Here is a 72,089-nt window from a genome sequence, read left to right as displayed (position 1 = left end):
CTTAGGTGCTAGACATATTTCAGTAGCCTACCCTTGGGTGTTAGACATAAAGCGGTCATGGAGTGCTCGTAACTTTCTCTGACAGGACAGTCATGGTTAAGGAACAATACGTCAGCCATTATGCGTAGGCCTACTAGTCATGCTGAAGATTTACTCGCATTATTTGCTTGACGCACCGCATGATGAACCTGTGACCTGCATTACATCACTATGGAAATAAATCTCCCTTTTACTTGGTCTTTTATTGTTTCAAAATGTGTCAAGTTAATACATGTAGGGAAGCTGCTACAGTTCAACAAATGTGAAAGGACAGAGCTCATATGAGGACATTTTGGGTTTGATGTGTCTGTGACAGCAGCTATATGGATGTTTTCACATATAGTCCTTTTTAAAAGAACCAAACTCAGTCCACTAAAAGGGGACCAGAAGTGGACCAAAACAAAGGGGACTCAGATCTCTTTTTGGTGCACTTCAGCTCTGATGGGGTCTCAGTTTCCTTCCTGTTCCCACTATACCTTCTCTGGGGGTCTCAGACCTTACGGCTTTAGATTATGTGCTATAGTTGCTCTGGGTTAGTTATGTATTTTCATTATCATTCATTGACAGGTTCAAATCATTATCATAACCCATAATTGGTGTAGTGGTTTGTTTCATTTTTCCCCCAGTGTGGTTGGCCTGGTTACTGTTGCTTTGGCCAACCTTTAGCTCACGTTCAAAACAAGTGAACAGCCCACGCTGCGCCGTCTGCCATGCATGTTTAGATGCAGATCATGAAAATGGTGAGCAATGTAATCCAAAATTCTCTAATTTCTACATTGTCAGTGACCAATACTGCCCTACAAAGCCAAAGTGCAGTATCTACGAAAATTCCAAACTGAGAAAAACAGCATTGTTGTTTGTCTTTCACACTGTATTCTAGCAGATACTGTAAAATGAAAACCCTACATCTTCAGGAAATGTTTCAGTAGATTAATGAGATTTTGATAGATTGAACAGAGGATATGGCATTTTATATTGGTGTAAAAAAGTGCATTTTTGCAGTTACTGCACTTTGGCTTTGTAGGGCAGAATAGCTTGGATGAAAAGATATTCACTAGCCTGTTAGAACACTCTTGCTGCCAAATTATGTCTGTATCATGAGCCTATGATAAAAGTTTTTATAATAAACCACATGCCTTCTCTTTTGGCAATGGCAAGTCAAGGAGGACAAAATAGGCTAGCCTAGGCTATAGTGATGCACGGGTTGGGATTTTTTATGACCTGCACCAGGCCGACCCAGAGATCCAATCCGCCCTGCCCGACTCCATAATATATGTGTTTAACGACCCGCAATTTCCTAATTTTAACAATACGTGGTTGCATCAATATCAAGTTAACATGATAGCCTAATGTTAGTTAATTACAATGCATGAAAATGCACTGTTCTGTTATCCAAAGTCTTCTTCTTCTTCCACTTTTTCCAAAATTTCTGCATCTAATTCAGCTTCAACCAAACGTAGGTCTTGAAAAGGACACTTCAGCATTTTTGTAAACTTTATACTTTTTGAGATATTAACAAAAAACAAGCTTATTTTCCCATAGATGTTGCATTAGCATTATGACATCATAAAGGTCCAATTAAACTGATTTGCACCTGTATCAACTGCCAGCTGCTCAACTAGGCCCCCACAAAGAGCCAATTAAAATTATTTGCACATGTATCAACTGCCCTCTGCTCAACTAGGCCAACTCTCTCTGTGTCTCTCTCCATTCTACAAGGATATAAGGCACCTTCCATCCAACTTTCTATCCATCCATTTTCTTCAAACCATTCACCCATCCACCGATTAAACTATCTATCAACATTCATTAACCCTTAGAACTCCAGCCATTTTTTGCAGCTTTTTGAATTATTATGTCTTAATGACTTTATAGGGGTCTCAGGAAAGTGCAATACTGACTATCTTATATCCTTTTTTCATCATAACCTAAGCAATATGATTAAAGTATTGTCATTTCATTTTAACAAACTATATACACAAACATGAGCAAATGTGTATGCAATATGCAATATGTATCAGAAATAATTGGCAAAGAACACAAATATGTAGATTAAACTTTTTTTACTAATTAAAATCATACACACATATAAGCAATATTTTTGTGTCATGAAAACAGAAGTGCTGCTCTATAATCAACAACTGAAATTTCAATAATGTCTGGCATTACAATGCTTTCAAAGAGGAACATCCACACCTGCGAGTTATTTAAATTATTAAGATGCTAATGTCTCTTACATGATCTTTAAGCATGGAACTGAACCCAAATACTTTAGCATGGCCAATGGTTCACTCTAATGGTTGATGTACACGACCAGTGACGTCACTAAGAGGAGGACGGGGCAGGCAGAGTGACCTCTCTCAGGCGCCTAATGAGGTCAGAGTGCGTGGGGTGAAAGGTCAAGCCATCCACCTCCAGAGCCAGGTTCCCCGTCTTTCCACTGCGCACACCATACTTCACAAGGATGGACAGAAGCTCTTCCTCCTGCTCACACACGGACATAGACAGACACACACACAATTTGTTATGCCTTTTATAACTGGTGAGAAAACGGTTATCTGTACAGCATGCATTTGTGTATATTGTTTTAAGTTTGTGCTGGTTTTACTGTTGTTACACCAGGATCCCATATTAACCATAAACCAGCCCAGCTCCTGTGGCCAGGTTTAGGGGACTTCCTCTGTGAATCTCCAAACAGGGATCTTTTCTCACTACATCTCCTGTGTACCATAAATCTGTCTGTTAATAGACCATCTGTGATGTGTCAGTTTTCAGTTTTATTCTGAAATAGTACTGTATTCGTTGAGTAGCCTATATTTTACTATACTTGTAGTAAAATATAGTCGTGAGCAGTGTATTATTTGTAAAAGGATTTTTGGTTTGGCAACCGGGAGATAACTTGCAGTAGCAATTATCCTATACATCTAAGCCAGTGTTACTCATTGCGTGGCTCGTTAAGCTATATAATTGGTGGCTTGCATGGTAGCTTTGGCAAGATTTCGCCAAATTTGGTTTTACTCATTTTGAGTTGGCCAAAACTGTTCGCCAAAGGCCATCATCTCTAGCCCCAGGTTGATAAAAACAAAGGTAGGCTCTGATTTAGCCTAGTCTACTGTATGACTTCAACGAGGTGATCTTTAGTTTCGTTCTGCTTACAGTATCGCACTGCCACTTGCAACGCCTTTAAATGCAATCCGCCGCCCTGTTTACCGGCAATGCTACAGCGGACTTATACTGCCACCTCGTGGCGGTAAGTTGTAATACATTTCACGCAGCTGCTTGAATCACGGAAAGCGCGAAGGAAGTGGCCACTTCTAAATGGGACCCAATGTGGTAACACATTCATTTTTTTTCAAATGTGCTTCATAAACATACAATACTGCACTACAAAAACGCAAACAACTGAATTATACTTCTCCCTTCACCCAAATAATAAAGGTGAAAGGAAGTTATTATGCCTTAATGGTGCTTCCTATTGTCAAACCTGGCAACACAGCCCGCATGCCACGTGGCATTGTTTACAAAACTTAACCGCAGCACACGTTTGCAGGCAGGCGACGTTAGTTCCGCTAGCGTGAAACACAAAATGGACCGGTTTTTAATAATTCCCCACAAGGTAATATTTCTTTTTTTGTGGGATGTCCAATTTATATGTAGAAATGCACATTTGCAAAGGTGACTTAGTGGGTTGTCGTAAAAGTGGCTCTCCTTTTGATTTTGCACTGCCAATGTGGCTCTTGTGAAAAAAATAGTGAGGATCACTGATCTAAGCTATTTTCCCAGTTTCAATTCTACATGTTATCTACTGGGCTTCAGTAACCCTTGCTCTAGCTGCCTTCAGTGGCAGCACTGATGACATAGCTGGGCTTTAGGGGTCTGTGAAGTGGTTCTGGAGCTAACCGCTAACGCAAAAAAAGGGGGTGGATATTGTTGATGCTACGCTTCCACAGTTCCTGCTTACAGCTTAGGCCTTGGCCACGCTTGTCGTACTGGACCTCTGGGCTTGCTTCTGACCACTGAAGGCGGATTAAACGTCCCATTGGGGGATTCTTTTCAGCTGTGTATGTTTATGTTTGTATGTGCCCCCACTCCCCCCCCCCCCCCACACACAAGGTTTGTGGTATCTGCCAAGCTACGCCTGGCTATAGATGACAGCATTTCAGCACTAAATCTTACCACACTACATTCTAAAATACAAGTCCTCTAGTCTGATTTGTTTAATTGTGGGCCACACCGCATACTCAGCATTTATGCTCCGGAAGATCCATAATTTATATATATATATATATATATATATATATATATATATATATATATGTGTGATGTGTGTGTTTTTGGGTTGAAAACACGCTAACAAGGCGGGTTTCAAGCCTACAGCTGGTGAAACATCCGGCATTCCGAACACAGACTCATAATACAGACAGACAGACAGATGAGCTAATCACGTCTATCTACATGTCTTCATCTAAATAAAGTAAATGAGCACTGTCCTAATTTCTGGACAGATCATAACAAATCATTACAATGACAATTAATACAATAAATCACAATATGAACCCACTTTATGCTAAATGTTTGTAAGGTATACATCTGTAAGTAATAAATAGCATCATGCACTTTGATAGCTCTAACAAGGCTTACCACAGCTCACAGAATCACCTGATAGCTGTGTGAAGAGCTGCCATGTATGGTCAACTCACACAGATATACTGTCCAAATGCTGTCTGTCCATCACTCTCCCAGAGGCCCCTGAGACTGACTCACCTTCTCCACCGTGGGCAGGCTGTTGGCCCAGGCCTCCTGGTCTTGAGCTGTAGGGGGCTGGCCCAGACCACATTGCAGGTAGCGCAGGTGGATAGGACAGCAGTTCAGAAGGTACAGACCACAGGCAACTGCATAGCCTCCCCAGTTAGATACACCTGCCACAGCAAAGAGCGAGTGTTAACGGAAATACGCCAGAACTGCAACATGAAACCTGTTAACCAGAACGGATAGTTTCCTAGAATCTGAGGGTGCGCTCACACCGGCAGGCCTTGATGCACAGTGCTGATTTTCTGCCTATATCCGATTTTTTGGACTGCCTGTTTACATCTATTTTTGAGAAAGGCCCATATCAGAAAGGCCCAATATCTGTGTTTACATGGTTCACTAATTTTAAACACCTGAGACAATCCGCATGCACACCAGAGGAATTTTGGTCACCGAAATGAAATCAAACAAACAGAAGGCACTGCAGTTGCATGAAATAATCTTGCATTAGGGTAATTCAGTGCCTAGTTGTTTACTTTTGTTTCCAAAGTATCTTGAGAAGTCCGCAAAATAGGCTATTGGTTTTATTTTAAGGCAAAAAAAGCCTTTATTGCATATTTTCCATCTGTTTTTTTCTTTTTTATTGCACCATTCTGCCAGTCATGTGTTCACCTTAAACTGAAAGCTTCGTTGTTTGTAATGTAAATGCTAAAATGTAAAAGATTGTGGCCATTATCAATGACAAGCACGTTGAAAATGACAGGGAATATCCAATCTGCCTGTTTAGACTGCAGTCGCATTGGCACATATCCGATTCATGTCTGATTTATTTCCACATATGAATGAGACCTGAAACCGGTCTGGATATATGGGAATCCATGCTCTTTTTTCCTGGTTCCACGCTGCACATCAGAATTGTGCCACATGACAAAAAAAAAAAACGGAATTGGGTCACATCTGAATGGCAAAGAGCTCTCTACCAATATAATAGGTCAGATTATTGTGCTACACTACGTCAGATCTCCCAAGTCTGACTACTAAATCAGGAGATTTCTGCCGCTGGTATTATTTTGTCTGTCCTTACATACTTGACTACATACATGACCTACTGTGACTATAGTCATCATTTGAGAGAAAAATAAGACATTTCAAGTTTGAGCAGCACTATTAAAGTTTCTGGTGTGTTTTCATTCAGCTTTATATAGTGTGCTTTGTCTGTACGTTATAGTTCTGTCTGTGTCTGTCTGAATTTGTTAAATATAGCCTTTGCTGGAACCATTTGCAGTAGTATCTCTGGAGCACTGGACCAGCCATTTAAATCTAAAGTTGGGACAAGGGAAAGATTTCAGCGTCACCCTAAAATTCCCTGTACGTATATACTATCATAGGTCACTGACCCAGGAGTTAAATTTACACAGCTGAGAAATACGAAATTTTAAACAAACATAATTCAACAGTGTCAAGTACTGGGCTTATGGGAACCAGACTTGGGTTTAAATTAAACTGAGATATTACCAGCTAGGGAGTGAGAGAGAGAGAGAGATGGAGTGAAAGAGAGAAATGGAAAGTGCAGCCTTCTTCATCTGAATCTCATCTCCTGGTGTTTGTGTTTATTGGATTGAGAGGCAGGGTTCGGGGCAGGGGTGTCACCCGTATGTGGAGCTGAAGGTCAGGCGGGCCGCGGGACAGCGACTGAGAAAGGGACCCACGCGTCTCCAGAGAGGGTCAGAGCCGAGGTCTTTTCAATTTCACGACCATTGTTGACCCAACGCAGCAGCAGCAGCAGCAGCAGCAACGCGACTGAGCAATCAGTATGGCAGAGGCATTCTGGTGGTGAGCATGTGTGGGTGGACATGCATATGTGGGTGTGTGCGAACATATGTGCGTATATGTATGGGGATGTGTGTGTATTTGTGTGTGCGTATGTGTGTGGGCATGTGTATATGTGTATATGTGCAAGTGTGTGTGTGTGTGTGTGTGTGTGTGTGTGTGTGTGCATGTGTGCATATGTGCGTATGTGTGTGGGCATGTGTACGCATGCAAGTGTGTGTGTGTGTGTGTGTGTGTGTGTGTGTGTGTGTCAGAGAGAGTGAAAGGGTGTGTGACGGTCATACACTGAGTCACAGCCTCTCAGTGCCTAGGCGACAGCGTCCAAATGCCAGACTGGGTCCCAAGAGTGCTACTCATGTGCCGCTTCACATTTCCATCACACAGCCACCACGGCTGCGCTCCACCAAACACAGCTGGCCAAATCCAAACGCAAACCTGCTAATGTTACACTTGCCTGAAATAAGATCCCTCTGTTCTTGCCTTCCATTCTCATAGGCATAATATAAAAAGCCACTAGAGCCCTTAGAGATGAATGTCAATAGCATATCACATTGTAATGATATTTATTTGTATCTTGGACATAATATCCCTCAATAGCTTTAATGTCAGGCCATTTGTCAGTCGCTAAATGAAGTGTCAACTTTAAATGGAAAGGCAAATATCCATCTATGATAGATTAGATATATTAAACTTTCTTCAATACATGATACCCTATGGCATCTAGCATGACTAACCCCAAGAGAATGTTCAACCCCAGTAAAACATGTTCATATGCAAATCCAGGGTTTTATTATAAGTTCCCCTTCCCCCTGGTCCCTTTCACTGACAATGACCTAAGGCTTAAGACCCAAAACAGAATTCAATGTCACAAACTAACCAAATGTTAGTGCTAGTAAAAGTGGTTTAAAGGCTTTAAATTGGCTTTAAACGTAAAAGTCAAAAGAGAGTCAGTCTCACCTGTGGTTACAGCAAAGTCAGCAGGCACATCACAGGCAATGACACCCCCATTGGGCATGTGAGTTTTCACCAGATCCTTCACTTTGCCCATGCCCAACTCATTACCTCCATCGCCTATGCCTGTTTTACATAGGGACATGAATACACACACACACACACACACACACTTAAAGTAATCTAAATGTTGCATCATTACCCTACGAGAAGCAACTAATCAACCAGTGTTTAGAGGTGGACTTGAATTTCATTATGTGTGAGTGATGATTCAGGGGGAATTAAATGAGACGTTTATTGCTACTGGCTGTAAACAGAGAGGTGGACTCCTCAATCACACTCTGTTTTTCTCTCGCACACACAACATACTGTGTAGTGTACATCCATCACTGAAACTCACAGAATGAACTTTGAGTATGTGTGTCGACTGTCATCTGTCAAATAAACACTCATTAAAAAAAATACAATCTGTCTGTCTGCACATATTACAAAATAACAAACATGTATCAAAAGAACACAACATGTGCAACACTAAATGAGCCTTACCTGTGGTAGAAATACCAGGGATGGAGCTGGCAGCAGTGAAGAGGTCATCAATAGGATCCACCAGGTGCTTGATGTTCACCATCCTCATGTTGTAGTAGTTTCCGTCTGATGCCCTGCCACTGCGCTCTATTGCCACCAAGTGGTCATACCTAAGAAGTATAAACATATGTCACAAAATGTGGAAATCTGGCTGTCTTACCCATAGATATTAGAAAGCTAGATACCGCATTGGGCTCCAGTGACACCATCTTGGTGAGGGCAACAATCATGTGACTCTGGCTGGAAATCAGACAGGTCCCTCTGATTGCCGGCAAGTGTTGCCCGTAGACAGTAAAGGTGTTGCCTCCAGCAATATGGTGGCTGTGTCTACGATGCTAACCTTATAGACCTCGACGGACAATGCGGTATCTAGCTTTCTAATATCTATGGTCTTACCTATCCAGTTTCTCTGCAACTCTCTATTTGCTTGACTTAAGTGGTCACATTAAAGAGTATTTGGCATCTCTGGTATTGGGTCTACAATCTACGTCTACAATGGGCAGTTAATAGCTGTTATTCCACTGCTTGGTTGAATTTCCCATTGTCCTACGTAATTTAGAACGACCATTAACCGTATGTTATCTGCACACCTATGAAGTAGATCCATTTTTTTGGCCGTATCACACTTGTATATTAATTCGCTGAACTCGTTGTGAAGTTTAAATGAACCGTCACGTTGCATCCGAGCTGTAAAATGCAGACGTTCAGAACATTGCAACATTGTAGCATATGACGGAGGTGGCTTTTAGCTAGATGGATGACAGCAGGCTAAGTAAAAGCGATGTTTCAAAGCTAAAGTTCATCAGAATCTTGGGATACGCCCGCTTAACAACAGGAGAGATAGAACTAACGACTGGTCTTTGGCCGTAGCAACCATCCATTTAGAACTAGTAACAGCAGTTTGTCCTGGGAGTTGAGAAATTAGTTGATATGTGTCGGAAGAAATTAGTTCTACAAACAAGACAGTTTTAGCGATTAAAACGTTTAAATTGTAACAGGAAATGAACACAACGCAAGTGGCAACAGTGGAATAAGCGGGATAATGGACTCCACGGTGGTCTGTTCACAGAAGTTAATGCACTACGAGGTTTAAACGGCCCTCCGCTTCGCGTCGGGGCCCTTTTACAACCTCGACCGTGCATTAACTTCTGTGAACAGACCACCGTGTCGTCCATTATCCCTTACGTTTTGACGTTAAAGCAGGCTGTTGACTTCACCTGGGTTTATTAGGGTCTCCATCATGACACAGGAAGTGAATGGCCGCATCTGGCCCCGTGTTTTGGAAGCTGAGCAGGGGGACAGCGGTCTTTATCACACCTGGAGAGGATGGATGAAAGGTCACTTTAGACTGGCTGGTTTAGACTGAATTGGTTGCACAATAACTACAAAACAAATATTAACTGAAACTGGATAACAATATATATATATATTTTTTTTTATGCAAAACAAAAGTGCCACAATGCACACAAACAGTTCTAGTAAATTTGAATGGAAGATGCAAACTTTTTTTTTTTGCAAAAAGGAAGCACTGAATGGGAAATTTCAGTTACTTGTCTCTGCCATGAATAGATAACAGTATTAACAGTCAGACAGGATGTAGGTACATGCTATTATCATGTTGTGCAATGAACAGACCGACCACAATGAACAGACATCGAGAAACGCATGAACCTCCTTCAAGACTACCCTAGTTGTACTTCACAGAACTACTGTATAATCATGAACAGTGGAACAGTGCTGAACTGCTATAAAACACAAAGCCGTGTGAATCATTGTTCAAGTCAGCTTCAGTATTGATTACACAATGCTCAGGCTTGGTGAAGAATTGTGAAACGCATGAACCTCCTTCAAGACTACCCTAGTTGTACTTCACAGAACTACTGTATAATCATGAACAGTGGAACAGTGCTGAACTGCTATAAAACACAAAGCCGTGTGAATCATTGTTCAAGTCAGCTTCAGTATTGATTACACAATGCTCAGGCTTGGTGAAGAATTGTGAACATTATGTGTAGTCTGTATTGGTGTACAATGCAATGTGCAGTGTTTTCTCTACATTGATTTTGCCATAGCGGGCCGGGCCCCCACAGTAAAATTATTGCCCCCACTCTATCAGAATGAGGGCAGAGGCCCAATGTAGTCACAGTTGCCTTTTAAATGAACCTGCCAACGTGTCCTCCCCCATAGCTGGCGTTCACATTGCAATTTAATAATAAGTAGAACTAGTCAGAGGTTATTAGGGCCCGTCCAGGTTCACTTTTGTTGTGTGTATTGTTGTGCTGATTTGGTAGGGCGGACCTGGGAGTTTGTGGACTGGCCTGCCCCCACTGCTAACAACAAACCCCCAGAGGAAACACTGATTGTGCCACCTCACTATACACTTTCATTATGCACTGTCTATGCTCTAATCAAACAAAGAATATGTAGCGTTGGAAATAGTTTAATGCAGTGTTTCGAGACAAGTAACCATTCCATTCCATTTCCATTCAGTGCTTCCTTTTTGCAAAAAAAAAAAAAAGTTTGTGCATCTGCCATTCAGAAAATGTATTCAGAAAATGGTGGGTCGTGGAACCGCTGTAGGTGGGTCGTGGGGCTTTGGGATAAAAAAGAAAAAAAGAAAAGAATCGGCCATTTAAAATGCTACCCTATTAGATCTAATGCCAGACCTTTACTTTGATAGACTTTATTCGTATGCCAGTCGTTGCCATGGACATAGACAATGTTTATGTGACCGGTCATGTTAGACATAATTTTTATGGCAAAATGACAATGAATACCTGAAGAATGCTTTCACTATTGTTGAGGACAAAAAGGAACAGAAACCACAGTGTGTGGTGTGCAGTGAAATACTGGCACATGAGAGCATGAAACCATCAAAACTAAAACAGCACATGGAAACAAAGCGCCCTACTATCAAAGACAAACCTGTTGAGTACTTTGAAAGGAGACACAGGAGTTGAGGACTTTGGAAATTAGCCTTACATCAGCATGTTCCAAACAAGTAGGCTACAGGCACTTAACGTGTCTTACCACACAGGTTACCTCACTATCAGTTGGCTTGAACGCTAAAAAGTATGGGTTACAACTTATTGACCATGGGAAATTGAGGGTCCCAAGGACAGACCAGTTAAGAAACACTGGGTTAATGGGCACAAAGTCTTCTTCTTTGTCGAGGGAAATGTAGTTATTGTGCTGCTTGTTTTGTGTTGTTACCTCTCTCCACGGCGTCCTGAACGATCCTTCGGTTCATGTCCAGGGCGCGCTGGTCCGTCACCACAGCCACCTGCTTGCCCAGGGACTGGAGCGTGGCGGCCATGGCGATGGCGCCCGGCGGGCCGTCTGTCTCCTCAGGCGGGTCGTGCATGTAGTGGGTGGGGAAGCCGGTGGTGATGAGCACGGACGAGGCGTGGGAGAGGGAAAGGCATGACCTGACCAGCTCGTCCTGGACAAACAGCACCCTTATACCCCGCTGGCCTGCAAAAACAGAATTCATTCAGGACAAGGGGGTTCAAGTAGCCCCAAAGGGTTATGATGATGATGGGGCATGTCCTGGTGTTTGAACATACAGTGTGATGAGAAGGAGATTCGTTATAAGACAATCTATTACCGGTATCTAAAATCTATTATTTGTCCAAAAAAGACTAGGATTGAGCAAACAGCTCCTGAAAAAGAGTATAGGTTGTGCTGTGCCTTGGGTGACCGCTGGCACTGATTATACAAGGGACTAGCAATGGCTTGATTTGGTGCGACAGAGAAGACATGCAATTAGGTCTATTTTTAAATGTACATACATATCAACTGTCCTAACAGTACTTTTAAAACCCAGAATGCAATACTTTGTTTGACAATGTTTGTTTCAAATCCTGTGAGAGATCTAACCTTAGCCCTAGTTCTAAACACTTAGAACACAGAGTGCAGGCATGGCATTTGCAGCAGAGCTTTGGCAGAGAGGCAAATGCCATGCTATGGCAGAGAAGCCAAAAGATGAGAAGCAGCATGTATCAAGCAGAAACAAAGTAGACACTGTCCAGTTCCCATTACCTCCTGAAAGACTGAGTTCTACTGTTTCCAGGGACAACATCAATCCCAAATCAATTCCATCATTTCCAGACAAACGGCATGCATACCAGGATCTTCCACAGCAATCTCCTCCAGCTGTCGAATTTTCTCCACAGTGGCCTTGGAGGCGATGCTGTAGTGCAAGGGATTCTGGGAAATGCAGAAGGTCTCCGGGCATTCAGATGGTTTGACTGTGAGCGGGGACGTGGCCATGTCCTCTTTATCGGTCACAAACATGCAGCCTGGGGAGTGGGTGAAGGCCAGGGAAGCCTCTGAGAGACACACACAGAACCAGACAATAGGATAGACTCCATTACACTGTGTTGACCGCTACATACATTTCAGCTTGTGCACTATTAACCAGTCACATCAACTACAAAGACTGTTTCAAATTGTTTAAGATATGTAACAAGCATGTCATGAATAGATATGTTGTTTTTCTTGAATTGTTTCAAACACCCCCGCTCCAATGTCTTCAGTCACGTCAATCAGGTCTTTGAGGCATCAGCCAGTTTGCATGCTGTTACAGTACATACAGTGGGCAACAACAATGCCATATAGTATAAAAGTTGCTGACCATCTCACTTTATGTCATCATTACAATTATATTATCCTATTACAATGAATCATTCGGTAGCAGAAGCAGTGATAAATAATGATAAAAAGAAAACATAAATTAAATTCTACTGACACTGAGAAATTGCCCTGAATGCCAGATGGCCAGTCTGCTTGCAATCCACTGACCTGGACCAAGAAGAAATGGATTCCTGCAGCACTTTACATGTTTGGTCACAGCAAGATACCCTAAATTAAAGTGCACTCACTGCTGCTCTGAACTGCCTCGACGCCAGTCACGCCACAGGCCCAGAAAACTGGCACATCTCCTGAGCGGGACTCCACTGGGTCTCCGTACTCTGGTTGGGTCAAATCCTGGATACCCAGCATCGCTGTGGGGTAGGGTGGTAGGGTGGAGTAAGAGACTGGCAAATACAGGGACAGCCAGCACATCATATTCAACACTAAATTATTAATAATTAGACGCGGCTTCGACATACAGGTCATTCCGTGTCAAACTAGACAGAATCTCAGATTTTGTTCAAAGTTTGTCTACATAATGTTTAGGTTCCAAAACTAAGACCTGTAAAATAGTTTTGTTATAGTCCAATGTTCTCATACATCGGAGTTGGTGCTACAACAACCTTATCTAATTTGACACGCAATGACCCATACACAATTGTATTGGACAAGGTAAGAATTTCATGCTCAAAAGCATGCTCGACACTCTATTAATGTATAGTTTCACACTTCGAAGCCTGACAATGGATTTGTGGGATACCTGGATCTCCAATGTGGACCGGGCCTCCATGGGCCTGTGGGATCAGGTGGGTACACTGGGCCACAATGTCCAGCTTGTCCTGAGGCACAGGTCTCATTGTGACCACAAGAGGGCACTCAAAGCCACCAACTCTCTGACAGGGCCGCGCAGTCTGTGGAATATCAAGACCAGCACCTTCGGTAAACTCATTATCTCATGGAGAGGTGACTATTTAGTTTATTGATCTATTGCTTGATTGTTTGACTGGCTAACTGATTGATTGAACAGATAGCTCTAACTTTACCAAAAGATTGAAATCCACATCATGAACTGCATTGGTCTTGTTCTCGATGCTCAGGTTATACAGACATTTTTTATTACTTTAGCAGGTCAAAGAGGGCAGCATCTTTATTGCTGTATTTACATAACATGTTGCACAAAAACATTCACTCAAAATAGACTACTACATGGTAGACTAAATATTGACTGTGTGAATGACTTTGCTTTTATTCATTTGAATGTTTTTGCAGACACGCTTTGTCTTAGCATGCCCACCTGCTGCTGTACATAAACTAAATCTGCCTGTGAAATAGCAAATTTTTTATTTTAGGTGTGAATTTGCAAACCCATTGCTACCATTTCTAGATACAAACAAATATGCAATATGCACTTTTTTCAGTTCTCACTGTGTCCTTGCTGATAGCTGTGATCTATACATGCAACACCTCCCACTGAACTATGTTCTATCCCCACACAGATTCCCTTAAGTGACTGTGTGGGATAATACTAGTAGAAAGTTGAATAGTTTTCAGCCTCCTGCCTGTATCCACCCTTTTCTAATGGCCAAAGCTGTCAGTGGCAAGTGGGGTTCATCCATGATCATCAGGGTGGGATACTCACCCTGAACATGCTGACATTTTTGCCTTGTTCCACGTTGCGTACAGGCACGCCGGCCTTCTCCAAGGCACTCTCAAAGCTAAAGCTGCAGCCCAGGTAGAAGCTCACCATGTTCTGCAACTGACTGGTGTAAGGCAGCAGGTTGGCCACTTTGCTGGTCAACACACCATTCTCAAACACACAGTACTGGGGACAGTCTGTCCTGTGGGGTGAAAAGATGGCAGGGGGCACATCGTCATTATTATGCCTGGTGTAGTCTACCTGTTACTCCCTCCAAAGATAGTAGTCATTCTGTGGCAAAGGGAGTGAGAACAGTCATCATATCAAGCCTGCAGTCTTGTAGCCAGAGAGTGTGTACAGTATAGCAGTCAGAGCACTTATGTAATGTAGTGACATCACATGGCACTATATAAATTATGCAACGGGAGTGCAAATCAAACTGCTGCCCTGTGATCATCATAATTCTACAAGAGAGTAAAAGACTTCTGTACTCAGGCTAAGGAGTTTCATTTGAAGAGAATGAAAGTAAAAACAGGTATAGGGCTGACCAAATATAGCAGCATGGTTGCAGGCATATTGAAACAGGTGTGTTTGTGTTTTGTGAATACCTAATGTCTGCATTGGCAGCCAGGGGAGGGCATCCCCATTCTCCTGTCTGGCTCCGGTACAGCAGAGGCAGGGGGCTGCCATTGGCACGACAGAATGCCTCAAAGTCATCCGCCAGGTTCTTGTGCAGGATGACAACATTGGCCTGGAGGAACCCTGTCAGGAATTCAGAACAAGTGGTGTTATTTTGAATGCATGCTATTTCTTTTTCAGGAAATGAATTGATTTAACAGAAATTAATATGACATGGCACCTCATCTAGCTTGATGGTCTTTTTGGCCTCCACTGTCGACTTCAGGCAGCGCTGCTTTTCCTAATCCTAACCCTTGCCTAACATTAGCACTTTCCAGGCAGAGCTGCCTTGATGACAATGGTCCAGTAGGGGGCCAAAAAGATCATATGCCTCATCTATCGGTTTCCATGCATTTACCTTGTGTGGAGGATCTGGTACAAATCTGGTGTTTTAACACAAAATACTATGACTATAAGAAAGATTTAGAGAATGTGGATAAACAAGAATCAGCAGTGGAAAGAAATGGTCATAAAGAATACGACCATGGTTGATGCCACTCTAAATACTTTTGCAGCCACTTTCAATCATTTTAATCTGGCATATTGGCACAAAATATATCAAACACAACAGCAGAGGTCTTCATAGTTACTTTGTTCTAGATCACACAACCAGCAGAATTCAAATGTAGCAAACAAATAGTTTCACCAGATTTACCTTGACTAAAGGATGTGTACCCTAGTCTAACAAAGCAATAAAGAATAAGTTGAGGTTTTTAGCATTTTATAGTTTATATTTATTGAGAAAGTTGATTACATTGCATTGCATGCTGAATTGAACGCATATACAGTAGGCCTACCACAAAAAAAGGTGCCTTAAAGATATGTAAAAGAAGTCATTTATGTTAAAGCAATAGAAAACACATGTGTTATTCATAATACAATTGATTTGTTATACATATTTGTCTAATTGTCTAAAAGAATATGAGTAAGGAAATCATTGGGACATGGAAATTTGATCCAAAAGAGGAAATCACCCCCGAGCATGCCATCTTATTAAACCATTCTGAGCAGGTAAGATGGCTACAGTTCATTAGGCTTTTGTCTCCCTGATGTTGTGATAAACTCACAATAAGGACTCCCATCTTCCTTCTCTCAAAAGCAAATGGCTTATTCTAATTAAACTAGAAAATGCAATTCCAGGGAATTACCATTGCATGTAAATGCAAAAAAGCTGCTGTGTATAACATTAAATTACTTACAGTATGATTATTCAGATTACATAGACGTGTCCAGTATTCTTGAAAACCACTTATTAGATGTTAGCTTAGAGTATATGACAGTCAGTAAAAATAAATTGTTAATTCAATATTGATCAACATTCTTTGTTTTAATACAGCAGAATGATACTCAGAATACACTAATGAACACTTAACAACCAATGTAAGCTTGAAGTAAAAAAAATAAATAAAAAAAATCACAGTTGTGTGTGTGTGTGTGTATATATATACAGAACTTGATAATGCCAATCATATTATCCTAAGACAGATCTATTTATCAGTGGTAATTCTGAAATGGCAGCAAGAGCTAGAGGTCTCAGTTAATTGTAATAAATAGGTCACTTTTGATGGTGATATAGACTGAAGAACAAGATTCAGCCCTTCAGATCAGTGTTGCCAATTTAGCGACTTTGTCGCTAGATTTAGCGACTTTTGGCCGTCTCTGGCGACTGAAAAGAGTATCTAGCGACTGACAACAAATCTGGCGACTTTTTCGTGTGTCTGGCGACTTTTGTTTTCTCTTTGTATCCTTCGGTTTGCCCAGGCTGACTGCAGCAGAGCAGCTCAAAGCGTGAGAAAAATCTTCTCGCAAAGATGGCACATTCTGTTTCGTTGTTGAAACGTCAGAAAATCTCCCCTCTCATGCCTGTTTCGTTAGTGAATTACATCGCGAATTTGCCCAAAGTGTTGCCCCATGATTATAAAAGGAATGACTGGCCTATATAGTATCAGCCCATTTTATTACAAGGAATTTAGATGTTCTATAGATCTAAGCTCAGACCACGCTCATTGGAAGGTGCAGCAACTTCGGGTGAAATTACAACAAGAGAGTCAACGAGACGAGAGCAATGACATGATGACAGGGAAACAGGGACACGCTTGCCAGCATCGTTCAACAATTGAACAAAGGAAGTAGGCTACAACTTCCTTCACAAGCAAAGCAGATAGTTAATCGAACATACATGTTAGAAAAACCTATAGCATTCGTTTAAACTTTAGGCTATGTAGGCCTAGCTTCAATGTTGTCAATGCAAGTTGATGCAGGATTGTCGGCTGAGTAAAAAAAAATAAAAAATTATATCGGTCTGTCCGAGTATGTAGCCTAAATATATCCAAAATATAGCCATTTCCGTAAGTGTACATTACGTGTAGGCTACCCTATGGTCACGTTATAATCAGATTCCAAGCAGTGCAAAGCAGATGCAGCATTGAATAGGTTGGAAATGACTGCTTTTCAGCCACCTGATGCTCTTTGTAGTCTAGATGATGGGCTACAGAAAGTAAGTGTAGAAGTGTAGCCTATCAATAAATATAGAAGTATATTAAATCAAATATATTTAAAGGCTCTTAAAGTTGCCTATATGAGTAGGAGAAAAGAAAACAGGAGTAAAAGGGAATTAAAGGGCCATCACAGGTTTTTTTTTTTTTTTTTTTGGGGGGGGGGGGGGGGGCGTACGACGTGCTGACGTAATTAATATGCAAATTAGTGCGTGGCGTCATCTAGCGACATTTAGCGACTTTTGGAGCTGGCTTTAGCTACTTTTCATTTGAAATAGTTGGTAACACTGCTTCAGATGATCAGTTTTAGACATAACTTAGGTTAGAATCTTAATTTTCACACAGCACAGCTCTGGTCTAAAAACAGAGGTCTAACAGCACAGCTAAGTTTCAGAGATGTCACAGCACATGATTCAAATGTATGCATGCTTCATATAGTTGTCGGCATAGTCCTCCTGCAACAATATAATACTCAGAATGTCTCAGTGTAGATCTCAGATCTACGTCTATAGTTCAAAGGTATGTGCAGATATGGTCACATGTTTTTTAGGAATTAATGTTAGTGTTAATGTCAGCGATGTATGGTTGGCAGGATGTGCACACAGACAGCCACACACATAATGTAATACACGGTCATCACCACACTGGTCTGGTCTGGTCCCTAAAAGACAAAAGCAGAGTTATACCAAAAACATGGAATGTGTACAATTGTTCAATATAACTTAGACATTTAAGTGAGGTTGTTGCACCATAAATCTGTAATGGTAGTTAAATATACTAGCCTATAGTATTTCACTGCAAACAAAGCAACTTTGTGTTTTATTAATTTCTGTTTAAGGATAGTTGATAGCCAAACAGTTTAAAGTAAACAGCTTAGAACACTTTGTAGGCAAAGGGTGTGTTGTTGCTGTTGATAATCATAAACTGAGTCTTAAAGGAGAATTCCGGTGTGATATTGACCTAAAGTGTATCGAAACATGATACCGAGTGTGAACGTATGTCTCATAGCCCATCTCGGCTTGTCCCCTGCACTCCAAAATCTGGCGCTAGTTAGCCGATGCTACCAACATCTTTTTCAATAGTGGTGCTTCGGCATCGGGCTAGCCATGCAAATAAATCACTGTTTTACACCCATTTACGAGGCTCAATGTATCTCCACACTTCATTGGTAGACTTCCGAGGGCCCTGACATTTAAAACGAGACATTGAGAACTTTGAAAAAGCACTGGTAGTTTACTTACAAGACGATTTATACAGACAGTATCTTCACAAAGTTTAGCGTTTGCAGCCATCTTGAATTTAGTCACGATAAGTCGAGCAACGAGTAAGAATGAACAGCTATGATAAGGGATCAGATTCCAAAAATAATTCAGTGGAAATGCATGGATTCCAGTTGCTGCTACTGGAAGAAACTGGAATCCATGCATTTCCACTGAATTATTTTTGGAATCTGATCCCTTATCATAGCACAGTAAAAAAACATGTAACCTATAAGGATGGACCATTCTGATATTAAGCATCTTGATAACCAACTACACTATATCTTACAGCTTGCTAGGTCTGTTATCCACATTTTTTCTACAGATTACGATGTAGGCCTACTTTAGGATGTAGCCTACAACAACTGGGAAGCTTTAATTTATAGGCCAGAATAATGCAGAAATGAGTAGCCTAGGCCAAGTAAACATACTCTGTAGCTACAGTATGTTGACAGCACAAACATTATACCTCAACTTCTGTAGTGTGTTTTAACAATACTTTGGTCATATGGTCTGTTTCCAAACAGTAAGGTTTTCATCAGGTCCCTTTCCACAGGTTATCAAGTATAGCGCGGGAATGATGCCAAAAACCTCCCTTCCTACCATCCGGTGGATCCATCAAACGTCATGTCAAACGCCTACCAGCACGTTCATTGCTTTATCATGCAACAACAAATGTGTAGCTACCTCTCCGGAGGTTTTGTTTTTGGTGCATTTTGTCTGTTTGTCTAAAATCTAAGACAGTAGAAAAATTTTGTTTAAATACTTAATTAAATTAAAAACATAATTTTCTACTGTCTTAGATTTTAGTTTCACATTGCAAGTAACGCTTAACATGACCAATAGGGCTACAAATTGTGGTTAACTAGTGTCGACAGCATATTGCGAGTAGGCCTAGTTTTGAACCGTAGGAAATTTAATCGTAGCCTATAGCCAAATTGAAATAAATGCGAATTTATGATAAGCCTGTCAGTTCGACTGGCGACCCACAGTTGGATAATCAGGTCCCCCCGAACAGTCTGCATTGCTACACTGAGGGCTTCTCTGTCTGCTGATATTTTGCTCAAAGGTCCAGGCGGTCCACATATATCTTTCATGCCATTTCAGCTGAAAACACTTTTCATTTGTTAGCCTACTTATAAACGTATCTTTATTAGTGTCAACATTACAGTATTTAGGCTATGTTAATCTCAAGCCACTCTAAGAAATGGCCGTAGGTCTACTTTTATAGTACAGCACAGCAAAATCTATTCAAATTGCAGTCCGAGGGATATTGTCCATAAAACATTGTTAAACTTAGCCTATAGGCTAGGATACATAATCACATATTTGGAGATTTGAAGTGGGCTCATATGCTTCCATAACGTATTGATGTAAGAAAGAGAAAATGTGGTAAGGCCAGCCTATGGCATTTCTCATATCTCGCAGATAATTGGTTATAGTCCTGTTTTGCCGATGGTTATTACGCATAATAGTTTAAGCAACAATAGCAATAGCTTGTCACTACTAACGACACAAATAGACTAATGAATGTTCATTTAATGAAGTTTCAACATTGTACAGTGTTCCTACATGTATTCATGTTCCAACACAAGCCTACATGTATCCATCATGTTCCAACAGAATAAGTACATGTTGCAACAATTCTGGGCACATGTTGGATACGTGTAAGTTCATGTATATGTAGGCTGCTTATAAAAACCCTTCACCCTTCGCTAAGCCACACCCGAAAACCGCCACAGGCCAATCGTGGCTTAACAACCCATCACTAGGCACGGGAGGTCTGACAAGCTTTTCGAGTTTTGCCATGTTAACCTGTGGGTCATGAAGGGCTCTTATTTGGATGTGTGGTGCCCTAACCCACGTAAAGACACAGTAAAAAAACATGTAACCTATAAGGATGGACCATTCTGATATTAAGCATCTTGATAACCAACTACACTATATCTTACAGCTTGCTAGGTCTGTTATCCACATTTTTTCTACAGATTACGATGTAGGCCTACTTTAGGATGTAGCCTACAACAACTGGGAAGCTTTAATTTATAGGCCAGAATAATGCAGAAATGAGTAGCCTAGGCCAAGTAAACATACTCTGTAGCTACAGTATGTTGACAGCACAAACATTATACCTCAACTTCTGTAGTGTGTTTTAACAATACTTTGGTCATATGGTCTGTTTCCAAACAGTAAGGTTTTCATCAGGTCCCTTTCCACAGGTTATCAAGTATAGCGCGGGAATGATGCCAAAAAGGCAATTCACCCTTCGCTAAGCCACACCCGAAAACCGCCACAGGCCAATCGTGGCTTAGCAACCCATCACTAGGCACGGGAGGTCTGACAAGCTTTTCGAGTTTTGCCATGTTAACCTGTGGGTCATGAAGGGCTCTTATTTGGATGTGTGGTGCCCTAACCCACGTAAAGACACAGTAAAAAAACATGTTACACTATAGAAACAAAATATAATTGGGAACACATATTGTTCTAACTGTAAAAAATGGCATATTGCATGATATTTCCATAACCGCGAGATACACGCTTCATGATAACGGCAAGAAGTTGTTAACAGACTTTCACCAAGATGTATAGCCCATCAGCAATCTATTAAAAATAACACCTATTTGAAGTACCATTCATGATATGTTGTCAAATATTGAAGTTGTGGGAAGCACATAGCTTAAATGCTATGTTTCTTTCGTCCCCCATGCCTGTTCCATTCATTCTGGCCAGGAGAGTCGAATGAAACAAAACGCACATTCGACTTCTGCTTAAATAACTCATGAACGGTTTTGTTCAGAGATGAAATTCCAACTGTACTTGACAGAGGACAGATGTAGGTTGCTAGTGACAAAATATTAGCTTTCAGTGTGGTATGATGTCTTTGTAAATTACATTTAATTGAAAAGTCCCGGTTCTCCCCCTATGTAATAGACGTGCAGGGTGCTAAAGCTTGTCAGGCATAGCAACAGTAACTAAGGAGGGCGGGACTTAGCGAAGGGGTGAATTATTCTGATACATGTAAGTAAGGCGGGTGGTATGACGTTTGGTTGGTCGATCGGTTGGTTGATCAGATGGACGGTCGGAAGGTTTTAGCAGAGCCCGTCTACGGAGAGCCTACCCACTCTCTATTAATCCCATACAAACCGAATTTGGCTGCAGTTCACCAGAGTTCACCTAGATGGCGATCGCGGGCGAGTCCAAAATACATGGGGTCCTATGGAGCTACATGGCTACATTTATTGTATTCACCTATTTAACAACTGAAACTCTCAGATTTTATTTTATTTTTCGCAAAATGGATATGGATTATCAATCAAAAGTGAAATAATCCGGGAGTCATGTCCTTTCGTTTTCTTACAGGTTGGGTCGTTGTTGCCCATAACACGCTAGCATTGATGCTATGCTATGCTATGATCATGCTAATGAATGAAGTCATTGACACGTTTGAAAGGCTTTTTAGAACAATTAAGTGACTTTAAAAAATGTACTACTCAACCAAAGTGTATTGTCTTTGTCTCCCCTTTCGAATACAATATTCAAATTACTTGAAAAAAATTATATCCCGAGAAAAGTGGATTTTGAGGGGTACAGCTCCATAGACCTCCATTCATTCTAGACTCGCCCGCGAGCGCCCCTAGATGCAGTACCACACCGGAAGAGTTCTGAGAGTGAAGGTTCTCCCCTTATTAGACATTCTCTGGTTTTAGGCACGATTCCCGCGCCATAATCAAGAGCCAGATAGTATAGACCCTTTCAACAATAAAAACAAAAACAATGATTGAACGTTCTATTTGGGTCCCAATCTACTTCCTTTGCATTAAGATAGCATATGGAATGTTAAAACGGAAGCCTTGTGGGGCCAACTATGATGCTGATAATGGAACTCTCTTGAAAGGGTCACACTTAAAACGCTACTGGTTAGTGAGCAAATGTAACGTTAACGTCAGTGCTCAGCTGGGAGCGACGTTAGGTATGAACGTCATTAGCTAACGCTACCTACAGCTAACCGGTCAATTTAAAGTGACGACTTATTAACGTTGATTAGGTGGGTTTCATAACTTTCCTTACATGATACATATCAATGGATAGTATAAGTGCTAACGTTAACTATTCCCCTAACGTTAGAACTACCGAGTTTGGCTACTTGTGACCTATCATTTCATCCATAGCCTAGGCCTATAGAATGCTACATAACAATGTTTGACAACATAAATGAGTCAAATACCAAAAATCGGACCACTTACCTTGTCTGTAGTTAGAGAAATGTGCCTCTGGAGGAGAGTTTTACGAGCAAGTAAAGTATCACGGCAGGTCAAAACGTTCAGAAGATTCACAGCTTCAGTGATAGAAAGATTGCAGCGGACCAGCTGTTGATTGGTGCAGGTCACGTCATAATGCTAAAAGTTGCTGCCACGGCGGTCAATGTTAAGTCTATGGGATTTTATTGCTCTTTTATCGTAAATATCTCAAAAAGTATAAAGTTCACAAATATGAAAAATAGATTCTACGATTGTCCGTTACAAGAGCTTTGTAGGAGTCTTTGAATGAGGTCAGACGGTTCAGCGGTTTCAGTCGCATTAAACGTTGAATTTGGTTGGAAGAAGAATAATAAGAACAGCGATAATAGTCCATTGCATTTACATGCAATGCAATAAGTACGCCTTACCACAAAACAACTTCAGAAAAAAAGATGAGTTGCAAACAAACATTCACCTGCCGCAATGCCAGAGGTATTTTCGAGTGTATGACTATGCTCGCGAATAATGTTTCGAAGAGCAGCTGGCGTTAAACTCTTAGTCAGTAGCATACTTAGTACTTTGAGTCACCTACGCCTTACTTTCGGATTAAATCACAGGTGACTCCGTGTTAATGTTTTGTTTTTCCAGTCTCATAAGCAGATAATGCATTACTTATTTCTGGCGGGTTGTGACTCAGGTGAATGACAAGGACCGCCCCCATGGCTAGCCTACTTTGTTTTACCGACAGCAAAGTGTTTTGCCGTAGGAATGTGTGACAAACACGGATGCCACAACAAAGGTTTCCGACCTCTGACTCACACATTACTTGAAGTGAATGACGCGGAATGATGATATTTTCACTCGTTGAAAGGTTTTTCCGAAGCCCATGACCGATCATCATCATGCCCTGTCATCTTCTTCAAGTGACGTGACAGCGTAACAAGTCTCCATTTTTGTTGTTGATCAAATGCTATTAAAGTCGTTAGTATAGATTACTATTTGTGGAGTGGTTGTGGATTTACCTGAATCCATACGCATTCGTGTGCCCCATGTATAGAACTTAGTCTGGGAAATCAAACGACTTCCGCGGATCGCCTGAGTGAACATTTACATGTAGGTCTACGAACTTGCGACAAATAGCCTAGCCTGTTGTTAGTTTCCAGAATACATTGTGACAAGGCACAATCCGCTTTTTGTCTTCGTCTGACTCGTGGCCTCGTCGTAAGGCTAGTATTCCACAAACAAATCTACTTGATAAGCACAGGCAACAAATGTTTTGGTTTCGATGACTGAGACTCCCCCTGTTCCTTTCTTGAGTGGTTCAATCCTTTTCCCCACACCACATGCATGCAAACCTTGTATGATATTGTAGACTAGATGTACCGCAGAGCGGTACAAAATATGACCGCCGCCCAGTCCAGCACATTTTTTCCACAAAAATAAGTCACGCTGAAAGGCATATATGATTTTAACTGTCTCACTGAATTGCATTATGCACACTCAATTCTTACTGGTATCTGCTAGACAACAAGTACCAAAACATGATTAGTTCATAGATTTCATATGTAAAATACATTTATACAACCCCACCCCCATCTTGCCTGTACATAATTCTGAGAAATTCTTGAATTGTGTACATGTGTGTGAGTACATGTTTATGTTTATGTGTGTGTGTGTGCATGTGCTTGTGTGTGTGCCTGTGTATGTGCCTGTGTGTGTGTGCATGTGCATGCATGCGTACATATGTCTACTGTGTGAGTATGTCTCATACATATGATTACTGTGAATGTATGTGTGTGCATGTGTATCTGTTTATGCACAGGTGTGCATATGGAATGGGTTACCATGACCCCTGGAGGCAAACATACGCAAAAAATTGGTCATCCTAGGCCCTACGGTTCTCAAGATATTGGTGTACGGTCACTAAATGTACACATAAATTAATTTATTGTATGGCCCCCCATGAACGAAAGTCCACGAAACTTGGCATGGATTCTGAGGTTGTCATAAAGATCCTACACATTAAATTTCGTGCAGTTTTGACCATGTCAGCCAGAGATATTACACAGAGATAAAACACCTAATTTTTTGCTGTTTAATTTTTAACTAGGTGGCGCTATATATACATGAAATAAGTGGCAATGGGATGGGTTGACATGGCCCCTTAAGACCAACATAAAAAGGTGTTGGTCTTAAAAAAAAGGTGGTCCTCCTAGGCCCTACGGTTCTCGAGATATTCACAGAAAACTGTGTCTGGCAACCTACAGGCCAGTTGGTGTACAGTAATGTAGCAGGGGTAATTATGCTTCCCTGAATTTCCCCATCGTTTCTACAAGTTCCATGGGCATTTTTTCTAGTTTCCCACGCCTCTGAGGTACAGTAGGTTGTAGGGGGGTGTGGCTTGGGTGTGGCAGGGGTTGGTTCCCACGCTGAAGACCCCTTAACTTCCAACAAAATTACGTCTCACTGCAACGATGCGCCATCTGGTGGACAAACGACTACGTAACGCCAATACTGGAAATGCAGACAAATTATGATGAATATTTGGTTTTCCTTTAATCCTAACTGAATTTGTAATTATGTATCGTGCTGGTGTGTGTGTGTGCGTGTGTATGTGTGTGCACCACCATCTACAGGTTAATGAGTGTACAGTCACTAAATGTACACATAATTGTTTTAGACCCCCCCATGGATGAAATTCTACGAAACTACGTGCATTTACACTACGTGCAAATCACAAATGAGTGATTATGGGCTAGATTGATGAGGGCCCTTGAGATCAACATACCATAAAAATGTCTTCCTCGGTGCCATGGTTCAGGTAGTTATTTAGGAAAAACTGCATTTTTTGGGTTTCGGGGGGCCCAGCGCGGGGGGGGGGAGTGGCCCCCGGGGACCAAACAAACTTTGACAATCCCTATATGACTGCTTCGCTAGCTTCGCTAGCGGCGGTCATTAGAGTCCTCAACTCCACCTTTCGTTCTTGAATGTTTGATTTGAGGTGAGGAGCTATGTTTTAATATTAGTGGCCTACTTGTTGTGACCCTTTATTTAGGCTATCAATATTAATATCACTGTCTGTATCGTAACAGGTTAATTAGTTATATTTTATCTATGTTATATATCTCAATTAAGACATACAGACCAATTGAACAATAGAGGACTTTATCTATTTTTTTCCTGAGAAGTCTTCTCAGCAGTAGTCTGAAGGGGAAGCAGCCGGGGCCAGAGGACTCCTTCTGAGGAAGTGGTTGGTCCTGGGCTGTAGCTTCTCCTCTGGGTGGTTTTAGAGTTGTCCTGGGGGTTGTCAGTGATGAGCTTCTGGTTGCCGCTGTTCAGGACTGAAGTCAGAGTCTGGGTCCTGCTGCAGGCAGGGTCCTGAATACCTGGTGCCGGGGCCATCAGTCCCTGGGTGGGTTTGGCACGGCCATTAGCGGTCTCAACATCACCGACGAGCACATCCTCAGTGGACACCAGGGGCAGATGGATTACTGCACAGGCCTTACCGGGCCAATGCCCAGGGGCCCAAGGGGTCAGGGGGCCCTGAAGCCCAAGCCATTGCATGGAATCATTGCCTCAATATCAACACATCAGGATACAGGCTATGAATCTGATTGAATTAAAGTATTGGCCATCACCAAAATGCACCTCATCCTCATACTCATGCAGACAAGAAAACATTACAGATGTTTAAATAAAAAGGTCGCAGGTTATGGCCAATAGTTAGAGGTTTGGTGCTTGAAATGCATGAATGATGGCAGGTGACTTTCTAATCTGATCAGTGTGAATTTGTGAAACATAACATGATTTTGTGGGAAGTGTGACCTGTTTCAGGGGAGGAGGAAATGGACATAAATGAGTCCACATTCTATTTTGGAAGCACTGGATGTAGTATAAAAAACTCAAATGTAGAGGTGTCATCATGGTGTGCTCTGAACTTTTTTTTTCTAAGAGGAAGAGATTGTCAGAGATTGTCATTAAGTAATGTTCCACAACCTTACGTTTGTTATGTGTTCTCCATATATATGTTTTTATTATTCAAATAACAATTTACATCATTATCATCTTCATATTATTGCTTTACAGTAAAATGCATTGGTTGGATACATCCATTGATAGCAAGACAATACATTCAAGTTACACACCAATGTCTTTGAGTTAAAATGTCACACATCACAAAGTCCTTTGCCTTTTTCACTGGTTTCTGGAGAAGTATCTCACAAAGTGTTCCTCTCACAGTGTATGAGGTCACATTCAGTCTATAAGCATAATTCTCTGGATGTGTGTCTGAGAGATTTAGTAAGAAAGTTGATTAGGACAGAGCTGTTTGTGTGTGTGCTTGTGTCTCTCTGTGTGTGAGTGTGCGTCTTCATGCAAGTTGTACAGTGCAGTCAAGCTTAGAGCAACAACTTTTTTTGTTTTTCAACTTCTTTAAAGTGTCTCTTTTGAAGAGGTAAAAGGTGTAAATAACTTCGGGTGCAGACAGGAACAAGACAGGACTGCTAGTCAACTTCAGAGTTTATCGCCACTGGCCACACCAAGTGAACTCATACATGACTCTCTACCCTGCAGGGATCAAACAATAATTGAGTCATTTCATGAAGCTCACTGTTCAGCTTTGAAAAATACTATGTATACATCTATAAAAATACCCAACTAACAATTGAAAACTAATCATAAAATCTACCATTTACAATAATCATCAACAATAATAGTAATAGTTATATTAGTTGTAAGAGTCATAATAATAATAATCATGGCACACAAAAAAGGATTTTCAATAAGTCAATTGCAAAATGATAAATAATCTAATTCTTATTCTATGTACAGTACAAAACCACCTGCACAGATTTGGCCACATTTTACATGATAAATGGGATGTTGCTTGTGTCTAATTCTGTGTTGACTGTGTGTGTCAGCCTACCTAGTACACCAAAGACAGCCTTATTACAGAAACATAAATGACGTGGAGAATGATGCATACAACATGAAGATGAAGAACTGATGAAGATTTCCCATCTTTCACAAAATAGTGCTCCATGAATGCATCCCTTGCTGAACCGTAACATCAATGAAGGAACATTACCCAATTGATAAGTCGTTCAAATATTTATTTTTATACGGTGTTTCTTCGAAGACACCAGAGAACCAAAAGTAAGACTCATAGAATGCATGTTTTAATGAGGATTAGATAACTTTTGATCCAATAAGTCTGTTTAAGTGTCCAAACAAGACGTGGCTTTTTGGAAGTTCCCTTTCCATGGCATTAACGTAACACAGATCCCACAGCGACTTCAACATACAAGGTCAGTATAGCTTGAGAGTTGTTCTATCTTGTTAATCTCCCAACTGTTTGCTGAACGAGTAGACAGGGCAACTTTCTCTGTGTTTAAACACTGCAGTCTCAGGGAGAGAAGTTCTCCCATATCATAGGCACAAACATGAGGACTGAGCAGCTGTCACTGCTGGCTGATTGTGTGCTGTTTTGTCTCTGAATTCCAGTAAGTCATCATCAGTGTCATTGTTTACCTTTGCACGTAGGATGTAAACAAACAGAAAAAAAAAACACTTCAGCATGTCACCTGCATGCTTTCCAGTTTTTCACAAAGCAAGACCCTCCTGCTCAAAGTGAGAGAACACAGACACATCTGAGTTAGATGCACAGTATGTGACAGCATGTTTGCCTGTGTGTGTGTGTGTGTGTGTGAATATATTGGTTTTGAAGATGTGCGTGTAACAGTTGGGGCCTCCAGAAGGGGCCACACATCATCACTTTTCTCTCAGCATAAAACTGCATATATGAATACATATCATCTTACATATTTATATATATATTTATATATATTTATATTTTATATACATACAGTGTACATTTAATACAGTGACATTTTAATACAGTCTTCCTACACAACAGTGACAGCACTGCTCAAAACTGCACACCGACAGATTACTTACTCACTGACACAACACAGGATACATACTGACACCCTGTCGCCCCAAATAACAGCTTCAATAAAAATAAAAAAAACAAAGAGAATGAATAAAGAATTTAACAAAAAAAGTGCCCGGAAGTTGACTTGTAGCTGCCAGTTTTAGGAGGTCCGCTGTAGGCAGGTCTTAATTCTCTCCCCCTGCCTTGAGAAAATGGCTTCTAGTTTTAGGTTATGCAGGCTTCGCAAACACCACAAATGGTCCAGAGCAAGAGTGTGAAATGAAAGAAGGGAAAAAAACAGCTATAAGATGCATTGCAGAACACTGAGGGGCTAATGGAAGTTGTGCACTCACTCTTCTAGGGATGGAAGCACTGTTTCAGAGTGAGTGTCAACATCCATTTGTACAACACAGGTTGAACAGTTAGTAATTCTGTACAAATTAAACAGTAGCTGTAACATTTACATTACTGAATAAAAGTAGAAGTCCCCAAACGTCTTTTTTGTTGTTTTTCCAAATAAAATGCCCAAGGCAACAAACATGGAGTTTGTGATGGAATTACTTGTTCACTATACAAACACCAGGGGGCAGTAAATCCCTCTGGAATCTCCACTGCATTCTACACTGACTGGAAATCTGGTGAAATGCTGAATGCCTATGTGGGTTGTGACACTGGAGAGGTGGAGAGGACCAACGAGCAAACAAGACTCCATAAAAATAAACATCACAAGAGACTAGAGAATCTCATACAAACCCATGCAGATTTCACTTCATTCTGTGCTTGTCATTTTTCTGTCAAGCTCATGGGAGCAAAGACTGGACTGACAAGGGCCAAAGGAAACAAAAAAGTCACAAATCACATTTCATTTGCAGGTCTTACTACAGAAAGCACTCTTGGTGCCGCATTAATGTGTTCCTTCCACTGACCATTTCCTCATTATTTTGGATCGCGACAAAACATCTTTGTGCACATCTCCCATGCAGATCACAATATTTTTCATAGGTTATCTCATTTATTGCACAGTGAAAGGGTTGGAATGTCCCGCACCCTTTAAAAAAAAAAAAAAAAAGATATCTTCGAAATGTGTCCACACGATATGTGCAACATGTCCATGTCACATTGGGTATCCATAAGGAAAAACAGAAGAAGAAAAAAAAGCATTTGCATAAAACTTGTTCGACTGAGACCTTAGGGTGGAGCACCATTCCCAAATGTCGAACATACTGACTGCAAAGAGGAAGGGGTGTGGATGAGGACTCTTGGGGAATTTGTGGGACACATGATCAGAGGGCGTATGATTGTCCACTTTTTGGGTTTGAAGGTAACTGAACGGGATTGATCCATGTCAGCTCATGCCATTGCCCTCTAGGCTCCATCCCCTGACAGCTATCCTATGCCAGAGAAAGCTGACCTCTGATATTTGACCTCCTTTGTGTGATGTACTTGTGATATTGAGGAAGTGACATGATATGAAATGGGAATTTCCTGTCACAGTCTTTGAGATGCGTGGTGGTGTTACTGGCGGAACTCGGAGAATGATAATAGTGCATCTGTTTCTTTCTCTTCAGGGTGATGTCGTATTTTCGGCTTGCTCTCCAGTAGAGATGGATAGTGTAGTTTTTGTTGTTCTCGTCTGTAGTGTATTTGGTTGATACTTAGAAGTACAAGTATTGCGTTTAACTTGCACTCTAAGACAAACACGGTGGTTTCACGAGTGGTGTATGGCCCCTTACAAGGATCATATTAAGTCTCAAAATCCAATAAGCCCAATTTACAGTGTTTGTGCTTGACAGGAGTTAAAGCATGTCACTATTTTCACATCACTGAATGTGTTACCTGACCTAAATATTTATAAATTTCACAAAAAGAGGATTCACTTATCAAACCGTGGTTGGTGAACTACCTGTCCATGAGAAAAGAGAGTTGTCATGGTGAGGTAAGACAGAGGCATAGTCATAGTGGCAGCTGCTGTATCCAGCTGCTTTGTGCTTTCGATAGCTCCTCTTTAGTGTCATTTCAAATGCATAGGAAACAGGTGAATTAATATGACTGCAGTCTTAGGCCTGTCCCTGCTGTTGTTGTAACACCAGTGTGTGTGTGTGTGTGTGTGTGTGTGTGTGTGTGTGTGTGTGTGTGTGTGTGCACGCGTGCGTGTGTTTAAATCAACTTGGACAACATGCCCACTTCATCAGTCAGCTAACCAAGACAGCGCATTTCGGAGATCAACTCCGACTAATTTTTTGTTGTTGATTTAATTGAGCAAAAATGGTACAACATTTTCCGAGAGATTACTAAGCAGCTTGCACGCCACTAAGCCAGTGTGCGTCATAGGCAAAGATTCACATGGGACTGTGCATTTATGCCCTCACAGATAATGCTTTGTGACACTCTGCTGTCTCAGGCAGGGCTTGCCAGTTCTATTCAATCATCACAGCTCAACACCAAACCTGATTCAAAGGGGTTTCGACCCCGCCAAGCACTTTTGTTTTCACCCAACCAGAGATATGTGACAGATCCTGCATGGACACCAGACCACTTTAGTATCAGTGGTTTAAGGAAACATTACACGCTCCAGCCTAACCTTTATCTGCTCAACCTGACAATGAACTGTTGATTACCATGCAAACAATGACTGCAATCCCTCTATGTGTGCTCAATTAGAAGGGAAGCTAGTTAGCAAGCACACTACCATTAATAGATGCTAAAAACTACAAATAAATAATACAAATATTTTTGAAGAGCACCTTCATAAATTCCTCAAACGTCAATCACAAGTATTTGCAACTTTAGCTCAGAAGCATCACAAGTTCCCCTTTTAGGAGCTGAACTGGTGAGAGACTTAAGGATCTGTTTCATCTTAAAACTTGTTTATTCATGCAGGTTTCTGTGTTTGAAGCCGTTTCAAACATGTTTTTGAAACGCATTCACCAATTAAGCTTTATGTCTGAGTTTAGCTTCTGGATACCAGTAAACACATAAATTGCTGCACAAATTTTTAGTGCCTGTCTGATGCGACATACAGAGATTATGTTGAAAATAAGCCTAGAATATGCCTTCATCCTTGTTTTGTTCAAACAGGACTGTTGTACGAGTATTTTAAACGGCTGAGACTGGAGCTGTGTTTTTCTGTCAGAAACTGAAATATTCTTCAGAGAAAACGATACTGTGCTACTCCTAAAAGACAGATGGACAGCGCGGCCCTTTTCAGGGAGGCAAGCTTAACACAGTCTCCTAATGAGATGGATGAAATAACGCTGTAGCACTCCTCACTCCTCATAAAGATATGAATTACGTCACAAAACATGGTTAGCAGTCTTTGGAGAGTTGACAATTGTATTTTCCAGTTCTCAGGGGAAAGATAGATTATGCTGTAATCTGTAGTTTTGAGAGATGGAGAATATTGTACTCTTGAGAGTGATATGGCAACGCGGTGCTCTGCCTATTTGTCAGCACAATGAAATACGTGGTGGGCCTAGTTGTAGCACTCCTTCAGACAGGTATAAATAATGCAGCTCGGCAGAACACTCTTTTTTTTTGATGCAAGGGTGTGGACATGTGGCGGAACTCCCTGTGGGGAGGATCCAGCTAGGATGAGATGAGAGGGCGCTACGCAGCACAGGGCTGACTAGAGCGAAGAGCAAGGAGGCTGGAGAAGTGAAGAGAGGCTAGGCATGGAGAGGAGAGGAGAGGAGTGAAAGGAAAGGGGGGTGGGTTGGGACATCAAAGAGAACGTTGTAGGCATGGTTCCAAGACGGAGCCTCGTAGAAATATTCCGGATGCTTCCAAATCCCAAAAAGCTCCTCATCCAACTGCACCACTGTCTTTTTAGTCACAGAGTCTCAGTTTTGGCCGATAACAAAAAAAAACAACAGCGGTCGCTCAAAGAAGAAGAAAGTAGCTGTACCTCTATTCCTATCCTGTTCTTGTTGTTTTTGTTGTTTTTAGTTCCAAGCAGAAGCTGCCAGGTTGGAAGACCAAGTGTGTGTGTGTTCCAGATGCTGACACTGAGAAGAGAGGGTGGAGGAGGGGGTTGGGGGGTTGGGGGGGGGGGAGGTTGGAGGTGCCTGGATGAGATCCAGGACGCCGCCGCTTCCTCCCCCCACCCCCAAGCAGGCCTCCAGGCCCTACAGCTCTTCCAAGCACATGGGCAGGTTGACGAAGGTGAAGACGTTGTACTCGATCAAGATGGAGAAGCAGAGGAAGACGGCGTAGAGCACCATCACGTACACGCCCAGCCTGAAGTCCAGCTTCCACCTGTTCACATGGATCCCCAGAACCTGCAGGGCAGCAGAGGGGAGGAGGAGGAGGAGGAGGGGTAGGAGTGGGATGGGGGTGGGTGGAGCAGAAGAGATGGGAACAACATGTTCATAGATGCATACAGAACATCCGCATACACACGCACGCACACACACACACACACACACACACACATTCTTTACATATGTGTTGGCATACACCTACAGTACAGTACTGCATACACACACACACACAAACACCACACAAGCACACAGTTATGTAATCAGACCTTAGCAACAACACCTCAGCCTGTACTCACAGTCAGTGCCACTGATCCGAGTAACAACACGACGGAGTAGACCAGCCCTCTGCTGTTGATCTGAACCTGGAACGCAGCAGAAATGAAGAATTAAAGAAGATGAGTGAAAGAACGGAGACAGGAAAGAAAGGATGAGAGTGGAGGAGAACGGGGACAGGAAAGACAGGATGAGAGTGGAGGAGAACGGGGACAGGAAAGACAGGATGAGAGCGGAGGAGAAATAAAGATGTACCGCAGAACCGTAGTCGACAGCCGTCGTCTGGATTGCCCATGGGACCCCGAGCCCCACTAGGATATCAAAGACATTACTGCCAATAGTGTTGGAGACTGCCATGTCTCCCAAACCTACACACACACACACACACACACACAATGTAATCACAATCGAGTTATCATCTGGCCATTTTGCTACTATCCGTTTGTGAAGGCACATTAGCATAGCAAAGCAACTGCAAAGCAAGTCAGAGATAAAGGAGATAAGGCCAGCACCTTGCCGAGCTACAATGAGGCTGGCTATGCAGTCGGGAACGCTGGTGCCAGCAGCTAGGAACGTGATGCCCATGATGACATCAGGGATTCCAAGAGTATAACCAATGAGGGACACCTGGACAGAGGCAAACGCAAACACAAGATAAAGGCACATTTGTTTATAATGGCGCTTTTAGAGAAACGTGGAAATTGATTTGAGCTGAAGTGACCTTCGACCTTTACAGCCTGCTGGTTCTTACAAAAAAAAGAAAAAAGGCTGCTGTGACTCACTGTGCTCTGGAAACGTTCTGCTGGGTACCAGCATCTTTTTCACTGACTGTTCCCAGGCTATAAGCACCACACCCAAATTCCACTTTTAAACCAGTTGTTCAGAGAATCCTTAGATGTAGCCTTTGGTGTCTTTTCTGGTCTTTTCTGGTATTTGATTTTATTTTAAGTGATTTTAATGTATGTTATCCTTCAACAGCACTCACCATCCAGACCATGAAGTAGGAAAAGACTGCGATCCAGACTGTGGAGAGGCAGAAGGAGAGCATGAAGAAGCGCTCCCAGCGGGGCTTGGCAGAGTTGGGGATGGTGAAGTACAGCAGCAGCAGGATCGGCCAAGAGATGAGCCACTTGACCTTGTTCATGGCGCCCCCTATGGGCCATCAGGGTAAATGGTCAAATTAATAATCATAATGAGTCATTGGGGGTTTGGGTTATGAAGTGCTATCCTATCAGTGAGCATGTACTGAATGATAGTTCGTCAAATCACACATTAAAGGGGACTTATCAATGCATTACCAGCAGCAGCATGCTAGCTAGTTTAACTGAATGTTTTTTTTATCCTGTCATTTTGAAAGTACTAAGGGCCAGATGTACTTTTGCGACCACTTCAGGCGTATTTGTTTCACAAAATGCACGTAAAAAAATGGCGAGGTATGTACAAACAAGCCGCACTAAGGTAAAAGTGCAGACTGCCTGTCGCGGGAGCTGAGAATGGCAAATTGCACTTTTGCATATGCATTCATAGGAGGGTCAGGGGAAAGTGGGAGTTCATATGAATATGCATTCATAGGAGGGTCAGGGGAAAGTGGGAGTTTTGTGTAAAAAGATGGGAGGAGAAGCGTAAAATACGCCTAATTAGGTATTCCTCTGTATGTACAAAAATTGTATGTCTATTTTGCGGTGAAATATTTCCACCTTGTAAAAGCAGGTGTTAATCCAAATTGCGGTGAAAAGCGTCAATAAGAGAAACTTTCAAAGACAACAGAATCTCTATTCAGAGCACCAGTTTTGTGTCTTTGTGCTCTATCAAAAGCAACCTTAACATTCAAATGTCTTACTTTCCCTTTCACATCATCCACTTAAACTTTCCTACTTGCTAGATTTGACGTTGTGAAGTTGTGAATGTTCGCAAATTGCGGAAGGGGGAGGAGAAAAGCGCTGATTATACAATGAACTGCAGGTTTGGTAAATACCATGGAAACTGAAGAATCACAGTGTGCGGTTTCTGCATGTTGACCATGGGGCTGATAACGCTACGTTCACAAATGTACATACATCTGGCCCTAAGATGTTTAGCAATAGGGCCCCAAGTTGGAACATGCCGGAATTCCCCTTTAAAATCTGATGATTAAAATGAACTAAATAAATAAGAACATACTGTAAATATTTAAGCCTTCAGTCCAATGACCGAGTATATTGTTCATAAGGACAGAATAAGTGGACAGTGAAACGGAGAGGAAAACTGGGAGCATGGCCAGATCATGTCCAGTAACCCTGCAGCAAAATGGCCTATAAAATTATACTGCAACAATCTGAACAAGCGTTTCTGACATGTTCATATGTTAAATCTTCTATTAGGACATTAAGAGATGTCCATGAGTACTAAATTGTCATGTCACCTCTTTAGATAGTGAATGTGTGGGACCTAATTGTGACAGCCAGCCCAGTAAATTGGCTTGATTAAGATGTGTGTGTGTGTGTGAGTGTCTGTAAAAGAGTGTGTGCGCTTGTGTGTGAAAGAATGTGTGCGCTTGTGTGCACATTTATTACCTGGCACATTGAAAGGAGATGACAGCTCCCCCTCCTCGGCCTCCTCTGCCAGCTTGTCTTCGGGCACCGAGCCGTTCTCCAGGGCGTCCATCTTGCCGTCGCCCACCGCTGTGCCATCCATCCCGTTGGGCTCCTGCACCAGCCGCTGTTGCTGTGTGCCCAACGACACACCCAAAGTAGTGCCCAGCAAGGTGCCCAGTGATGTGAGAAAATGGGTTGGCAAAGACAAATGAGACTTGATAGGTGGCAAACACATACTTAGTTGATGACCAAAAGCCAAACTTTAGTAACTTATAGCAATTTATATGTTATTTAATTATTTATTATTATGTATAATGAATAATTATAATTACGTTGTTGAATTATTTCTACTTTTAAAAATGTAGTCAGTCAAAATCAAGCCCAAACTTTTGTTTTATTAGTTAAAGTGCTTATATGATCTGTTGGCTTCCAAAACTTTTTAAATTCTACTGGGTGCATACTTGACACACTACAGATGTCACTAAGATGGATGTGTATTGAATGATGGACAATATGGGGACAGATAGAAATGCTGATTCAAAAATCATATTGCATCATTGAAATTCACACACATAACTAGCTTAAATAACTGACATTATGAGGACAGGGTGATCTTTTGAGCAGACATTTAGCATGATTGAGATGAGAAACCTGTGTGAAGTGCAACTTCCGACTCTGGTGATTAATTATGCATCAATGTTATTGACATCTTAGTGTGTTACTGACAATTACACTCAAAGAGCTCCCATTGCTCTAGGAAGATCATTGCATGTCAAGTAAAAATGTACTGTTTTTCAATCTAGAACATTCCAAATAAAACTGACTAAAACAGAGTTGTTAGTTAATAAACAGATGATTTTAGATATAAACATTTGACTTACTCAAGGAACATTGTATTCACCTGGGGCCAAACCTCCAAACCTCCAAACCTCGACCCTATCTCAATTCCCTGCAACTTTGCCTTTTCGAATCAGGTAACCTCCAACAACCCCCCCCCCCCCCCCCCCCGCCTCTATAACGCCCCCACCCTCTTACATGCCGCCCTCCCACCTACATCTGCCCCTGAGTCTTCCTGCCTTCCTGCCCCAGCCGCAGCAGACCCGCACCTCGTTGATAATCAGGCGGCTGGCCATGCGCAGGCGGGTCTTGGGCCCAAAGTGATTGGTGATCATGATGCGGAGGCCCGCCTCCGGGAAGCGGTAGTTGGGCGGGCTGGAGTTCATCATCTCGTCCACCATAACCACCGAGCTGCGGCTGTAGTTCTTAGTCGGCTTCACTGAATACATAGGGTGAGAGTGAGAACGACCGCACCTCTGACACGGACATCCGCAGCCACACATGCACACGCACATACACCCGCGGCCTGGCACCGGTGAGGATGCCAGACACGCCACACACACCCACACACAAACAAACAGAAAACATGGACACAACACATACAGTCACCATCAGGCAGACACATCACTAACATGCACTTGTATTTGTTATAGTTCTTTATTGCTCTACTTGTGAGGACTGTGCAACTCATACGTAAGTGCACAGACACGTGTGTTTGCCTGCCGTGGATATGAGAGGATGAGAGGTTAAAGGGGAACTGGACAAAATTCAACCAAGGAAAACTTATGATATGTGATCAAGGACAGACTAATCTATAATAATAATAATAATAATAATAATAATAATAATCCATGTAAGATAATCATCATAATATTTCTACTGGTGTGAATAATTTATTACTATTGGGCACTTTGTACACCATTACAATGGCTTCTTCTTGCATGGTTAAAAAAATAAACAAAACTCAAAAACAAAACACAAAAAGGCAAAAAATGGACTAAAAAAACTAAATGGACTGAAAAACAAAGAGATATGGAAAACTGTGCAAATGGTTTTCTATCCACTGTGTGAAGTAGAGTGCAAACATTTAAAAGAATTACTTGCCTAGTTCCCATTTAAGGCTGAACATGACCCACAGAGGGTGAACACACACACACAGACACACACACACACACACATTCTCTCTCTCTCTCTCACTCTCTCACACACACACACACACACACACACACATACAAACTCACACTCACACACTCATTAACAGGGACAGATGTTGAAGCATATGAGCATAGATATACATAGCCTGCACACATGCATGCACCTACATATACATGCATAAACAAATATGGAGACATAATGCCCTCAACTCACAGATGTATGGGGGGCATGTACTCAAATGACACCATTCTTTCACTCGCCCCTGACCTAAATGTGCACACTGAATGTGCATTGCATGCCCACACACCCACAAATACATTTACTCACACACACACACACACACACACACAACCCCCCCCCCCCACCCCCACCCACACACACACAAATGTACACAAGCACACCTGTGCTCCACTAATTCACTGATTTCACAGGCGAACACTTCTCATTAGGTCTCATGGGTAGGGAAAGCCATGGATCACATGACACATAAGCGAGAAGCCACATTGCCAATGCAGAGCAATGGAGCTGCACAGCACAGGACAGGAGAGTGAAAGTTAGCGCAACTACAAGCAAATATGGTGGCTTTTAGTAAGGCTAAAGAGACAGGCTTCACCACGTTAGAGAATGAGTTCAAGAAGAGAGAAAAAAAGGAAATTTTAGCAAGTAGTTGAGTTAGCTGAATCAGAGCACTTGGTTGTTCGCGTTTGCTGCAGGCCCAGTGAAGCCGGTCTAGTTACCCTTACCTTGACACAGCAGAGGCCATGATGGGTCATCCATAATAGCCTGATAACAATCATTACCATCCTCCATCTCGCTAATCGTGTTGCCGTTTGCTACACTCTTGTCCTCCTTCCCCGAGAAGAAGTTCTGAATGCTGGTGTTGAACCTTGAGTGTGGAAAACACAATGTCAGCAATGGGGTATTGTGTTGATTTGAAGGATAGACTTTATAAGCCTGTACAAGCAGCAAATCTACACACAATACTGTCACACAGAACTGTGTTATTAGGAACACAAGTGGATTGCATTTGTTGAAATTATGTTATGTTATGTTATTATACATATTGTGTGAATATGTAGAGGATGGACTCACTTCATGATGATAATGTAGCCTGCATACATGACCACCAGGATCAGGCTTTCCCACCTTTAGTAATAGATAAACAGATTGTGATAGGATTTAGCATGTTACCTATAAAAAATTACAAAACATGTTTTCTTGATTAATGCTGAACTACTTATAACAACTTAGCAGCAATAGACAACTGCATTTTACTACATTTTATCAATAATTTATCACTGATAAACTAACATACAATGCTAATCCATTGCTAACCTAGCTGACCCTTGACCCCTCCTGTCACATAATAGTTCTCCATGGTGATCAATAGTTTATTAAATTAATAATAATAGGGTAACAATTTATTATCAATACATCATAGCTAAAGGAATATCTATGCATTAATTAAGCTGTTAGAAATAACTGGTAAGGTTTTCAATAAATTGTAATATTTTCTGTTCAATGTAGTCTTATAATGACCGCTGATACATAAATGTAAACAGATGAGCACTTACCAGACTATCTTTTCATCATATATGAACTGTGAAAACATGAAATGTATTTTTTAGTTGAAGGGACTAGGAGAGCAATTAAATATATTTTGTTCTTATCCCAGTTATCTTTAGCATGTAGCTTCAGCACTATGGTTAATATTCACTTTCACAAAAAAATGATGATTGAACTCACAACAATGAGAGCCACCACTGAGAGAGTGTAGTAAAAGGAGTCTCGGAACACTGAGTACTTGGTGAGGAACACCACCTAAAAGAGAGAAAATAGAATAAAATAACTAGGACATAAGCGTCTCCCCCATCTCTGTAGACTCGGTGAAAATATCACTGCATTTGCCATAAAAATACATTCACTCCAGCCTCGTGAGCATCAAATGTCACAAAGTGGAGCATTCATGAGGTGAAGGGCCTTTTAATACTATCACAAGGGCTAACTCAGCTGACTAAAAACACTTTACTGCTGTTCAAAATCCTTTCACACTCTCTCGCATTACAGTCTCCCGATCTGTGTGTGTGTGTGTGTGTGTGTGTGAGTGTGTGTGTGCGTGTGTGTGCTTCAGCGTCTCACATTTTTCCCTTTACCGGTTGTGTTTCCCACACCTGAGTTTTCAATCTGTGCTTGCTTGAGCTGCTCGCAGGCTGGCTGGCGCACTGACCGAGCATTTCACCTGCTTTTCCAGATGGCAGCACGAGTGGGGCATTTCAGAGGAATTATGTCGGAGTCACAGGAGATGCCCACGGGCTAGTCAGTGTTAACACTAGCAGACCAGCAACACAAGAACCCACACACGCATGGGTACACTCACACACTCACACACACACACACACACACACACACGCACACACACACAGATAACACACACACACACACACACACACACACACACGCACACACACACACACGCACACACACACACACGCACACACACACACGCACACACACACAGATAACACACACACACACACACACACACACACACACACACACACACACACACACACACACAGATAACACACACACACACACACACACACACACATACATACAGACAACACACACAGATAACACACATAGACGACACACTCAAACACCAGCAGGTCTGATGACTTTCTACCCTGGCATCTCTACCAAAACAAACCTCATGAAACTTATGATGTAAGTGCAGCGTGTTCATTTGCTCCGGAGGCAGAATGAGGCCCACGCTTAAAACATCTCGTCATAAATAATTAGCCACCCACTGCATAATGCTTACACACTGCAGGGAAACAGGCTGTGGCATAGATCTAACTCTTAATTGCTTGCCTTTAAAAAATGGAAGATAAACAAGTCGTTTGCCGGAGCACCTCATTTCAAAGGCTGCTGCGAAAACAGGGCACCTAGCACAAGTACAGTTGTGCACTTCAAAAGCCTGAGTCAGGCAGCGCAACAAAAGAAAAGGCTTTTATGTAATTCAAAGGAAGTGTACATACGGTGGGTACAGAGAGGAATTTTGAAATAGTTACTTGCTGTAATGGGATGTTTGGATGTTTAAATGCCCACTGAAGTTGAACACAGCCGACACGACTTCATCCACGTTTGCTCCAAGTGTTCCACTCAGTGACTCAGTGTACACAATACAAAATGCTCAAATGAATGCTACACTTACTTTTTAATATATATATATATATATACTGTATACATGTATATGCTTGACCTGCTGACCTGCTCGGTAAATTGGTACTGCCCTATATTTTGAAACAAATGACCTGGCCTTTGCAGGGCAATTAAGCAGATGGGACTAGCATAGTAGTGTTGCCTTGCCTTATCTAGCAGAAAGAAAAGCCAAAAATACTGTAGATGCGTTACGGTCATCAAGATATTGACCATATGCCTCTAGCAAATTCCCACACCTTATATAGTACTGTAACATTATCAGTGATATTCAGACATAGATGTATGCCTGTGCTTTTTCTTTCCCCAGAACAATCAGGCCTGCCATACCACTCACTAACAAGCCAAACCCAATAACTGCCTATGGGCTGAGCTACACCAGGCGCGTAACTGAAGCGTTCCGTTCGCGTTGCGTCTGCTGCAACAATTAGCTTCTATTATAATCAATGGAAGTAGCTACACCAGACGTGACAGTGGGGCGTACGTTTGAAAAAAATAGACCATTCATCTAAAATGGATTTTACGCATCGCGAACGGACCGCTTCAGCTACGCGCCTGGTGTAGCTCATACCTATATATCTAAGGAGTCCACCCCTGCAGCCTGAAACGCGATTGGATGTGACCCATGTATCTAAGCCAATAAGAAAAAGCGTTCTCTTCACAAGGGACGTGTGTAGGTCTGCTCTATAGGGTTACGTTCTTTGGCTTCCTTTCCAGTCCCATTTAATGAAGGCTTTTATCCAAGCTCTTTCTTCAACGGTATATATATTCCATCTGACACTGACCCATTCGAAAATGGATCCCATGGGTGTGCCATTCGTCATACACCCTCACCAGCTGTGTGGGTTCTGTTGCGCTGGCGTGCATTGGCTGAGCTGTGGCTTACATCGTAGTGATGGAGTTCTCTGAGTGACTTTTGGACCCCTCCAGGAGCTAAGATTATTACTCTGGCATTGCTGCCTGTGTGCTTTAGCGGAGTGCTGCTGCACGGCCCATTGAAAAGACTTGAAGTTGGCACAAGGCTTCGGCCCATAGCTTTGTTGTGGAGTCTTTATCCACGAGCCAGCAGCTCTTTTATGTCAACACGTCTAGAGAACAAGGGGATTCATGGCTTGCTGAAATGTGTCCAAAGGGACTCTGTGGTTGTGAAGTGTGTAGGCTATATACAGTAGTATGCACTGTTCCATGCATTGTAGGTCATGCATATGCACTGATATGTGAACTTCACAGAGATGTAGGCTACAAAAGGCTATGCACATGAGCAAATTACATAGCATAGGAATAAATGTCCTATAAAATGTAGGCAAATAATAAAGGCATACTAGAGGCTCCATCTATTTTCTATTTCATTTTTCCAAAGAGTTCAGGAAAACCTTCCATATTTTCCTGTGTTTGATAATCGTATCAACCTCAAAATGTCAGCTCCTCAAGCCTATTTTTCATCTCAAGTCAAATTCTTTTAAACACCTTATGCAATAGAGATCAGTGCAGATAGCGACCAACAGCTTACCTGCCCAGCGAAGATGCCACACACGCCAATGATGCAGAGGATATTGAACACAGCCGAGCCCACGATGGTGCCCACCCCCACATCTCCATGCGTGATGAACACCCCTGTGTAGGAGGGAGGACACAGGGGAAACATTAAAGAACACATTTTTATATCAAATCCTTAAGACTATATGCTGTATCTATGGCTGCATAAAATGATGTATAGTGGGGTTATTATTATTATTATTATAGATTATTTGATAGAGACAGATACAGTATACATAGATACACTGAAAACAATTATCTAATGCATGCATCGTGGTGTCTACAGCTAATGCTAATTTCCAACACTTGCGCCTAGAAGGGCTTTTATGATTAAATTATGAAATCTACAGTGCACACCTGAAGTCTTACAGGAATGAGGCCATGATTGAAATTAAATAGAGTTAATAAGTGTATTTAAATTGTGTGTGTTTGTATGTACTGTATGAGTGCATGTGTGTGCAGGTGTGGGGTGTATGTGTGTGTGTGTGTGTGTGTGTGTGTTGTGTGTGTGTGTGAGAGAGAGAAAGAAAGAAAGAAAGAAAGAAAGAAAGAAAGAAAGAAAGAAAGAAAGAAAGAAAGAAAGAAAGAAAGAGAGAGTGTGTGTGAGTGTGCATGTGAATATTCGTGCATCACCTATAATAGAAGCGAAAAGTTCTGGGGCTGAACTTCCGGCAGCCATGAAGGTGGCTCCTGCCACGTCCTCACTCAGATGCAGTTTCTGAAATATTAATCAAGGAGGGGGTTTTCAAATTCCACTTAGTTGTTTTCGCCCTCATGTAAATTATTGAGAGGAAGACTAGCCTCGATAGACAACAGCTCACTTTATTTCACAAACATAAGCCACAAGCAACAGCTATCCGGACACACACACACACACACATACACACACAAACGCACATATTCTCTGGATATAAGACTGTCCTTCAACTCACCTCACATATCTTCTCCAGAGACGTCACAAAGTAGTCATCACAGACAATGGCCAAAGCCAGGAACATATAGAGTGCCTTGGGTCAGACAAAAAAAGATAGAGAAACAGATGATGTGATAGAGAGAATAAGAGTCAGAGGGAGAATGGATTGGAGACAGGCAAGGCAAGGCAATTTATTTTATTTATATAGCGCATTTCATACCCCAGGTAGACACAATGTGCTTTACATAGCTAAGGCATTACCTCAAATAAAAGTAAACAGGTATAAAACATATCACAAGTATAAAATATATCACAGTAGTAGAATAAGTAAAAACAATAAAAGCAATAAAATAGTAGAATAAGTAAAAACAATAAAAGCAATAAAAAAAAACAGGAAAAAGCCATAGAGAAGAAGGTGGTCTTCAATTGGGTTTTGAAAGTGGCAATGGTAGGAGCAGTCTTAACACACACACACACACACACACACACACACACACACACACACACACACACACACACACACACACACACACTCACACAATACCTTCAGAAACTGATGAGAGCAACTGAATCTAGCCAACAAACTAAACCACAAACTGTTACATGTCCTATCCTGTGTTGAGCTACGTTGTGTTCTAACGTACTCACATGAAACATATCTTTATCAGTTCACAGCAACATGCTTGAAGTTTATGGCTTTTACAGTATGAACACTGTGTTTTGGCAGACCCAGTGAAGCTAATAGCGGTGGAAGTTATCTGAGGTTGTGCACGTGTCTTTTGTTGTGCAAGCCCAACTCAGCGCAGCGGTGACAGCACCAGCCAAGGGCAGTCTGAGCAACCGGCTGTTTTCAGCAGAACTGGCCACCCAGTCACGCAGGCCTGACAGCCAGATGACAGTGTATTTATAACTGCCAGCGGTTGCCCCTGCCCCACGGACAGAGACGGGCGACTTCACCGCGGGAGGGCCAAGGGTGTGATGTCAAATGTGGTGTGCTACCTGACTGGCAGGAGGGGGGATCAGGGTTAGTCTGCATTTAAAACACACACTCACACACACACACACATGACTGTAATTCTTTGTTGCCATCAGCAACTGTACATCAACACCAATGTCCTTAACCTGTGGTGTGCCCCAAGGATTGATCTTGGGGCCACTATTATTCAACCTTGTTCCGACTTGGGCAAATCAGCAAGAACAATTTGATTTCCTATCATAGTTGATGACAACCAATTACTTACCTAATGACTACATATTGAATGTATATTGAATCTCTTTGTCAATCTATTGACCAAATTAACAACTGGATGTGTCAAAATGTTCTTCAGCTGAACAATGAAAAAACTGAAGTTATCATGTTTGATGCTGTTAAAAACTTGGTGTCATAATTGACAGTGGTCTGAGATTTAGGAAAAACCCAGTAGGGTTAATTGCTTCAATGGGCTTTTCACAGGCCTTCCTTAAAAGACCATCAGCTTAAAATACAGCAGCTAGAATTCTTACAAAAATAAAAAAAGATTTGACCATATTACTTCAATACATAAGTCCATGCACCGGCTTCCAGTAAGTTACAGAATTGACTTGAAAGCATTACTGCTTGTTTGTAAATCACAAAATGGGACGGGGCCAAACTACCTATCAGACATGTTTCAGCAATACACACCTTCCAGATCTCTCAGATCACAGGAGAATTATTAGTTTGTAAAAGCCGCTTAAAGAACTACACATGGTGAAGCAGCTTTTACTTAGACCAAACTGTTCTCAGATGCTTTCTGTTCACTAATCAAACAACTTACTTTCAATCAGATGCATTCTGTGTTTTATGTACTTTACTTTTAAACTATTTTTAAATATATATTTAAAAATAGTTTAAAAGTAAATATATATATATATATTTGCTATCTTTTAAAAATAGTTTAAAAGCAAATATATATATATATTTGCTATCTTTGCTTTTGTGGAAGAGTAGCTAGTTCTTTGCATCACAGATATACAAAAATACATTTGAGGTGTGTACTGCACTGTAACGCATCCCTCTCTCATGCACATAGTCATACACACACACAGGCAGACAGACAATTCTCTTACTGCAAATATGTGTAGTGCGATGGCTCCTTGAGCACGCTGTTTGGGGGTGAACACGTCCTCTGGAAACTCATGGATGGCTGTAGGGAGAGAGAGCACAACAATCACTCAACAGAACAAACAACATCACACACATCCACACACACACACTCTCTCTCTCTCCCTCACACACACATACATTGAAGTACACAAACGTCATCACACACATACACTCACACTCACACACCCTCTCTCTCTCTCTCACACACACATACACTGAAGTACACACACAACATCACATACATCACTCTCTCTCTCTCTCTCTCTCTCTCTCTCTCACACACACATACACTGAAGCACACACATGCACACACGCACATTTACAATCATCCCAGGTGTAGGCATGAGGTATTGACACTAGTTCTTAACACGTCTGTAGAGACATTAAAAAAAAACAACACCATATTGCTCAACTTGCTCAACTTTATGTGTGACCATATACACACACTTGTGTGCTGTCAATTATAATCAACTATCCCCCTCAGACACAAAGTAGGCAACACAAAATAATGAAATCCACGGATCAACATGGTCTAAAAACACACACTTACTCTTTAATTTACACAAAATAACACACATAAAACATACAAACAGCGTGAAACTGAGAGAAAGTAGCTTTAATAAAACAAACAGTGAGCAAGAAATTCAACACGCGCACACACACACACACAAACACACACACAAACACACACACACACACACACACACACACATTGTTGCTGACTGACCAACTGTTTGAGTCCTGTGGGAGTGCAACACCTTATTATCCCAACACAACAATTACATAACCATAAGCTACTGCCACAGTAGAAACGTGGCCCATGCCCAGGCAGTGCCTTTTGCCATGGCCCATGATGCCAACAGCCAACAGACCCACAGCACAGGAATTAGACAAGGCTGGCTGGGCGATGCCAAGCATGATGCAATCTGCTGCTCACGACACGCCGTGACCTCACTGAGCCCTTCTGCTCTCTGGGGACATCGGAACGCCATGTGCCACGCTCTGTGCTCTCCCTGCCATGACGTCATGCCTGCCCATGCCCGGCCATGCCCACTCGTGCACCCTCCTACCCCCACCCCCCTCGTGCACCAGACTTCACTCCGTCATCACCATTATCACTGCCCCCGTCCCAGAGGGGCCAGATTAGTGCCCGGCAGCAAGAAAGATGCCCGCTGGGTGGATCCAAAAAAAAACAACAACTGCAAGCTACAAGAGGGGATGTGGGTGAGTATGGGGGGTATTACAGTCTAGCAGGACATGCCAGCCACTTGTAATCCACTGTGCGTGCTAAACTTGTGTTGGTCCGTTGCAAAAAATAAATTAAAGAAATTAAAAAATGTGACCTCAGTCAAGCCCAAAGGTTAAGTTGCTAAATCAGACACATGACGATGCAACAGAAGAATTTCTGAAGCAACGCACATATAGCAACCAGCTGCTACAAAGCACAAAATCAAAACAAACAAAAATAGACAAATAACATTTATCCTGTATACATTAGGTTGGGGACAATCATGACAGTTTCTATTTGTACTGTATAGCTGTTGTCTGAGCACCACCCAAAGTTTAAGGTACATTTTAATCTGGCATCATATGGCGCCAGCTTAATGAATCTCTCACCTGGTAGTAAGGCCTCCCAATAATCCTTAATGAGATCCTCTAATGTGGCCACTCTCTGAGTAGCACATTTCAGCAGAGGTAATTATGATAGCTAGCGCATCTGCATAGTTTGGACCAGAGAAGGTCAAATATGCTCTTAAAACGGAGGCCATCAAGTAACCCGTGAGGATTCAGTCAATACGCCTCAGGGGTCTGCACAGGTCCCTGATCAGGCGAGTCATTACACTAATTAAAATAAATGGTTGTGACCTGCAACCTCCTTAAAAGCAATTAGGACCCAGTTCATAGGAAAGGGGGTGGGGGAGAGGGAGGGAAGGAGAACGAGAGAGAGAGAGAGAGAGAGAGAGAGAGAGAGAGAGAGAGAGAGAGAGAGAGAGAGAGTCCCTTACTGCTGGATCACTGCATATGTAATCACAATCACCAAATCATCAACACAAACTGGCATTGTCTTTGTTTATAATCATCATTATTTGTCATTTTGAAGTTAATAGGTCAAGAGTCCAAGAGAGACATGCATATATGTAGCATCCCTTCACAGTGTTAATCTATGAGGGGCTGCTGTTATCATAGCCTACTGTATTGCTGTGCAGCTGAGGCACGGGGATGAATGAGAACTGAGGAAGGCTGTGTAAAAGTAAGTGAGTTTAAACTGGCTCATAGAAGGGCACTGCCTCTATGGGCTAAAACATGCATGGGAGTCCACAGGCAATCTATCTTTGTCTTGGTCCTTGGTGGAGAGATGGCCACTATAACCACTCACCACTTATTAAGAGCCCTGATCACACCAGCACTGAAAAAATGACCACGTCTACTGGCCAATAAATCAGCCGCCACGACCCAATATGCTAAGCAGCCGTGTAATTTACAGGGCAGGACTTTAAGAGGATCCATGCAAATCACATCCACACACCACTGCCATTACTGCACACACACACACACACACACACACACACACACACACACACACACACACACACACAAACGCATACACACACACACACACTACTCTATACACATAAATATCCCTTTCTGAAATTACTCTGTCAAAAGCATCAGCTATATCTTTACATCTCCAGTACATCTAGAACGTCAGCAACAGGACAGCGTATGGCTATTGGTGTACCCATGAGTGTGTGTTTATGTATGTAGTGTGTGTGTGTGTGTGTGATTAAAAAGTATGTGTGTGTTTCTGCAGTTACACATCCCTCCTACCCCGATCACATATCCCTCCTTGCCAACCGCCACCACCCCCCCCCCCCTGCCCCACACACACAGAGGACACAGCCAAGGTCATCTCCTGGGAGGAGAGGAGCATCTCTCTCAGGAGAACCACTACACATTGCACGACACACACCCACTCTCTCTTCAACAACACACACACACACACACACACTCACTCACACAGAGACATATATCCCACTAAACCCTCTCTCTTTCACTCTAGCTTGCTCCTACACACAAACACACCATAGCTTTCTCTCATGCCTCCTACACGCATGCCATCTCTCTTTCTCACATACTGACAGAATCCACAATCTCTCCCCCTCCTCTCTCTCTCCCTCTCTCTCTTCTCTCTCCCCCTCCTCTCTCTCTCCCTCTCTCTCTTCTCTGTACCCCCTTTTTCTCTCTTCCAGATTCACACGCTCTCCTTCAACCTTTCTCCAACTCATATGCACACTCTCTCACCCTTTCACTCCCTCTTCTCTTTCTTTCTTCTCTCTCTCTCTCTCTCTCTCTCTCACATACTCACAACATCTCGGACTGAAACAATGTGTGCAAGGACATCGTAGCAAAACGACTGCTTCTATTTTTATAAATAGCCCCGAAACCTGACCTATGAATCTCTTTAAAGATTTATTTGAAAACAAGGGGTTTGAATTCCTAGGACATTGAACTGCAAGCATGTTTTGCCTCTAATTTGAATCATATTCAAGCTCAAGGTCTTTAAAAGATGAAGCACATTAAAAAGCAGAATTAATGCAGCACATTGGACAAAGAACCTGGAGGCAATAAGGGACACAGTATACAGCATGGCAAGGATCTCAGCTCCATGCTCTCAGGACAAGAATGAGCAAAACAGATCTCAAGATTTTAATGGCTAAGCTAAGCTAAGTTAAAGTCGCTACATCAATGTGTACAGTTGCAGTGAAAAGGTTCAATTCAACCTTATAGAAGCACTGCTAAAATGTTATGGAACATCACTAGGGTGTGGTGACATCCCTCATAGTCATACCACATTGGCAGTAGTTTCAGACCCAACAAAAAACACACAGACACACACACACATACACACTCTCACACCCACAAACATCCTGCTCAAATGCATCATCTCTCCCAAAATAATGCTAGCTCCCACAATGATAACAAACACACACACACACACACACACACACACACACACATACACACACACACACACACACACACACACACACAGTGTTAGCTGCTAGGACCTGAGCCAACCCCTGCCTGTGTGTTCTTGCCTCTCAGGGTCAGAGCAGTATATGTGCATGCATATATTTAGAGGTGTATGTGTGTGTGTGTATGTGTGTGTGTGTGTGTGTGTGTGTGTTGGGACTTGTTGCTATTTTGGGAGTGATGATGCATTTAGGACTGTGTGTATGTGTGCATGCAAGCGTGTGTGTGTGTGTGTGTGTGTGCGCACACGCTGACAGGCTCTTCGTTGCAGGAACCTCAGGAACTGCACGAGCGGCGATCAATAATGGATGACATCACCATTACTCTCGCGGCGCCAGCCCACGACCGCTTTCATGCCAGGCTACCAGTGCACACAGGAGGGATGCAACAGAGGACAAGGATGAGGAGAGGAGGAGAAGAAGAAAGAGTGTGTGAGGGAGATACGTGTCACGATGTGAACAAAAGCCTTCAGAAGGAAGGACTTGTGAAGGAGGCAAAGTCATCCTTTGCAATACCACACAGTCATGACTAGAGCTGAACGATTTAAAAAAAAAAAAATCTAATTGCGATTTTTCTGACAGATATTGCGATTGTGATTTGCGAATATGACTTTTGAATGTCAATGAAGTGATTCAGTTCAATATTGAAAAGTCTCTTTAATTTATGCCACCCCTGATTGGTGATCACGCTCAGTGCACAAGAAGCACAGCACTCCCGACCAACTGTGAAGCTCACCAATCAGAATTTCTGTGCCCCTCACACACTATGCATACCCACCAACCAGAAGTGGCATAGTCAAGGAGGATGAAATGAACATAAAAGTCAGAAATGAGACAAAATTAACGGGGCACAATTATTTGTAGCTTTTGCGATTAGGCAATTGTGTTGTTATATTGCGATTACGATTATGATTGCGATAATTGTGCAGTCCTAGTCATGACTAACTATAAACTAAAATAATAATCACCACAAATTCCTTACATTAAGCAAACACTTGAATAACTCCAACGCCAAAGAAATAACACCTCCTTTAAGGATAACCACTTAACAGAGTGATTAAAAGCACAGCTATATTATCTAAATTGAACCTACATTGCAATTACAAGAAGACAATCTCACCAATTACTCACTCTCTGTTTCCTAGTACCCAATGCGGGAGATTAAAACATTTTAGTTTCCTGGTAGAATTATCCGTCAGAAAATCTCCATTCCCGGTATATAAACTAGGACAGAACTCTTTCCAGTGCCAGAGGGAGGACTTTGATTCCGTCTTCTCCTTCTTAATGAAATGTTTATTGTACGTTTACATCACAGAGCTAGCAAAGGACGTATAGATCTCTGCTCTTCAAAGGATGGATATGTAATTGTGTTTATTTATGACTTACTGCAGAGTTTTGGCAAACTTTATTCATGTTCCCGTTGTACTTTGTAGTGGGATATTGTTTATCATTGCTTTCAGTAGTAGCCAGTGGAGGAGAGGTATCTCATCTGCACTTGATCAGATCAACGCCCTAAAAATAAACCTGCAATCAGCACTTGCTTCGCTGTTTTTCTGGATACAATGCTCACAACAATTTGGTGATCTCTCTCACTCTCTCTCTTTCTCTCGCAACCCCCCCCCCCCCACACACACACATGACATAAATCCAGTAAGTAATTATGAGGTCTAGTGAGATTTCCCTTCTAAAGAGTTGGCTGAATTTCAGAGTCCATTTCCTAGGGGTAAAATAACAATCACATAAAAAAAGAAAAAGAAAATGATGCCATATTTCAAAGTCATTTTTGGACAAGTCTGGGTGCAGATGCAGTTTATAAACATATCCAACCTTTAAGTAGGCTGTAGGAATAACTGAACTGGTAGGAAATGTCCTCTTATCTAGGCAGCAAGGCAGCTATGCACACTTTATATTTCCCGACCCACTTTGTGTGCCATCTCTCATGAGAGATTGATTGAGCATATTTTATTTCTGAAACGATGGCTGCATATGAATTGGTACAGTACACTTCAACCCAATTCTATTTCATCTTGACCTGTAATGGTGTTATCAACTTGTGTTATCACATACACTGCAGATGTGTGATATATATATATATATATATATATATATATATATATATATATATATATATAGATACATGACTTATGGGGCAATGTGTTTACAAAAGACTGCGTGTTGCCTTCTAAATCAGCACAGGTCTGTTAGCTGAAGGACACATTGTTAAACACCCTGCTAATCTCACTCACATACAGTCCTAAAAGCAGCATCCTGGGAATGCTACACGGCACTGGTATGGGTTCAGACCAGTCTTACTGCATAACACAGTGGTCCATTGATGATTTCATTAAGGCTGTGCTCCACATTAAGGCTATGCTTCACAGCAGGTCAGCAGGTCGCAGTGCAACACAAAAGAACATCCCCAACCAAATAAAAAAACTGATTAAAGGGTTTTGAAGTAATAACGGAAAATGAAGTATTATATATATTATATTATTGTAGTAAAGGACAACCTGTGCCAGAACCTATGCACAGTAAAAAATAAATTCAATAACTTCTCTTGTCTGTCCCACTCTCAGTCTCTTAGTGATTTCATAAGCACTTTATAAGCACAGTGCTTGACAAGCAAAATCTCTCATCTGCCCCGCAAGACCATGAAGCTGAAGAAGACCATGACTTTAAGCTTTCAGGCCATGAACAACAGCTATGAATGAATGGGTTTGTCATGAGTTAAATCTCTGACATCAATCCAAGCCAATCCTAGCCCTGAGTCGTGAGTCGGAAATGCTGCCTACAGAGTAGGTGGTTCATCTGCCTAACATATCTGTTGAGTGCAAAGAATGGGCACGACTGAAGAGAATGCATCTCCACTGATCTCCGTTGAATGAAAGAAAGACAAACAAAGAGTGGGTTTCTTTGTGGAATCGTCTAGCAGAAAAGGTGAGTATTCCAACAAGTGTTGAACATGACAGCTTAGTGCTGCGAGCTAGTCTCAGTCCCCTTTAATCAAAATATTGCTGGATTACAGCCCTGCCTAACAGATGAAACCCTTGTTGTGCTTAATGTTCTGTTTCATTTTATTACAAAACTGACCTGAAACTGACACAGATCTTGTTGAATTCAGGCCAGGCTGTTCCTGTCAGGCAAAACTCTGCACAGAAATATGTTGTTTTTTTATTGCTTTCGTCAGCATTCTGCGTTACGTTTGTCGCTTTCACGAATCAGTAAAGACACGTCGCTATTGATCCGGGAAGTCATCATTAATATCTGATTTGTGTCAGGAGAGGAAGGGGAAGCGGGAGTGACAGCAAGGCGGCACACGACACACGGCACACGGCCCGCACGCGAGAAAGAACGAGCCGAGAGAACGCTCTGTTCCGCTTAGCGTCTGCCCGACTGTCGCTTCTTCCTGGCTCCCAGCTGTGAGAGAGAGAGAGAGAGAGAGAGAACAAGAGAGAGAGAATGAGAGAGAGAGAAAGGGGGGGAACGAGAGAAAGAATGAGAGAAAGAGTACTCCCCAAAGAGGCTGCGCCACGCAGGGAAGGAAAAGAAGAGAAAGAAGAGGAAGAAGAAGGGGGAAAAAAAGACAACCGCCCAGGATCAATCATTTAACAGCAGTCCGCTTCCATTTCACACATTCATGAATTATGACTGCCGGCTCCCTGCTGAACACGTGTCTCCGTTTTGTGTTGGGGAAACAAGAAGCACAGATCCTAAAACCAAGTCCAGGATTTCTGCCTTTTGCCCCCAGACGCTAACAAGAAACGCATCTTTAATAGCTGGCCAGACATAATGGCCTCTTTACTGATGGATCTGGGTTTTGGCCGGCTCCTGGACATGATGTGCTGGGACAGAGGGCCTGTGTGACCTGCTCTTCCTTCTGATGAAGTCCATTAGCCGGTCCACATTAAAATCTCATTCACTCAGCAGGAGATGGAGAGGCTGACACACCCCCTACTGCCACTGCCCATGGTGGTGTATGTGTGTGTGGTGTGCATGGGGTGTGTGTGTGTGTGTGTGTGTGTGTGTGTGCAGGCGGGGGGGGGTAAAAAGGGCTATATGAGAGAAAGGCATTCTGGGTAATAACACTAAAGTTCTCTTCCAGCACATTCTGAGTAGAAGCTTCATCATTAAGCTCCATCCCCACCCCCTCTTCACCCCTCCCGTCCTCGGGACATGGTGGCTATTTATGTTGCTGAAGATGGAGTAAAACCCCATGGCTGATAGCATCTGTGTTCAACCAGCAGCAGCTTGAGAGCAGAGGGAAGAGACAGATGAGTGTTTTCTGACCGTGTTTCCCTGTGATGTAGCCACTCCACCAGCAGACCTTCCTGCAGAATGTGTGTGTGTGTGTGTGTGTGTGTGTGTGTGTGTATGTATGTGTGTGTGTGTGTGTGTGTGTGTGTGTGTGTGTGTGTGTGTGTGTGCGCGCATGACAGAGATGAAGGACGCTCCTTAATGACCACAACCACCAAAACCCCACTGCACTCCATCACCTCCACCACCTCCCCAGCCCTGAGCCTCACTGGAAGCTGGTAATATTAAGACGCATGGCCTCTGAATCCTGACAGCAAGCAACACACTGTATGGTGACGCTGTGTTTTTGTGTGCTGGAGTATGTGTGTGTGTGTGTGTGTGTGTGTGCGCGCGTGTGTGTGTGTATGTGGTTACCCATGAGCAATGTCCAATGACTCCTCACACTCACTCACTGCTGCTGAAAGGAAAGGACCAGGCCATGTGGGGACAGCCATGCATGTATCGTGTCAATCATGCATTTACTCAGTTAATAGCTGGTTTGGCTTTAACTACACATTCAGATTAAAAAATAGTGACTGTTCGACATGTATGATATTGCATCTTTCACTGAACACTGACTTTAGTGCTGGGCGGTATGATCAAAAATGTATATCAGTATTTTTCAAAATTTAAAAAAAAAAAAACGGTTTCACGGTATATGACGGTATTTTTTTTCTCTTGCATAATCAGATGTTCACAGCATTTTCTACAGGTTGAGAGAGGGATTGCTGCAGTAGATTGACTAAGGATGGTCTATTTTCCTGTCATGATGTAGAATAACTCCACACTAATGGTAATGCAGGTTTGCATGGCCCCAAAAAATGATGCTGTTTACAAAGACCCACTCATGATTCTAATGAAGTGAGGAATCAGAATGCAAAGACAATTGCAGTCAAAATACAGATTTTTTACTGTGCAAATTTTACAAACATCTTGTATAAAACCAATACAAAAAGTAGTGCAAATTGCAATAATTATACTTTTCTGAAAATTATACAATTGAAAATAAAACCTCTCGCTAATATGCTTACTCTGTCAAATAGGCCTATCAGAAACATGCCTTATTGTTATTGTGTGGGTCATACTTTAGTGGAAAAACGTAAGGTGTTTTGTGTGTACCCTCACTACGCCTCACTCGCAGTTGCACCATGCGTGCGTGTGAAAAAAGTCCCATCTGAAACACATTCACGTGTGCGGTATGGCGGTATATTAAAAATTCATATCATAATGAAAATATACACCGGTATACGCTGTGAACCGGTATACCGCCCAGCACTAACTGACTTTCTTGAATTTCCCCTTGGGGATCAATAAAGTATCTATCTATCTATCTATCTATCTCGACTTTACCATATCGTATTGTCTATCATATATCTAACAATTCCACCAAATGACAAGAATTTCAACTACATTGGGGGGAGCTGTTACTGTAACTGATACCATTAACTATTGATCAAAGAATGTTATTCACGTGTGCAACTAACAGCCAACAGCCAACCACACCTCAAACAAGGCACAACATAGCTGCACTTCAGAAGTAGCAAAAGGTTGTCCGCTAAGTCATGCTGTATTAGCCTGGTCGTTACCATCCTACGTACTTCCGCCCTAAATTTGATTTAGGTCTCGCACGTAGTCTGGCCCAACCCACATTATACGGCTTGCGTGTAGCCGAGCCATTCAGCTAACAGTTGAGTGATGACACGGAACTTGCCTGCCGAGTTGCTTGTAGTCCAGCGAAGCTTGTAGTTCAACAGCATAGCAACAATGGCGACGGAGGAAGAGACGCTAGAAGCTATCTGCGAAGTTGTCTCAACTCTCGAGGGCATCACACAATTAAAGCAGGAACAAGAGGCTTGTCTTGTCAATTTTATAAATGGCAAGGACGTCGTATAACTCTCCTTCCAACTGGCTTTGGGAAAAGTTTGATTTATCAGATGGTGATAACTAAACCTAAACGCACAAGTGTACTACATGCATCACTACTTATCATGTTTTCAAATAAACGTTTGCTGCTTGTTATTCTCTAGCCTGGGTGTTCCCATGCTGCCTTGCGCGCGATTTGATTCACGCTGCTAAGGCAGCCTGGAGACCATGGAGCAAATTTTCGCCTGAGATAGGGAACCAATCACAGAACAGGTGGGAAAGCAAGACGATGATGAGCTATGCACAGATGCATTTGATAGACATCCGTGGCACCCAATAAACGGATCTGGGCATTTTTTTCAAATACGAGAAAATGAACGTTTGGTTCCCAGTAGAACAACAATCGTAGAACAACAATCATCTGATAAGCGGCGAGAAGAGATAAGAGGAAAACTGGCATGTGATAAGAGCTGATATAATCTTGGTGACGTGACGTTTTTGGTAAACAACTCTCGGTCTGTGGCTGGCGCAACAAAGATATATCCACTACGAAGAGACTGCCCTGGCGGTCAGGTAGCCTACAAACTAGCCAGCGGTCTGTTTGAGAGCAGAAGTGGGAAGCGTAAGAGCCTGAACTCCGGCGCACAGCATACGTCATTACCAAACGTTGCTGATTGGTTAAGGGTACTCCAATGATTTTAAACCTCAAAATAAGCATCCGTCCATTACGGAGACAGATTATTATCACATTGTTCCAGACTGTATGACGAAGAGAAACGTAGTCACAGACAGTAAGGACCAGGCTAATGCTGTATAGCTGATCATTGATAAATAATTGGTAAAAACTGTATGAATACATAAACTATAAACTTGACCACTAGGATCATGGCCCACACACTGATGATAATGTTTATGTGTTTAGTAAAAGAGGTTACTTTGGGTGAAAGTGTCTGCTACATAAAAAAAGTAAAATGTATTCCAGTCTGAATGTAAATGAATGTTCTCTGTGAAAAATGCAGCATCCTAACCAACCAACTACACTAACTAAAAAGCAGAACAAGTAACTGTCTCTGCTGCTGCACAGAGCAGCAGCACATTAGCCCTGACAGCAAAAACACTGCTGCGGCAGCAGCCCCATCTACTAGAGCAAAGAAAATACGCAAATGAGTAAATATCTCCCGGAGAACCGATACACTTTAAGGAACTCATACTCCAGAGTATTACACAGTGCAGAAAGTACAGTATGCACAGATCAAGAGTGCATCCTCATTAGGCTTTGGATTTACCAATATACAGTATATATCACATTTTCACAGCATCAGCAAGCTCTCTGCAGAACCCCCCCCCCCTCTCTCTCGCTTTCTTCACTTTCATTTTTTAATCTCTGTCTATGCAGCGTGTGTTGGGTTGGTGTGAGTCTTCAAACGTGACGTATTTAAAAGTAAAAGGCATTAGAGCCTGTTATTTAATCAGCAGAGGTTGAGTGGGACAGATGCTGCAGGGGAGATTCATTAAGGCTGCCCCCAAAACAAACAGCACTCGCTGGGTGCACAGGAGAGGAGGGGAGGAGGGGAGGAGAGAAGGAGAGGACAGGAGAAGAGGAGAGGAGAGGAGAGAAGGAGGAGAGGAGGGGGGAGAGAGGACTGGAGAGGAGGAGAGGAGGAGAGTGGAGAGGATGGGAGGAGAGAGAGAGATGAGGAGAGGAGAGGAGAGGAGAGGAGGTGGAGAGGAGAGGAGGAGAGGACAGGAGAAGAGGAGGAGAGGAGAGGAGGAGGAGAGGAGGGGGGAGAGAGGACTGGAGAGGAGGAGAGGAGAGGAGGAGAGTGGAGGGGAGAGAGGACTGGAGGAGAGGAGAGGAGAGGAGAGGAGAGGAGGAGAGGAGAGGAGGAGAGGAGAGTGGAGGGGAGAAAGGACAGGAGAGAGAGGACAGGAGAGGAAAAGAGGAGAGGAAGGGATGGGAGGAGAGAGGTAGAGAGGGAAGAGAGGAGAGGATAGGAGAAGAGAAGATGAAAAGAAGTGTGCAAAAGAGAGGAGAAGAGAGGAGGGGAGAGGAGAGGAGAAGAGAGGAGAGGAGGGGAGGGGAGAGGAGAGGAGAGGAGGGGAGGGGAGAGGAGGGGAGAAGAGAGGAGAGGAGAGGAGGGGAGAGGAGAGGAGAGGAGAAGAGAGGAGAGGAGGGGAGGGGAGAGGAGAGGAGAGGAGAGGAGAGGAGCGGAGAGGAGAGGAGAAGAGAGGAGGGGAGGGGAGAGGAGGGGAGAAGAGAGGAGAGGAGAGGAGGGGAGAGGAGAGGAGAGGAGAAGAGAGGAGAGGAGGGGAGGGGAGAGGAGAGGAGAGGAGAGGAGAGGAGAAGAGAGGAGAGGAGGGGAGGGAGCGGAGAGGAGAGGAGAGGAGAGGAGAGGAGAAGAGAGGAGAGGAGAGGAGCGGAGAGGAGAGGAGAGGAGAGGAGGGGAGAAGAGAGGAGAAGAGAGGAGAAGAGAGGAGGGGAGGGAGCGGAGAGGAGAGGAGAGGAGAGGAGGGGAGAAGAGAGGAGAGGAGGGAGCGGAGAGGAGAGGAGACTTCCTGGCTGTCCTGTGCTCACAATGCTGCGGGAGACACTTGGTGCACACACACACACACACACACACACACACACACACACATACACACAGACACACACACGCACGCAGACACACACACAAAGACCATTAAGGCATCACACACAGACACTCATGCATCAGTACAGATACACAGACACTCATGTAAAACTCACACACACACACACTCATGTGAACACACACACACACACACACACACACACACACACACACACACACACACATGTGAACATACACACACACACACACACATACACACACAACCACACACATGTAAGACATTCCATGATTGTGACAGGTCAGATGACCTCTATTTGGCCTTTAGGTCTCCAAGTAGTGGAGGAGAATGTACTCATCCCTCATCTCTCTCTCTCTCTCTCTCTCCCTCTTACTCACTCCTTCTCTCCCTCATCCCTGTACCTCTCTGGACTGCTTCTTTTCCTTTCATCCTCCTTCTACCCCATCCTATCATTGAATTTCACCTTATTTTCCCGTATTCAGCTTCCCTCAGTTTCTTGCTCGCGCTTTCCTTGCCGAGCCTGTCAGAGCAACTGTCTCCATGTTCCTCATCACTTTCAGTTTTTTTTTTACAAGTATTTGACTTGTCTCGCTTCTTTCTCGCATCTCATAGGGCTGGCACCCACACACGCGCACACACACACACGCGCACACACACACACACACACACACACACACACATACACACACACACACAAAGAGAGAGACACAAAGGGAGAGAGAGAGGAGGGGGAGGCGTACACACACACTTTCAGACAGACACACTTTCAGACAGACACAAATAGAGAAAAAGAGAACAAGAGAGCAAGAGGAACTCGAACTCTCTTTTACTGCTTGTCTATTGCTGGAGGCCAAAGAATGCTAGAATGTATTATGCACAAGGTCTCGACAGCCAGCGTCACATCCTGCTCTGCTGACTGGATTCGTGCATTGGGAGTGTGTGTGTGTGTGTGTGTGTGTGTGTGTGTGTGTGTGTGTGTGAGAGAGAGAGAGAGTGTGTGTTGAAATGGAGGGAGAGTAGGTTATGAGTTTGTGAGTGTTCAATGTTTAATTTCATCATGGTGTACTATACATATGTAACTGTGATGCCTAAATAGTATTATGTGTATGTGTACAGTATGTGTATGTGTATGTGTATATGTGTGTGTGTGTGTGTGTGTGTGTGTGTGTGTGTGTGTGTGTGTGTGTGTGTGTGTGTGTTTGCTTCTGCGCATGCATGCATGGCTTTTTTGATCATGCCTGTGTGTGTGTGTGTGTGTGTGTGTGTGTGTGCGCGCGCATGTGTGTGTGTGTCCACCACTATCCCTGTGGGGTGGGGGAGGTCACGAGATGGGGGGAGGTTAACTCAGCCAACGTGGTCACAACGTGGTTACAATGTCCTATGCTACATACTGTGCATATACAAGGATACATCAACCCAAGTGACCATCTTTTGCAGGTAAAAAGTTGCAGGTAAAAAGTAGCTATTGCCCAGTTTCTCAAACCTTGTGGTGGCAGTTTATCTCCTGAGACCTTGGCAGCCCCTTATACACCACAGTGGCAGTGTATTTCTCAGCTAGCTTGCATCTACACTGAGCATCTGCACTGTACTGTCCATAAAGGCTATTCTTCATTTTGCCTTTGGTGCTTGGCAGTGTGGCCAGCTTTGTGGTCAGGTTTTAGATGACTGTTACCTGTGAGTGAACTCTGGCTCTGTTACTCTGTAACTTATCACCTCATAAATGATCCAAACATGCTTTAATGCAGTGCATGCCCGGCTGGCTGCATTATGATTACGATGATTTTGCTCTATTTGCCTCTGCACATTGCTGTCATGCTCCACATCTCTCTCTCTCCCTCTCTCTCTTTCTCTCTCTCCCTCTCTCTCTCTCCCTGGCTCCAGTAGCTCCGATGTGAACATTTCTCACTCTTTCACATTCAGACTTTTCTCACAGCTGGCCAGCGTTTATAGCCGTTTGCCACATTTCATGCTTGGCTTGGAGTCAGCGGTGTCCTCGCAGGGGTGGGCACTCAAAGTTCCAGTGGTCCACACTGATCGTCGACACGGAAGGGCAGCGGAAAAAAGGTTCCGGAAATTTCTGCAATTGTCCGCCAGACAGCCACTGCTGGATTCATAGATTCTGTTCTCTGAATTCAGCCTTCTGTTGGAGGACCGGACGCCTAACCTGACTATTTGCTGGTGTCACAGATCACTTCCCAGCTAGTAATGATTAGAATGGGACGTTAAAACGCTGCCTCACCTCACCTCATGCCCCCCCTTCGTCCTAGGTGACCTTCGTCCTTGCTGTACTTCATGGAGACCCTCCATCAGCCTGCGCCCTCCCTCACCACTCACCAGAGGGCCTCAGGCTCTGATCGTGATGGGGTAGGGGGGGTTATCGGGGCCCTACTGCCCTGTCCTGGGGCATTCACCAGGCTCCTGTGACGCCACACACTTGGGCTGGACGGACCGTTCGTCTATCTGCCCCCCCCCCCCCCCCACACACACTAGCCACCCTCTAGGGAGAGAGAGCAGTGGCCGCCGAGACGCTCTTGACATTTCATTTGCATCCAGTCAGGGAATTTCCATCCACACTTAGCAAGCAGACTGTCTAACGACATTAGAATAACGTCCGACGACAGAGAGGGCGACTGCAGCCGGTGGCAGGACTGGACCTGGCGCGGCACTGCATCTATGTTTGGACAGGATGTCAACTTGTGAACGCAATTTACTCCCATGTGCGTTTGCAACAAGTTACGATCGTCACTGTCATATACATTCATCGTCGCCATTAGGGTGAGAGGACTTCACCACCTCTCAGAAGCAATGGCTGGTACATAGCAAAGACAGGAGATTATCACACAACTTCAACAGCAGTTAGTTTTACACCAGCACTCAGACAACCCTGGATTTATCCCTAGTATTTATGAAGTACTTCAATGTACCTATTTGGATGTCACAGCATATACACTATGCAAAGAATGCCTTTTAGGCTTTTTTGTTTCAGTGTCAGGATTATAATTAATGCAAACGAAGATGTACACTTCAAAAGAATTCAGCCCTTTCAAATGTTCGGAAATGTCTCTTTACTAATAATGAATGCAGTAGTTAGGAATGTACCATTTTATATTCTTTACACAGAGGACAAGATGAGATAGATAATACACTGGTTCTTTTGAATTGGCTCTGACACTATAAAAATGTTCATGTATAATACATTACTAAGATGACAAAGGCACAGGAAGTGTGTTCATTTAATGACCCACTCCTTGCGAGCCAGCATCTGTCCCAATCAAAGATCCCCCTTCAAACTCATTTCAAAGTGGCTTTGAAACATGACTGGCTTGACCATACGCTATGCGAGTGTCAGTCCATCTGCATTGCTGTCATGTTTCAAGCTCATTATGACTGAGCAATCAGGTTAACAAACCATGTTTTCTGTTTTTCAAAAATCTCCAGTCAACCAGCCTTTTCAGCATGCACCCTAACTGTATGCTCAATTATTTATGGTGAATTGACACATTTGTGTACATGGCGATGCATGATAGTGCACATTACACTGTATGTGTTGCTCCACATGTGCATTTGCATCTATGCATGTGCATTATTAATCGTTTTCTTATGAAGAATATATAATATTATAATATAATATATAATAATATATAATAATGTTGCTGTCATTTTTATAATTATGCATGCATTACAGACTGCAGTACAGATCCACCCACATTGCAGCTGTGGTCCAAGCAACCCTATACCTAAACCAGAACCGACGTGGATTAACTGCCAAAAATAAAATAAGATAAAATAAAATATAAAAAGACACTAATCCACTAATCTGCAAACATGGCCTTTTCCCTCTGACACGGTAGTCATTCACATTCAAGCACCCTGCCCCGCACTACTGTAAATAATCAAAAAAAATAATGAAAACGACTCAGACCCTGCAAGATATCCTCTTCCTGTCAGCCCAAAGTGCTAACTGTGCACTCGCCTCGGAACTGTATCATAAGCACGACTCGCTCGCCCTTTTTCCTTCACGAGTGTCCAAGGCGGTCGACTCTGCCCCTGGGTTTTTCACGAGTGTCCAAGGCGGTCGACTCTGCCCCTGGGTTTTTCACGAGTGTCCAAGGCGGTCGACTCTGCCCCTGGGTTTTTCACGAGTGTCCAAGGCGGTCGACTCTGCCCCTGGGTTTTTCACGAGTGTCCAAGGCGGTCGACTCTGCCCCTGGGTTTTTCACGAGTGTCCAAGGCGGTCGACTCTGCCCCTGGGTTATTCACGAGTGTCCAAGGCGGTCGACTCTGCCCCTGGGTTATTCACGAGTGTCCAAGGCGGTCGACTCTGCCCCTGGGTTTTTCTTTCTCTTTTTCTTTTTTCTTCTTCCTTCCTTTTTTCTTTTTTGATGAGTAACGGAGGAACAGTCATTCAATACTCTCGGTTGGGTCAGAGGCAGAGTCAGATGAAGCGAGAGCTAAATATAGAACCTTTCAACAAGGTAAACAAAAACAATGCTTGAACGTTCTATTTGGGCCCCAATCTACTTCCTCTGCATTAAGATCACATATGGAATGTTAAAAAGGAAGTCTTGTGGGGCCAACTATGATGCTGATAATGGAACTCTCTTGAAAGGGTCCATAGTGCTGTCTGTGCCGTTATTAGACCGCACGCACGTGGCAGCCCTGGCCCCTAAAAGTCTCTCAAATACATCAATCCATTTTTTTTCTTTTTCTTTTTTTAAAAAGAGAGAGCGAGTGAAAAATGTGACTGTGGAAATCAGACGTAAAGACTGAATGGGAAGGAGGATGGGAAGAGGTGACAAGTGAGTAACAACCTCTTCACCTCTACGCTCAGAAAGCACACACAGGTTTTAAAATTCGTCTTTCCAACAATTCACAGTCAGTTTTCCAGGAACTGTGCCAATGTCATGATTGAACTCGCACGAGTTATGCGCGATGAATAATTTTTGTAATTACTGTACATGGACCACTGTTAAATGAGATGTGATTCAGGAGAAGTGACAGAAAAGGTGGGTAACAATGTCAGCACAATCCAGAATGTCACTCACTCAGGACTGGTACAAACACTCTCTCACATAACATGACTATACTGAGCATTGGTGCAAGGCTATCTGCACAACTCACGCTTACTCAAGTTATGTAAAGATCAAACCAAAAGCATCCTATAGTGAGTACTATTTAAATTATGATGACCAGTCTAGAGATGCCAACATCCTAAACTAAACTCAGGATCTGATGGTCATTAAACACAGACAAATGTATCAAGACTATTTTGGACTACTTTGGAGATGGAGAGGTGTCTAGATGCAGTCAATCAAATGCCAGAGGCAAGATGCTCATATTCCGTGTTCCAACTACCTGAAAAGGCTTGGTATGTGTCAACTAATGGTTTCAATCTAACTCCTATTTAGATGTATTGAATGATTACTAACACTATCACTCATAAGAATAACTGGGATGATGACATAGTAAGGGTATGGGGAACGTGATAACAGTTCTAACAGTACCTGGTTCTGTGCAGTTCTTCTGTTGGGGCTATGGGGAACGTGACAACAGTTCTAACAGTACCTGGTTCTGTGCAGTTCTTCTCTTGGGGCTATGGGGAATGTGATAACAGTTCTAACAGTACCTGGTTCTGTGCAGTTCTTCTGTTCCGTCTCATTGTCTCCCGCTGTGGCCATCAGCCTCCGGCCCAAGCGATCGGTGGCCACAAACGCCCCTTCCTGCATCACCAGGCCGTGCCCTGCAAAAGACCCAGTCACACGTCACTAATATCATCAACCATCCATCCATCTATGGTCCGTCCCTCCATCTGTCCACCCAGCATCCTGCTACTGTTGCAAGCTGGTCAATGAAAAGTCTGATCCCTGCGGAAACCCTATGAAGACCCTGTAAAGGGTTTATGACTCAGTCACTGGTCACTTGAACTGCGGTATGGATGAAAATGGTACTCTGGATTTAAAACTCTATCCCCAGGATAAGTAGCTGATGGAGCACTTATTTGCGGATTTACATTTATTAATCTCACCAAACATACAGGGCTCCCATTGTAATACCATTACATACACATACACACTATTTAGGCATCACAGTTACATATGTACAGTACATCATGGTGAAATTAAACATTGAACACTCACAAACTCATAACCTTCTCTACCTTCATTTCAACACACAAACACACACACACACCCATCCTCAGAGACTCATAAATCATACGCCACAGTCATTAGTGGTAGTGGAGGACCTGCTCAGTTTAAAATTCAACCACTGATTAAGGCGAGACACTACAGGTGAATAGGGTAACATTTTTAACAAGCACATATCACTATGAAACTTCCCCAGTTGATTACTTACATTAATATGAGAAAAAAATGTATTACAAGTTTGCTGTAATTTAATGTTTACATATGCAAATTAGGCATTATCTAATTAAATATGCGCTAATTTGCATACATTTTAAGGCACGAAACCTGAGCATTGGATACAGCCAAGTTCAAAATTATGTTTTCATTGTGTTCAGATATTAGATGGGAAAACATTTACAGAGGGATTTATGAATATCTACTTTTGTTATCCTGTAAATCAGAAAATTATGTCACTAGCCCTAAAAAAATCGCTTTTTTCCATGTTTTTAGGCATAAAATGTCATGTAAGTCAGGCTAGGAATAATATATCAACAAACCCCTCTGTAGAAATCTTCGACATATAGTTAGGCATAAGTCTAGAAAGTTTGGTGTATGTACGTGCTTCTGAAGTGGAGTTTTTGAGCTCAGAGTGTGAGCGGAAACTCATTTTGAGAAAACAGCCTTGAAAGACAGCCAATGAGATTCCGTTCTCAGCCTAGACTCGCCTTTGAACTTTCGCGATTGGTTACTGATACAAAGGAAGTGTCCATATATGGATCACATAGCGTGATACAGGAAAAACAGAGCTTTCCAACGGTAGTACACATGTTATGTTTTGGACCACGGTCGCGGGAGTGCATGCAAGGTTAGAATGCTAACTTTTGCTGAATTTAGGAGAAATATACAGGCGTGAGTATACACAATATAATGAAATAAACACCTAAATGTGTAAATCGGACTTTTTTGTTGTAGTAGTGTGATAGAATACATGCTAAGGTAACATACTAGCTCAAAATCTCGAAATTGACCAGTGCATGAAAAAACGATGTTTTCACCTGCCGTGTCTCACCTTAAACAGTGGACTCCCTGCCAGCCATTATCATTCCAGATGCGTGCTCCTGATATAATGACGGGCTCACATCTGTGGACGAGCAGCTCTCACAAAGCATCTGGGAGGACGGTGGACGGCTGCAGACCCTCCCTGCCTCGGTCCCTTTTCCCACCCGGTGCTAACAAGTGGAGCAGCCTCATCTTCATGATATCATGCTGGAGTAATCCTTTAAGCCCCATGTTGTTCTAATGTAATTAATAAACACCAGGGGGATGTGTCGGGACCAAATATACACCTCTTTCTATAACTCTGCCAAGGATGAGGGGCTTAAGTCAGTAACTGCCTTCCTCCTTCAGAAATACTGGAAAGAGACTGTGTGCTATTATTAAGAATCTACTGATGTGAAATTCACAGACAACTACTGTACAACAGAAACATCAGTAGATTCTTAATAATAGCGCACAGTCTCTTTCCAATCATATTGCATACTTTCATTCATACTGATGCATGAGGTGAATTTTAAAAAACCATAACTTTAAAAGTAATCCTATACTGACTTAATTAAAACATCCTGCCATCTTAATGCCAGGTGTGAATACAATGTGGTACTCTGCAATATTTCTCTGGATTCCGAATTTTTCTTATGTTCCATAGAGTATGTGTATGTCTGTAACAACCCAATGTCATTTCAAGGCTGCGATGAACACCAGGGTCTGGTGCACAGCAGAGGGTTTTGTCTTTTTTAGGGGGTTGGAGCAGAACCAAATAGTTCACCAGGGACAAGCTCAGGATAGCGTGAAAAAAAGGAATGACGCTGACTTCACTTTGAAGCCCAGCCAATGATGCACTCCACGTCATGCCACTGCATCCCTGAGCCAAACAATGCTGATGCAAACCCTGCAGTCTGACTAGGAGTGTCTTTAAGGACAACAGTCGAGTGAGCTGATGATTTATGATCTAGATAAGTTTTGACACAATTGTTTGCTATTGGTCATACATTTGTATTTTAATAAAATAACTGCTGTTGTGTGTGTGTGTGTGTGTGTGTGTGTGTGTGTGTGTGTGTGTATGTGTGTGTGTGTGTGTGTGTGTGTGTGTGAGGGAGAGAGAGAGAGATGCGTTATTCTGCGCTATTCTGTCCTGAGGCCTTGTGTATTCCACTTCATGAAATGAAATATGATTTCAGATTACCACAGAAAATAATATTCACTAGTGTAATCCCAGCTATTGTAAATGCAGACCACATTTGCTTTAGAAAGCAAAAGTGCACAAATAACACACAGCATGCTATTTTGAAACCAAATATACTACAGTCTTCTGTAGTGGTCCTTTACCATAACATTTAAGGACATGAAATCATTTGAAAGGCCTATTATTAGCCTATTATTAGCCTGGCTCCGCCTGTCTATGTACTTCTGCTTGATTTCTTTTCCTTACAGTACTCCCAGTACAGAGAGTATCCAGATTATATTATTATATATATTATTATATTACTTGGATCAACGGTTTGTTTTAGAACCATTTAACAGGGTTCCGGCTATCTACTTCACAGCAGCTGTTGAACTTGGAGAATCCTGCTTGATATCAAAGGGGACCTAAAGATCTTGACATAAGGGTGCAGTACACTGCCAGCTACTGATCCACTATAGGTCACTTAAAAACACACATTTATATAATTGGTCATCAACCCCTGTGACTTTACCATATAATTAAACTGTTAAACATCAATGATTTAATATCAATAATAAGACCCTGATAAATACAATGTCTCTCAATTACTCATATCTTCAGATGTTTTAAATGGATGACTAATGGAAGAATTAAATAGATTTATCAGTTGAAAAGGGTTCTCTACATCTTCAAATACCTTTGGGATTAACTACAACATACATTCTAAGCCAGGCCCCAATTGTCCAACATCAGTGCCTGACCTCACAAATACCTTTCTGAATAAATGGGCCAAAATGTTCAGTCTAAAATATTGTGGAAATCCATCCCAAAAGAGTGGAAGCTTTTACAGCTGTAAAGGGGGGGGGACCAACTCCACTCCATATGAATGAATACCTATGGATTTAGAATAGGATGTCGTTTAAGTTCCTGTGCAATGAAAGGCGTCCCAATACTTTTGTCTATGTAGTGCAAAATTGAAAATTATTCCTGACGAGGAATGTGCGTTCAGCGAGTAGCCTACTCGACACAACTAGGATTGACACTCACGACCGACTGTAACCTACCGTGGATAGCCTACATCTCACATTCTCTCCCGCGCTCCTGTGTGTTAGTGTTGTGAACGGATCAAGCGTTGTCACTCACGGAAAGAGAACGCGAGAGAGAATGAGGGAGAGACTCCACATTCCATCAATGGTGACGGAGTGAGCCGCCTCTGATATGAGATATTGCGAACCTCCGCTCCCTATACTATCCTCTGGCGACTCCACTCCCGCAGCTATTCCCCAAGCTGGACATCTACGGTGGGAGCTGCGTGACGCGAAATCAGAGAATCACGTAGGAGAGAGAGAGAGAGCGCATGAGGATCAAGCCAAACGAACGCCTATTGTGTAATGCCTAGTTCTCCGCTGATGATGATCGAGACAGAGAGAGAGAGAGAGCAATTTTCACAGTGCGGCACACTAAAATTTAGTTGTAGTCGGGCACATGCCTTAATCGGGAACAATGTGAAGAAGGGGAGACACATCGCCATCCCCACGGCAGCTGAGGCCAGCCCTCCTTCCCTCTCGCTCAGGTGTCCGAGCAGAGACAAATTCAATAGAGCGGGCATATGGGTCGAAGCCTCCGCACTGTTATTCTAGGTGCTCAAGTCTTGTGTAATCGTTTTACAGAAAATCCCTCTCTGGCAATGAATTTGCCAAGATGGGCAAAATAGTAAATACATTATTTAACGTACGGAGCGCGCTCCGCAAGTAAAATTACATCTCGCATCATTCTCTGAATTAGGCTACGGAGGGGTTGACAGCCCTGTGTTGACCTGTCATGAACACCAAGCGTTAATTCGTTGCAGTCCCGAAACACATGTGGGTTGTAACGTTACAGTATTCTTAAGTATCCAAAAGATAAATCAACCGCACATCACGGCAACCTCCAGTGCGTATCAAATTGCGCTATATCATCGTATAGCCTTTGGTCACCCTCTCAAAACTACTACTGTATACAAGAGGTATCCTGTGTAGACTAGTTTCTCGCAACATTTATTACCTGCAATAAACCATTCTGGCTTTGAAACTCACCTGCTTTTGTGAGGAGCGCAGACATACACCACGCCAAGAGGAGAACACTGCAGATGAAACAGACTTGTACGAAGAGCATTTCTCTTCTCTTTCGAACTTTAAAGATTTTGGCAATCATTGTCTTTTTCGACATGGTGCCACGCATGTCCGCCTCTGGATCCATGATCGGATGCTAAGGCGGAGGTCAACGTTTTCAATGTGGTTCGCGTCCCGCCTGATCTGCAGATGATTGGGACTATGGGGATCGTCCGAATTCGGTGTTCAGTCAGCCCTGCCTCCGAGTGCGGTCCTCATCACAAGGGTCTGAACGCAGTCAAATTTCGAGTGGGTCAGTGAGGCTTGCAGCTTGTATGTGTGAGCTTCCCGTCTCAGGTGCTGCCGAAATGTCGTCTAAGATGTTGGGTTATTAAAGACGTTGGTGAAAATAATCGAAGTCCCGCATCAAGCAAACGTCGACCTCTTCTTTTCAAACGTCTTAGATTGCAATCACTGCATTTTCAGGTGGAGCTGTTCCGAAGGATGCAAACACTGACCGGCCCTTCCCGTGTTTTGTATATTGCACACAAACAGCCCACAGCTCCGCGGTCTGTCCCCAATTGCCTGCTCCAGCCGAAAGAGATTCCCTCACAGAATTGATGTGTTGCACCTGCTCACACGTGTTTCCATTCCGATTGTGGCGTTTATCGTGGCTCGTTATGTATTGTCAGATGACATTAAAAAGCTTTGGTTAGAAACATATTTTCAAAACATAATATTCTGCAGCACATTCGGACAGATACATTTCGGCTGCCACATGCAGTGGCAACTTTTCCATGTGAGTGAGTGTTACGCTTGGACACGTGATTCTTGACAGCAAACGGTATTTCACGCTGATGCTGTTTCCATTAGCGGGTACCACCGGTCCTGCTTTGCGAACTAGGCTGCGTTAAAAATGAGGCGTAACACGCCCTTTCGAGTGTCATCTGTGAAAACAGTTTAAACACATGTTTTAGAGGTTGAACATATACTTCCCTATCCATACACATTTTTCATTGGGAAGCCATATCAAAGTCATACTCAAACACATCAATTAATTGATTGTCTTCATTCAATGACCTAGCCTATCATTGTGTTAATGTATGTATAGGGGAACACATGATTAATTTCACCCTCCATAGTATACCCCAGAGTCCTCAACAATTGTTACTCAAAGTGTTGCAATCCACTTAAAATGGATTCAGTCATCTAAATATAGACTTCAAAGCAATTCTTCTTTCAAATCTTTCAAGTCAGTATTGGCACTCCCAATGCTCTCCCTCCGAAGCCCCCCCCCCCCCAATCTGGTCATGTGCTCCCTCCCAGAGGCTTTGGTCTAGTCCCAGGCAGGCTCTGCTCTCAGCTGACTGCTCTCTCAGCTATCTAAGCAGTAATCACCACAGGTCCTGGTGGGAAGAATGAGAAAGGAATGCCCACACTGATTTTCACCCCATAAAGATAGCAGTGCTACAGTTTATTACTCATTTAATACATGGGATATATTACACACAAAGTCTGCAGATGATGTTTTGTGTGAACACATGAAACCTTCTGACATTTCTTGTGCTTTACAATATACCACAATACCGTGACTGATTATAAATTACTGGGGAAAATTGTCTGCAACATTTACAATGCAGCTTGAGCTTACAGTAGCATTTAGCCTATAATCATTTAATAATGCTTAATTTGGAGGATTAATGAATAGTTGCAAGTCATGATGTCGGTTGCCATAATAAATGTTGAATGCGTCAGGGGGTGTTTAGAGTGCACTCAGTATGCATTATAGATTCAAGCTTGAATAAAGTGGCTAATTATCATTCCCTGTCATGAAAAAATAATGCCGTCATTCTGGAATTAACCATCCCATAGTCTCCAAAGCCATTGTTCTTCGGTCACGTGATGCTTATCATGACAGAGGAGGGCAAGGACTTTTTTTGAAGTTAATTTTTGATAAGAGTTCTCTCTCACAGATTTCCCAGTGATGCCATGGCTGGTATGACTGCTCTGATGTGATGACATCCCAATTAAGGCCATTCAGATATTTATAACAGAGAGGATGTTTACATATCATCTTAATCGAGGTTTACTGCTGTCATGAGTTTGTGCTATTTATAACAATGGAAATTTGTTATTTCCAGTAAACATTCTTCATACCCTATTAGCTGGGAAGGAATATGTGAAAAATCATGAAGATTGGGCACTTCTGGATAAGTTTTTGACTTATCCAGAAGTCTGGAAGCAGTCCCTCTCCAAAACTCCAGAGATTCCAGACCCCAGTGAGTGGGGTTGGGAATGGAATGACAGAACCAAAGTCTGGGTGCCATATTGGACAGATCTGGAAGATGCCAGCAAGGGATGCTCACTCCTCCTCAACTGTGGCTGTGTGGTTGCCTATATGGGCAACTGTAAGTGCCACTGAGCTGGACTTTGCTGTACCACTTTGTGCAAGTATGAGGGAGGCTGTAATGATAAAGAGTGAAATCTTTGAATAATACATGATGTTTAAGTATGAATTGTTTTTTGTGTTATTTGACTTATTGATCCGTAACATGGTGAAAAGCCTAATATAACTTTTCACTGTGGCATAGTTCTGAAGTTGTGTTTATTTAAGGCCTCAACAATGGTCCTTTTGGTCACAACATGTGATTTTTGACACTATAGTGATAGTGACCTGTCCAATCAACAAAGAAAAGCATAGCTTGGAGGTAAAAATATGGGTATGAGTATTTCAATGTGACTTTTTCAGAGATATTGACAGTTTATGAGCTAAATATGACTATGCTACTACATGGAAATGGACTTAAAATAAGAAGAACATATCAAAATTGGACTCCTTGTATCAAACAATGTAGAGAAAATACATTATACAACAATTTAAGACTAAAGGAAGCGGAGATATAACCTCTTCTCTTTTCAGCGGGGGCCATTTT

The 72,089-nt window shown here is 42.6% G+C and overlaps 2 protein-coding genes and 2 long non-coding RNA genes across 8 annotated transcripts; 1 reads left to right on the top strand and 3 right to left on the bottom strand.

Annotated features, from left to right (window-relative positions):
• Window positions 1–2,085: 2,085 nt before the first annotated feature.
• dglucy (D-glutamate cyclase) lies at window positions 2,086–24,436 on the bottom strand. Of its 2 annotated transcripts, none has more exons than XM_042071761.1 (12): window positions 24,118–24,436; window positions 15,034–15,187; window positions 14,429–14,627; window positions 13,550–13,700; window positions 13,038–13,193; window positions 12,282–12,485; window positions 11,368–11,628; window positions 9,372–9,471; window positions 8,116–8,264; window positions 7,576–7,695; window positions 4,804–4,958; window positions 2,086–2,523 (listed from the first exon to the last, which is right to left on the bottom strand). In XM_042071761.1, exons 1-12 carry the CDS (start codon window positions 24,200–24,202, stop codon window positions 2,365–2,367), a joined length of 1,893 nt encoding a protein of 630 aa, XP_041927695.1. In that variant the 5' UTR covers window positions 24,203–24,436; the 3' UTR covers window positions 2,086–2,364. The 2 variants fall into 2 exon arrangements, with proteins under 2 accessions (XP_041927695.1, XP_041927696.1); XM_042071762.1 differs by lacking the exon at window positions 24,118–24,436 and adding an exon at window positions 23,571–23,786 and having other exon boundaries at window positions 13,038–13,160.
• LOC121692840 lies at window positions 18,126–23,564 on the bottom strand. The gene is made up of 2 exons (XR_006025359.1): window positions 23,102–23,564; window positions 18,126–18,259 (listed from the first exon to the last, which is right to left on the bottom strand). It is a non-coding gene; the product is annotated as an uncharacterized LOC121692840 (long non-coding RNA).
• Window positions 24,437–33,058: 8,622 nt separating the features above from the next.
• Window positions 33,059–69,956, bottom strand: slc24a4a (solute carrier family 24 member 4a). Of its 4 annotated transcripts, none has more exons than XM_042071765.1 (17): window positions 69,142–69,956; window positions 64,347–64,460; window positions 45,884–45,960; window positions 43,815–43,889; window positions 43,516–43,600; window positions 42,857–42,960; window positions 39,871–39,945; window positions 39,699–39,724; window positions 39,217–39,270; window positions 38,868–39,010; window positions 37,239–37,408; window positions 36,112–36,262; window positions 34,545–34,711; window positions 34,072–34,186; window positions 33,815–33,927; window positions 33,583–33,648; window positions 33,059–33,304 (listed from the first exon to the last, which is right to left on the bottom strand). In XM_042071765.1, exons 1-17 carry the CDS (start codon window positions 69,302–69,304, stop codon window positions 33,152–33,154), a joined length of 1,851 nt encoding a protein of 616 aa, XP_041927699.1. In that variant the 5' UTR covers window positions 69,305–69,956; the 3' UTR covers window positions 33,059–33,151. The 4 variants fall into 4 exon arrangements, with proteins under 4 accessions (XP_041927699.1, XP_041927697.1, XP_041927700.1 ...); XM_042071763.1 differs by having other exon boundaries at window positions 37,239–37,495; window positions 38,925–39,010; XM_042071766.1 differs by having other exon boundaries at window positions 38,925–39,010.
• Window positions 63,374–64,450, top strand: LOC121692841. The gene is made up of 3 exons (XR_006025360.1): window positions 63,374–63,519; window positions 63,970–64,088; window positions 64,361–64,450. It is a non-coding gene; the product is annotated as an uncharacterized LOC121692841 (long non-coding RNA).
• Window positions 69,957–72,089: the final 2,133 nt, after the last annotated feature.

This window comes from Alosa sapidissima, chromosome 19 (genome assembly GCF_018492685.1).
Source record: "Alosa sapidissima isolate fAloSap1 chromosome 19, fAloSap1.pri, whole genome shotgun sequence".
Classification (NCBI taxonomy): domain Eukaryota; kingdom Metazoa; phylum Chordata; class Actinopteri; order Clupeiformes; family Clupeidae; genus Alosa; species Alosa sapidissima.
This window is presented reverse-complemented; position numbering and strand designations above follow the sequence as displayed.

Bases quoted from the DNA above. Each gene is read 5' to 3' on its own strand.
- dglucy (XM_042071761.1), bottom strand. From the start codon at position 24,202: ATGTTCACTCAGGCGATCCGCGGAAGTCGTTTGATTTCCCAGACTAAG. The intron at 12,486-13,037 runs GTGAGTGCACTT...TGTGTCTCTCAG, and splicing joins CGAGGCAGTTCAGAGCAGCA to AGGCTTCCCTGGCCTTCACC. The intron at 11,629-12,281 runs GTATGCATGCCG...CTGTTTTTGCAG, and splicing joins GATTGCTGTGGAAGATCCTG to GCCAGCGGGGTATAAGGGTG.
- slc24a4a (XM_042071763.1), bottom strand. From the start codon at position 69,304: ATGGATCCAGAGGCGGACATGCGTGGCACCATGTCGAAAAAGACAATG. The intron at 64,461-69,141 runs GTGAGTTTCAAA...GGTCTTTTGCAG, and splicing joins TGCGCTCCTCACAAAAGCAG to GGCACGGCCTGGTGATGCAG. The intron at 42,961-43,515 runs GTGATGCACGAA...CCTCCTACACAG, and splicing joins ACTTTTCGCTTCTATTATAG to GGGTGTTCATCACGCATGGA.